Below are 72,089 nucleotides of genomic sequence, written 5' to 3' on the forward strand. Positions count from 1 at the left end.
CTCACTAATTATATATCCTTTTAATACAAGATAACTTTGGATAGCCATTGTGCAGGACAATGTGTCCCTTCCAAATTCCTTACAACCAACCCTCGACTGAAGTTTTATATGCAGTCACAGCGGTCAGGCAGTGAACCCATCCGTTGTGCTTCATGTTTATATGATTATAGACTGGAGCTGTCAAACAGAGCCATGTGCTGTGTACTTTTTCTGTGTGTGGCCGGTGACTCAGACTGGTTAGAGGAACGGTGAAACAACAGAATTTCCTCTGACATTTACATTTTTGCATTTTTACATTTCGGTCAGTCGGCTGACTCTCGTCTTGACTGACCAACAGCAGGTGCAACAGTGGGACGCTGAACGTTCAGTTTTCAGATCACCAACATCAAAGGGGAGCAATGGTTAGGAGGTCAAGGGTCAAAACTGCAGTGACCCCGCAGATTTTATTTTATTTTTTGAAGAAAATCAAACAACTATGAAAGAAAGCAATTGGGAATTGCACAGCTAAAGTCTTTACGGGTGGCTAACGCCCCATTACAGTTTTGCAGCCCGTAGCAGCTTTAACGCTGATCGTTACTTGGCTTCATTCTCGAGGGCGTGCTAAGACGTGATTCCTAATTTGGCTCGTCTACCAATGGCGGGCAAAGCGCTTGCAAACATGTCATTTACACCTGTGGTATTTTTGAATGCCCTCAAAAAAAAACACACACACAGACAAAAAGCATCCATAATTTATTTTGGGTTGGCATTTATAATGTTTGCCTCTGTTGTTGTCGTTGTTGTTGTTGTTGTTGTTATGTGCCAAGCAGCAGCAGGAGGAGGTGGTGGGTGGGGCGAGGTGCAAGGGAGCTTGGCTCAAAGCAAAACATCTATCAAACTGAAAAGGCTCCCTGTCCCTCTGCGTACAGTAGTAATCATTTTAAGAGCCAGTGTGACTTTATGGAGGAAATGATGGCAAAAAACCCCAAAAACAAACAAACAAGAAAAACTTTGATGTTTGCTGCTAAACTTAACTATTTACAATCCTGCACAACTTTCTCTCTCTCTCCCTCTCTCTCTCTCTCTCTCTCTCTCTCTCTCTCTCTCTCTCTCTCTCTCTCTCTCTCTCTCTCTCTCTCTCTCTCTCTCTCTCTCTCTCTCTCTCTCTCTCTCTCTCTCTCTCTCTCTCTCTCTCCCTCTCAGACTTTCAAATATTCACACACTGAGGGAGGGAGTGTACTTTTCACACACAGGTGTGCCTGAAGGGCTGCAGGAAAAGAAACTCGAGAGTAAAGATTCAAATAGGGGGCGAAAAAAAGTGAACGGCAAGAAAAAAAAAGAAAAGCAAACATTTGTGTTGTCTACCTTTATTATTTGAGTGTATGTCTTTATAATGTGGCCCATAGATGTCTGGCTGCAACTGCTATAGTATATCATATCCGGTTTGCCCTGCTCAAATGTTGCTTGTCTGGATTGAGAAGGGCCGGGGGCATGAAGTGATATCTACAGCGGGCCCCGCCACTTGCTCAGTAATCTGCAGGTAGCAGACAGGCAATTTAGCAGGAACCAAGAACATTTGTAATTGCAATTCATACAGTTTTCCCCCAGCTGCTCTGCTGTGGAGACTCTGTGAGGGCTTGTTTCCCTCAGACACAGACAGCCCTGACCCTGCCACGTCTACACAGCCAGATGAGAGACTGAGTGGGAGAAACAGAGAGAGAGAGAGAGAGAGAGAGAGAGAGGGAGGAGGAGACAGAAAGTAAGAGAGAGGACAGGGAGAGAGAGACTCCAAGTGTAATTACCCCACCCCCACACCGCCTATTTTCTCTCCATCATTGCCTGGACTCTGGCTTCACCCTCCAGCTGTAGCTGTCCGGAGAAACACGCTGCAAAACGCCACGTTGCATCTCACCAATGTCCCTCCCTCCTTCTCTCCCCCTTCCTGGGCTTATCCAGATGTTCTCTCTCCTCAAACACTGGTTCAAACTGTGGGAACAGACAGCAGTAATCGACCACTGACAGAAAAAGAAAGAAAAACAAAAGAAAAACAAACCCCGAGCTGAACGAGACAAATGCTATCTGTGACCAGTTAATTCACAGCAAGGCTCTGGAGGTTTGATAAGCTTCTGCCTGATGGTGTGGCAGATGTGGGAATCTGAGCTATGAGTCACAGTGGTGATGAGGTCAAAATTGTTCCATGAGGCCAAAAACGTGTCTCTGTTCTCTCTGAGCTCTCTATCTGATCACCGGAGAGGAAATTTTTTTGTCTCAGAGCAACAAAGAGTTTATCTTTTATTTTCTCACACTGAAACAACGTAAAACTCTGCAAAGCCTTTTTTTTGTATGAAATGTGCTTAATAAATAAACGTGCCTTGCCTTTCCAAATGGTACCATAGAGTGCAATATAATAACCATATCATCGCTGAGAGTGCACGCCAAGTCGAATGCATTTAATGGAAGTGCACCTTACCTCCTCAAGAGGTAGATAATAGGAAAATTGAAGTACAAATTAGATTTCCATATATCAGTAAACAGGCAAAATAGCACCGGCAGAGCATATCATGTCAAGTCCAAGTAGAAGAGGACATAATAGTAGACACCAATACTAATGGTGTTAAAGTAAATACAAGTGCAATGGTAACACCTGGTGCCAGTTTGTATTAAGTTCATAGTGCCACCAGAGACCACCTTAGGAATTAAGGTAGGCCTGGGAGAGGAAAGTTTTTTTGGGCATTCATGTAGAGATAAGTGAGTCAGAAGCATTGAAAGTGAGCTGGAGTTCGTTCCACCATTTTGGGGTTAGGTGAGAGAAAAGTCTGGACAGAGAGCTTGTCACTTTGGTAGAAGGTGACAGATAGTAACCTACCAGAGATACAACAAAGAGGACAAGCAGGACTGTGTATGTTAATATGAGTCTGCAGATAGGTTGGTGCCGTTGCATGTTTTGAACTTGCTCATATCGACGCAATGTGGGGGCCCATGTCAGCTATGCTTCTTCCTTTGGTGGTAAACTAAGAATTTCTGCAGAATTGTATTTTAGAATGCCACCTGTTTCTGTACGCAGGAATTAACTGTGTAACTCAGATGACACTGTGTGAGAGCAGGATGGGGACAGGCTGTAGTCTGAACCTGCTGTTACTACATGGTCCTAACATACTGTTCTCTGACCCCAGCAATTAGTAGGTCTCAGTCCTCAAGTGAAGGTTTAAAGATTTAAATCTGTCGTAACCATAATTAGAAGAAGATAATTCATTGTCACTGTGCATATATACAATGAAATTCATTCTCTGCAGTTAACCCATCCTCTATACACACACTAGAAACAGTGGGCAGCTGTGTACCCTAGAAGCAGTGGGCAGCCGTAGTGTGGCACTCAGGGACCAACTCCAGTTCTTTGTCATTGTCTTGGTCAGGGGCACATGCAGGAGTATTAACCCTAATATGCATGTCTTTTTGATAGTGGGAGGAAACCGCAGCACCCAGAGGAAACCCATGTAGACACGGGGAGAGCATGCAAGCGCCACGCAGAAAGGACCTGGGATGGCCTGGGGTTTGAACCCAATACCTTTTGTTGTCAGGAAACTGCCAACCACTGGGCTCCTGATACTATAGGGAGTGGGGTATTTTGTGAGTAGATAAAGATAAAAGAAACAGATTTTCTAGTTCCTGATTCGTCACAAAGATGTGGCTGAGTCTCTTTGCTGCTAAATAGAGATCTAGATCTAGACATTTATGTCACGACAAAATGTCAGCTGTGAGTTGTAGCCTACATCGTTTTGGGTGGTCTGCTCATAAATAAACATGCTTTGAATACATAAAATACCCCTTATGTGAATTTATTGATTAAAGATGAACTAAGTGTGGAGGTCCCGTTTTTCAACTGTATGCTTGCTGAACTATAGCTGCACTATTGCTCCACTGGCAAGAGGAATAGTTTGGAAAAGTCAAGTTTTGCTTTCTTTTCAGCTGTTACAGGGAAGCAATCTGATATGATGTCAGTTAAGAGGTGCAAAAGTTGTTGTGTTCCATGTTTCTAATTTGATATTTCCATGAAAAATCCTAAACAAATTGTCTGCAAAATTGTTGCATGAAGATGCAGGAGAAATTCATGATGGAGAGACCATCTGCAAGGACAGTCACTGTAATCTCAGATGCTAACATGAGTTACAGCTATGGAAGAAGTGAAATGCATCTAAAAGGAAACCAAATTTTGTTTCTATTTACCAGTTAACTTTTAACTCATCAGAGTTCATGTTTGATTCAGTTCAAGCATGCACAAATAGCCTCTTGTGGTCAGTGAACAGGCCACAACAAGAATTAACCAGAGCAAAATTTACACTCATCATCCAATTAAGACTCGGATCCTGAGCAACTTACAATGAGACTGAGAGTACGTCCCAAGCAACCAGTCATAGGCGGCACTATTACGAGGCCAGGGGAAGCTTAGCGTCCCCAAAATTATCACCAGAAATAATTTATATCAAGGAAAGACGCAGGACAGATGTCCAGAAGCACGGACATTATTATTATTATTTCAAAATGTATAAATATAGTTTTTTGAGCGTTCTTGTTATGAATTTTATTTCTGTTCATTCTATTTCAATATAAACCAACGTAGACTATCCTAGCATGCAATTATATGCGCTTACACTTGCATGGTTGTTCATTTCATGCTTGTTTGTTTCGTATCTGGTGTACCGCTAGATACCAGTCGTTGACATGGAAAAAGCTATGATTATTTTCATTTTCAGCTCGCTATGAATTGTGTCTATAATGTGTTGGTAAAGGGGCAGCACGGTGGTGCAGTGGATAGTGGAGTTACCTCATAGCAAGAAGGTCCTGGGATTGAACCCCAGGATTGTCCAACCTTGGGGGTCATCCCAGGTCATCCTCTGTGTGGAGTTTGCATGGTGTCTGTGTGCGTTTCCTCCAGGTGCTCTGGTTTTCTCCCACAGTCCAAAGACATGTAGGTCAGGTGAATCGGCCATACTAAATTGTCCCTAGGTGTGACTGTGTCAGCCCTGTGATGGACTGGCAGCCTGTCCAGGATGTCTCCCTGCCTGCTGCCCAATGACTGCTGGGATAGGCTCCAGCATCCTATGACCCAAATTCGGATAAGCTGCTTGGATAATGGATGGATGGACATGTGGGTAAAATAAAATGGTTGTAATAGATATGGGTTTGAGATCCTCTGTCTACCAGCCACAGCTTATAGGCACATACAAACAGCCTTCTCATTCTGAGATGTATGACTGTGATCCTCTAAACAGAAGCAAATCAAACATCTCTGACTGGTAAAGGCAAATTGACCTCAGGATAAATGAATGTTAATCTTTGTGAAGAATGAATGGAATCATTCTGCTGCGCCATCTCAGTTTGATGACACCAGCAATAATAACATATAGGCCTAATAGGACATTCGATTGTAATTTTGAGTCAAATTCTCACAGTTGAATAAGGTTCATTGAGTCATATTTTAGTAAGATGAGGACTTTCTTATTGTTAATGACAGTCTAGCTGTTGGGTTAAGCTAATCTTGTCTTGTGAAAATCCTAGGAAATTTAGCTTCCCCATTCCTGATGCCCTAGTGCTGTCTATGCAACCAGTCATGACCAGGTCAAGGGTCAAAGCCACAACACCCAGTTGAGGATGAAACAAAGATTTCTGTGAACCTAGGATGATCCATGAAGATAGCGAAGTGCAGAGAAATTTGAGTTTTGGGAAAGAGTAGGTAGGATATTTTTTTGCTTCAATCACACAAACCAAGTATTAGAGAAACACACACCATCATGTTGAGAGAGTTAACAAAATAAAGACCTGCAACTTTTAAGACGTTCTCCCTGACTGCACAATAGATGCTACCTGAATTCTATGCAGATATAATCGTATGATGGTAGATGGCAAAGCAAAGCACCTTGCACAAAGTAGTCTTTTTTTCATTGTATTATGTTGCAATCTTTTCCTTTTGATCCTTCTCTTCGAACATGGCATCATGTCATTTTGTAACCACTGGTATCCTCTCTTTAGGTATTCTGTTCAACTCTAAAGATCAAACAGTTTTTCAGAAATGCCCCAGGAAGAACTTGTCCAACTTCAGAGCTGGACAACAGCTTGGAAACATAGAGTTAATTTTAGGCCCGGCCCACAGTAGGAGGGAGAGGGGGGCTGGTGGGGGTAATGAAAGGGTGGTGGTGGGGGGGTTGTCCGGGGCCTGACTGGGCCGTCCCACAGCAAATGTCTTCTGTGTTAACTTGTCTAGCTGTTAGATCGTCCTGGGCCCCGACGACAGCTGACTTCTCTTTTGGTTTCTCTGCTACAAGTAGCTTAAGGTAAGGCTACCTCTGCTCTTGCAGCATCCTCTGGGTGCTTTTACATGTTAACAGGAGAGGGGTTCAGTCATATCTTAAAGTAATTTGGTTGGACCTTTTCTGCATACAAAATGTGGATGCTTTTTCAGAAAGCCTGGGGGAGAGTACTGCCACAGTTAGTAGCTAGAACTTATAGCCAAACTTAAAGGTTTTGCACGACAGTTTAATCCCCATGGTAAAATGGTAGGTTTACATCATCCAAGAGTTTGCAGAAGATAAAAGTTTGAACTTGTAACTGTTTTATTCTTCTACTAGTTATCACCTGAGGAATGTTCGACAACTGGAATAACAGATGAAACCCTAACTTTTTTTGTTTTTGGCATATCAATCTGACTGATAAAAAACAATTTATAAAGTTTTTCGTCCTCAGTAGTTGGTACATCTCCAAGTTCACCAGAAACTTTCCTCCTTTTGCCAGCCAAATCCAGTTTTAGGGAAGGCAGAGGACCTCTAACGTCTACCAGGTAGAGGACCTCATGAGCATATAAGTGGCCACTATACCCAAAAGATAAGCATTCCACATACAACACTCTAAATTGTTTTTTTATGGGAAAAATACAGCAGCTATTATTTTGGGACCATTGAATTCTTCACTGTGTTTCCTCGACTTACTCCCCCCCCACCCTGATAGGAGAAAAGAGTAGCAACAAGCCTGGTTCAGTTTAAGACAAATCATCTTAGTTCAAAGGGGAAATTTCAATAGAACAAGAGAAATGTCTGAGCGAGTTGTGATTTTGTGCAGTCTCATTGTTAACACCGTAAAATGAAGTTTTTAGAGCTTGCTATTATCTCATGAATAGGGCATTTTGAGACAAATGAAAACCCACTGGAGTGATAGTGAATCAGCACCATTTTCACTGCTTCTATTTTGATTTGAGTGAGATGAGTATGAGTTGTGTTGTTCCTTCCAGCAGCACAACGAGATAAATATGAGAACATCGTCTAAATCTCACTTTGGTGGCAAACTGAACTCAGTTACATCCAGAAGTGTATAGTTTTCTGGAGTTTTTTTTCCCCTCTGGCAATGTCGTCATTTGTTTACTCTATCAAAGTGATTGTTGAGGACAGATTTGAGGCTTCTACAGTGTGCACAGTTTCAGCTGTGCAGTCTCTTCTGAGGAACTTTCCCTATGCACACAAATGAGCTGAGGGTATGTGAATGCTTTCTCTGCACCAGACTGAGACAATGTGGAGGTATTGTCTGCCACATAGGCAGTAGTAGGAGGAGTGACTGTGACGATTGGCAAAAGGAGGGGTGAGTGGGACAGGGAGGCAAGAGCAAGAAGACAGCAAGACAGAGAGAGAGAGAGAGAGAGAGAGAGAGAGAGAGAGAGAGAGAGAGAGAGAGAGAGAGAGAGAGAGAGAGAGAGAGAGAGAGAGAGAGAGAGAGAGAAGGGGGAAGTTGAACTCCACAAAGTCTGACAAATTGGAGGGACTGCTTTCTCAGACACATCTCTCTTTCTCTCTCGCTTTATTTTTCTCGCTCTTGCTCTGGCCCCCTCTCCGATGACTCCCATCTAAAGGAATGCGGGTTGCCATGGCTATCTGTTACCAGCTGTTTGAGAGGCTGTGCAGATGTCTCAACCTCTGCTCTCTGGGCTGTCAGATTTTCCTTGTGTTCACTAAATGACAAGGGGAGAGGGGGATAAGAGAGAGATAGAGAATGGTAGAGAGACAGACTGTTTGGTAATACATATACTAGATATTTTTTTCATCAGGAAATTTTGTGATGTGCTTTGCATGTTTCTATGAATATCTTTTTGTGTGGCATTTTAGTCTTGTCCAGGATGAAGCAAATTTCAGCTGTTCCAAATATCCAGATGTCATGTACTTAAGTTGGTTTCTTATACCTCAAACTGAACTATAAGGGTTGAATAGTTGAAATAAAAAAAACACATTCTTTAAAAAGGATCCTGTGTTCCTCCCTCCTATTGTCCCATACCTTCTGCATTGTTGTCTCTGAGCAAGACCAATGGGCAATGCATCTGTGTTAGCATGAGAGAGCAGTGGAGACAGGTGCTTTTTTGGGCACTGTCAAAGTGGCAGATCTGAGCTCAAAGTGAGGCGAGAAAAGTGACAAAACCAGACAATGGGAAATTGCCCGGCTGGCAACCTTCAGAGAGATCTGCTCCCGAAACAGGAAGGAACTGTTGTGCGCCTGTCTTGGCACTTCCAACTGCTTGACGTGGACAAGCAACACCAACCTTTGAGTTGATGAGAGAGAGAGAGAGAGAGAGAGAGAGAGAGAGAGAGAGAGAGAGAGAGAGAGAGAGAGAGAGAGAGAGAGAGAGAGAGAGAGAGAGAGAGTGAGAGAGAGAGAGAGAGAGAGAGAGAGAGAGAGAGAGAGAGAGAGAGAGAGAGAGAGAGAGAGAGAGAGAGAGAGAAAGAGAGAGGGAGGGGGAGGCAGACGCATATTGAGAAAAAGTAAGCTAGAGACAGAAGGAAAGTGACAAAGAAAGAGATGATCAGAGCATAATAGAGAAAGCGATGTGGATGTACTGCAAAAGCACAATTTCAAAAGTTGTGACTAAACTACTATATTTAAGTTAGAAAATTCCCAATACCACCCAAATAATCTGCCAGTGGAGTAAGAACTCAGTAAGACTTCTTGAAACAAGATAAAGATATTGCTTACCTGAAAGACAAGAAGTCTTAGAACGAGTTAAACTGCATTGATTCTAAGCTTTTCTAACTAGTCTGAAGCATGACTTGTTAAGTTTAATCATGCAATAATCAGACAAAACCACTCAGAGCAGTTCTCACAAAATGTTTTCTTATTTTACCTTAAGATTGATAACTCAGGAGTAACTGATGCTTCTTAAATCATGATAAATAATCTTACATAGTTCTTGATGAGTAAACGATTCTTTAAAAAAGATAAGATATTTCTGTGTCATTTTAAGACTGCTGTTCACATACGTATATTGTTTTTGCCGACAGTTGTAGCAAATGGATAGAGAAATAGAAGGAGAAAGAGATAGACAGATGGGTATAAAGTGAGAGAGAGAAAACATGAGTAGTTCCCTGCTGATGAGGTGGAAGGTATAAACTCAGAGGAGGTTGGACGTCTTAAGAGGGAAGGATGGAAAGGTAGAAAAGGAGGATTGCAGAGGAGATCTCCAGTTGGGAATTTAGTCAGACAGGATAACCAGTGACACATCCAGTGATTACATTTTCAAACTGGTAGATTTTCCATCCTATTCACCTCCCACTATCTACTCATCTTTATCCTGTGTTGTTCGATGGCCAGGGGAATGGCATGGACATGGCCAGAGTCACGCCAGACATGGCGTGTCATCCCCCCTGGGAGGAGTCACGCCATAGGCATTTGTAAAAACCATCCACAAAATGGCAAAGGGCCAAGGTGACTGGTTTGCTCAGGTTTTTGAGGCTTCTTGTCTGGGGGAAGTGTATACATATAACAAAAAGAGTGGGATAGGTCAGTGGAGATGACAAAGAACTTTTCTTCTGGTGTAAACTAAACGGCTTAGAGTTTCATCACATGCTGGTGATGACTTGTGGATGGTACAGCCAATGCAAAACACATGTCATCATGATACCCAAAAAGACTGCAATGCAAAGTGTGTCTGGTTTTTAGTTTGTTGAGATGGCAAGTGTGTCTTTTACACAAATGTATTTTGGCATATCCCGACGAGTGACAGGATACAGAAGGAATGCTAGCTTGGAGAGAAAATAAATAACGAAGATGAATGCTCGTTATCTAATTATTGAAATGGATTTCAACACACTGTTTATTGCCTGGGGTCAAAGATTGACCGAGAACTCAGTATAGCCAGAGGAAACAGGCTCTGCCTTGATGGAGGAGACAGATGGGGGGGTTGTAGGATGAGTTAAAGGGGTCAAGTGACAAAACTTCAGGCTGCATAGATCCTACACTGCCCACCTTCATTTTCTCCCTGCTTTTCTTCCTCCCCATCCCACCTCCCTCCCCCCTGGGCTTGAGGCTCCCTGAGCCATTGGGATGACTTGTAGCCTGACTGACTGCACTGAATCCTCCCCTTTGTAAGCTGGCTTTTGTGCAGCCTACTTAGGGGTCCTCCACCCCGCTGCCTCCTCCCTGGAAATAAATTGGATTTGTTGCTGGGTATTTCATTACAAGTCCAGGAGGAGATAGCTTAGTTCAATGGGCTTACTATTCAAAGTAGAAAGAATTCCTTCCAGTGCTTGGCCTAGACTTGTGCTCGTGCTTGCGATCGGCTGAGCTCGTGGAATGCCCCCTTTAGAAATGCTTCATGGGCTAAGCTGGGATAAGCAGCCAACTATTTAATTGTTTCATTTCAAAAACAAAAAAACGATACAATGACTCAAATGCTTTACAAGCAAAACTATCATATAATATGTGGGTCACACTTTAGTTGAAGGGGTGTGCGTAAGACTGACATAACACCTGTCATGAACATCTAGGAATCTTTATGAATGTTTATGACTGTTGTCATTAAGTTTCATTTTGGTCAGTTGTGTAATTTTTAATGCAAAGTTGACATTGTTTGAGATGTCAGTTTTTGAGCTACAGATGCACAAATATATATCAAATCGTGCAGCTCAGTTCCACTTGGGTTGCTACAACAAAGACAACTCAAACAATCACAGCTTTGCATAAAAAATGACATAACTGACCAACTGACACTTCGTGACAACAGTCATAAGCATTCATAAAGACTCCTTCATGTTCATGACAGGTGTCATGTCAGTCTTATGCACACCCCTTCAAATAAAGTGTGACCAAAACATCTTATCATATGACATCATTTGATAATAGTATCTTCCCTATCTATGCCATGAAATAATTGCTTTTAAGTCAAAGCAATGACATGATTTGGTGATGAATATCTTATTTTAGAATGAAACTCCAGAAATAGAGACATTCTGTGACTGGACGCTTCTCATTTCAAAGGTAAAATTTAGGATGTTTTTTTTTCCGAAGCTAATCGGTCCTATGGGTTTTAAAGGTTGCTATTATCAGGCTAATGTCTCCATATTTAGCCATTCATCTCCCCATGACGTTTGTGACTGTATCTCCAGCCAAGCCACAGCTGTATCACATCATTACATCGCAGCGGAGGACCATGTAGAGTGTCTATGCAGTGATGCTGCGATGATGCCACGAGACTTTTCAAATGACTCCTCTTCTAGGGATGAAGCAGCAATTCAACGTAAAATCAAACCAATGGTGGCTTCATCTATAACTCAACTGGCGATCCGAAGTCACCTTGCTAGAGTTGTCGACAGTACAAATAGACAAGTTTCATTTCACATTCTTCTCATTATGGGGCGTAAAGTTTGCAAATGGAATATTTTGGTAGGTGTGGACTGCACAAAATATTCAAAGTGATTCAGATTTACACAGATAGATAGATAGATAGATAGATAGATAGATAGATAGATAGATAGATAGATAGATAGATAGATAGATAGATAGATAGATAGATAGATAGATTTGCCTTACTAGGCCTTCCATTCAGTGGTGTTTGCCCCGCCAGTGTTTGCTGGGGGACTTTGCGACACGCAGACAGACTGCCACTCCTGTTATCCCAGGTTGTTTTTCCAGGCATCCAACCCACCTGTTATGTCACTGAGGAATTCATTCCCTTTAAAGTCATTCCCTTTAGAGACGGCTGGAAAAAGAGAGAGACGTGCCAGATAGAGCGCCGGCCATGTCAGGGCTGTTTTCCTCCATTGCGAGTTTACACCCCGCGGCCGCTTGCTTACCAAACAAACCTCCCAAATTAAGTACGTTTTAGGAGAAAAAGGGCCTCTTTATGAGGCTGAAGTTTCCCTTTTAGCCTCTGGCCTGTTTGATTATGAGAGCAGCTTTCCAAATAAAATAATTTGTTTTGGTGTTACGTCAACCCGTCCGGCCTCCTCCTTCCTGCCAGGTTTAGCTGATTCAACTCTCTCCTCATCCGGAGGTTACGCATTTAGCTAACTGGGAACCTGTTAATACAGGACAACTTCGTGTTCGTCCAAATCAAATACAGAGCAAACATTTTTGGAGATGAGATGCACTTCCCCCCCCCTCTCTGCAATCACATTTTACATGACTTGCTCCCACCGCTGCCCTCTCTCTCTCAATTAGATGCAACCTGTGGGCTTGTCAGGTTATAATTTATCTCTTTATTTATTCTTACAAAATGTTCCGTCATTAGAATATGGAGGGGTTTTTTCTTGAAGGCAGACACAACTTTCCTTGTTGGTGGAGTTATTTGAAGACGTCACTGTCTGCGTCGTATGCCAGGGTCTCTGTAGTTTTCCACGTCTAAACTCATGTGGGTCTTAGGAGCCTAGCTGCCCCTTTGGATGCAGCCTGCACTGGCTCTGTACAAACAGTATCCATCATTTATAGAAGTCCCCGCTGCGCCCGTCGTCCAATCTGTGCTACTTTGCACAGAGGTGATTCGAAAAAGAATTCTTTTTATGGGGTGGAACAACAATGCACTGAAAATCAGGGTTTCAAGGAGAAAAAAAAAACGACAGTCTAGCTGCAACGCCCTGATTTTGCACTCGCGCCGCCATTGGGCAGCTCTGCATGTGCAGCTGGTTTAGTGCTGTTTGGTATGGTTGGTGTTAGAAGCCTTTCTATTTCATATACCCTGGTGGTATTTTCTCACCAAGTCTGGGATTTGATCCAAGCATTTTACAATCGCAACCCTGCTAATCTCCAGACAACCATGTCCGCACATGAAAACAGGAGTGGGGATTCAGGATATGATTTGCATGTTAGGTAGCGGCGAACAGAAAGGGACAGAGACACCTGATAAATGAATGAATTAACAAATCCCTGTTCCCTTTATCCACAATCAGTATAATTTGCATGCAAAACGTCCTCATTAACAACAACCTCAAGCCAATACATACACATTCTGCACAACATCCTATCCCATCCCATTACACCTAACCAAACAACAAACAAAATGATAATTTCAATCCTGAAATATCCTGAGATGAGTTTTAAGTATGATGCCTTTATACAATATTTTTTTCTGGGGCGGGGGGGTTCCCCCTTTTGCTCCCGGCTAATTACCTCTATATTCCGAGCTGTCCTGGTCGCTGCTCCACCCCCTCTGCCAAGCCAGGGAGGGCTGCAGACTACCACATTTTTCCTCTGATACATGTGGAGTCACCAACTGCTTCTTTTCACCTGACAGTGAGTAGTTTCACCAGGAGAACATAGTGCGTGGGAGGATCAATCAATCAATCAAGTTACGCTATTCCCCACAGTTCCCCCTCCCCACTGGAGCAGGCGCCCCAACCAACCAGAGGAGGCGCTCATGCAGCGGCCAGGGCACATACACACATCCGGCTTCCCACCCGCAGAAACAACCAATTGTGTCTGTAGGGATGTCCGACCAAGCCGGAGGTAACATGGGAATTCGAACCAGCAATCCCTATGTTGGTAGGCAACGGAATAAACTGCCACACCACCCGGATGCCTCTTTATGCAAGAATTTTGAGGTAGATGCCTCTTTATGCAAGAATTTTAAGAATGGCCCTGCAAAGGAAGATTCAATTAATCTTGCTTTAAAGCAATGCCGTATCCGGGTGTCACTTGAGGGTTTTTCAACGAAGCCAGACACATGCTAACATCAACGCGCTGCGCTGTACATCCAGTTAACTAAATTCAAAGTTTACCCTTTTCTACTTCATCTGTCTAAACACAGTGTCCAATCAAATCCTTTATATCATGGGGCCCCGTGCATTTTTCAGGGTCCCTGGCAACCATCCAGGCGATATGTTTCCCCCTCCTAAATGTCATGAAGAGTTTACCTCAAGGCCATGGTTTTAACTACCCATGCCAGTTACCTCCCCGTCTTCCCCATTTAACTTAATAATCCTCGCCTGTTTTAAAGAAGCTTGAAGAATGTTCCAAATTGTCCCAAGACATGTTAGAAAATGTTCTCCTAGAACGTCAAATAATTTTAATTTAATTTGCATATGAATTTGTCATGAGTTTAAACCCACTAACCTTGTATCTGAAGATCAGGAATTCAAACTATTCACAGCTCTGTCTGCTAAGCTTCTTATCCTCACCTGTCAATCACCAATGACATTATGCACTGTTCATACAGTGTCATTTCATGTCTGCAAAGATTAGCCTTTCATCCCACATGAGGAATTTACCTTGCAGTAGGTGTCAACAAAATTGAAAATATTTTGTGACCTAATTCAACATAAATTCTGAAATACAATGCATCTTTCACACAGAAATCCAGCATGTTGATCTTTGTTGTTAGTTTCCCCAAAGATTAGAGATACAGATATATAGGATCACCTAAATAAACCCATATAAGCTGCTGGTCCTTTGATCTCTAAGTGATAAATAATGTTTACTAGAGGTCTGGACATAACAGACAATGTCAATAGAGGTTGAGAGAGAGAGAGAGAGAGAGAGAGAGAGAGAGAGAGAGAGAGAGAGAGAGAGAGAGAGAGAGAGAGAGAGAGAGAGAGAGAGAGAGAATTGAATTTTAAACCAAGTCTTTATTTAACAGAAAAATTTAGACAAAAAGCAGACTTGAAATCCCTCCGAACATAAACAATACTTGTCGAGGTATAAACAATCAATAAGCATTTTTTACAAGCCCAAAAGAACAATCATTCACCGACAACTCAAAAAAATAAAAAACAGGTAAGACCTCTTTTATCCAAGTTCTTTAGAAAAGACCAGCTCATCTTTTATGGTGGAACACAGCAGCCCTCTATAACACCACAAGGTTGTGAATGTGACCAGGTCTTTCATTGCCTTGTAGTAATTGAAGTCTACTTTTATCCTGGCCTTGACCATCCTGCAGAACAACAGTTCAACATGACATTCTATACATTCTTTAATTCTCTTTTTACGGCTCACATAGATAGCCATCTTTGCCTGCCCTGAAATAAAATTTAAGAGTTGACATTTAAATTTTACACGTTGACTATATTTGAAACCAAAAATGAAATTCTGTTTGCAGAAACTTTCCCCAGATGATCTAAATAAGCGGTCTAGTAGCAGGAACAGGGGTGTAAGCCTCACACATTCTGAAAAGCAATGAAACACTGTTTCTCTCTGGGCACAATAGGGACAGTTGTCATTCACATTAGGGTCTAGCACAGAAACAAAAGCATTGGCCGCCACTATGCCATGCAAGACCCTCCACTGCAGATCACCAGCTTTCTTAATTAACGGTGGTTTGTATAAGCCCCTCCAGACTGGCGTCACATTCTCCCCCAATCCCAGCTGGGCCCTCCAGGGTGTATCAGTCCGACCACTCAGTTTATCTTTATTCAAGACCTTTACAAGCATATTATACATGGTCTTACCTTTAAGTACATTCAGCCTTTCATTAAGAGCATTTCCCAAATCCAAAAGTGGCCCCATACAATTTTTCAGATCAGGAACAACCTTTAAAACAGGAAATGGATCCTCAAAATTGGGATGAGTAGAACCACTGCAGTACGATGTCAAAAGCCCCCGTTCTACTGCTGTGAGCTGACCGTTCCTTAGTACCAGACTAAGGAGGCGCGTAGATTTCACTCCCAGGTGAGATGCTAGAGTGGCAGCGTTGTCAAGATTGGGCCCAGCCAGCTCCACCACCTGACCCAATGTGACGACCTTTGCCTGGCAGAACAGCTTTGATACCGTGGGTCCAAAGTCGCAGAACGTGTCCATACGCCCGCCATACACCACCGGCTCTTTTAGAAGCCAGCTCAGAGAGTCAGAACAGCCCATTCTCTCCTTCTTAAACATATTCCACACTCTCATGAGCCCACGATAAAATCCAGGCAATCCGTTGAGGTCTGAGTTCTTAATAGCCATTAGGAACAAGGGCAGGTCTATTCCGAGTCCACAACACCGTCGAAGTATTGCACAGGCTGCTGGTCGCCACACTAGATCTCTAGGCCCAGTGAGCAATCTTTGAATGAACTGGAGGCGGAAGGCTGCACCCCTGCTGGCCAGATGGACTAGCCCTTGACCCCCCTCATCTTTAGGAAGGTACAGCACACTCTGAGGAATCCAGTGCAAGTTGTCCCAGAAAAAGTTCACCAGCACAGCCTGAATATTGGCCAGGAGGTTGGTTGGAGGATCAACGCATGTTAATCGATGCCATAGCGTTGATGACACCAGGTTGTTGATTACTAACATGCGCCCCCTATACGACAGTTGTGGTAGAATCCATTTCCACTTCCTAAGACGCCCTTCAACTTTTTCCAAGACATTCTCCCAATTCTTATTTGAGAAGGTGTCATTCCCCACAAACACTCCCAGATATTTCATCCCTCCCCTTTTCCATGTCAATCCCCCAGGTAACATGAGTTTACTGTTCAGTCCCTCTCCTACCATCAGTGCCTCACTTTTTCCCCAGTTTACCCTAGCCGATGATATCTGACCAAACTTGATAACATTTTTTACTAAGACATCAATATCTCTTTGGTCCTTTACAAAAACAGCTACATCATCGGCATAGGCAGAGAGCTTAAAAGTTGTGCCGCAACCAGCAAAAGCAACTCCAGACAACTCACACCTCAATTTATGCAACAGGGGCTCAATGGCCAGGGAGTACAACATTCCAGACAAAGAACATCCCTGCCTGATTCCCCTTTGAACCTTAAAAGGAGCGCTCAAACCACCGTTAATTTTAAGTACACTCTCAATGTCACTGTACAAAACCTTGATCGTAGCTATAAAACCTGGGCTGAGACCGAAAGCTTTCATGGTTTGCCACAAGTGCTGGTGTTCAACCCGGTCAAAAGCCTTTTCCTGATCTATGGAAATAAGACCAGTTTCAACTCCCAATGAACTAGAGATGTCCAAAACGTCCCTAATTAATGCAATGTTGTCAGTGATCAGCCTACCGGGCACACAGTAAGTCTGGTCAACATGGATGACCTCCTTCATCACCTTTCTCAGTCTGTTTGCTAGCACCTTAGAAAAGATCTTGTAATCGGTGCAGAGCAAGGACACTGGCCGCCAGTTCTTAATGTCCTGCAGATCCCCTTTCTTCGGCAAGAGAGTAATGACGGCCCTTCTGCAACTCTGAGGCAATCGCCCCTCAGTTGCACTATTCCTCAGTACAGTCAACAAATCCCCTCCGAGCACCGGCCAAAAAGACTTATAGAAGTCAACAGGTAACCCGTCTATACCAGGTGCCTTGCCACTTTCCAGACTTTGCAGGGCGTCATGGAGTTCTTCAGGGGACAGTTGAGCCTCGAGGTCTGTATTGAGCGCTACCTCAACCCTTTTTAGCCCATGATAGAATGACTCAGCCCCCAGCACATCCTGCCTGAGTTCGCTCTTATAGAGGTCACTGTAGAACCCTGCTGCGTATTTCAGAATTCCAGAAAAATCTGACAGCTGCACACCAGTGTTAGTACGCAGAGAGTGAATGGTTTTTCTCTGCCCATTCTTGCGCTCTAGACTAAAGAAAAAGTGAGAAGGAGCATCCATATGTGTGGCGTTCAGAAAGCGCGAGCGGACCAGTGCCCCCTGTGCTGTAATACCCAGCAGGCTAGCCAAAGCAGACTTTCTGGATTTGAGAGCTTCTACATGGCCTCTGTCTCCTGTGGAATCTGCCAAATTCTGTAGTTCCACCGTTTCATCCTCTAGATCTCTCATAGATCTGGCTATGTCTCTGGTGACATTGCGAGTGTACTGCTGGCAAAACTGCTTTATCTGACACTTGCCAATGTCCCACCATTGCTGCATAGAAATAAATTCAGACCTTCGGCTCCTATATTGGCCCCAGAAAAACTTAAAAGCATCTCTAAAGTTGTTATCATTTAGGAGGCCTGTGTTAAAATGCCAGAAAGCACTATTTGTTTTAACACTTCGTATGAAAACCGAGCACTGTACAAGAGAGTGGTCAGAGAAACAAACTGGAAGCATGTTACATTGTTTAAACACATTAAAATGATGTTTAAAACAATAAAACCGATCAAGCCGTGCCATGGATAGTGCGTTATCTTTTAGATGTGTCCATGTATACTGCCTCTGGGTCCCATAAAAAGCTCTCCAAACATCTGTCAGTTCACACGAATTAACCAAGCGTGTGAGCCGACTAAGAGATGCAGGATGTGGTTCCTGATGGTTCCTGTCCAACTTGCAATTCTCTGTGCAGTTAAAGTCCCCTCCCAGAAATAAATACTCCTCACTGTCACATTTACTAATAACATCAGATAACACATCCAGAAAAACTACTCTTTCAGGGCCAAGGGTTGGACCATAAACATTTATAAAAACCAGTGTTGCGTTGTCATACTGTGCCCTTACTTTCAGTAGCCGGCCTTCGACTACTTCCTCTACCTCAAGGGAGCATGGCAAAAAATCTCTTGAGAAAAGAATCCCGACCCCACCACTAATATTGGATTTATGACTGAGAATCAATTTTCCAGTCCAATCCCTCTTCCATTCAGTTTCATTATCTGCTGTGCTATGTGTTTCTTGCACAAGCAAGACATCTATTTTCTTCAGCTCAACCAGTTTAAACACAGCAGCTCTTTTCATGTCATCCCTTGCTCCATTCAGATTTAAAGTGCCTAATTGTATATTACACATGAGGAGAGTGGGGCTGAACTGTGCCAGAAACAAGCGTACACTGACCAAAAAGATAACAATACCCAAACGTGGCTCAATCATCATCATGAAGTTGCAGTTTTACCTTCTGTACAAGTTTTTTCAGTCTGAAGACTTCCTGCTCAGTGAATGTGTTCACCTCCAAGTCCCCTGTGTTTTTCATAAAGCATTTAACTGATTCAATAAAAAGCTGCAAGTCTGGAAAATAATTTTCCACCTTGACCGCCCTCAAACCCTTGGTAACCTGCAAAAACTTCCTGATCTTCAGAAAGGCATAGCTGCCTTCTGTGTCCACCTGTGTACGAGGAGAGGAACCTAACTCACACTCACTTTCGTCTGTGTTCTCATCAGACAAAGAGGAGGATGGCTTTTTATCTTTTGAAGCCCTCTTCACTTTTAAATTTTCCTGTCTACCTTCAGTCGGCTTCCTTTTAATTGACTTTTTTGATTTTATTTCATCGTCCAACATAATCTCTGCCTCTTCTTCGAGTACAGACTCTGCCACTCTAACAGCAGTCTGCTGTATTTGCGTCCTCCGACCACCACTCGTATCTGGCCCAGCCAATTTGCTATGATCCCTGGTCTCGCTGTTTTCCTCTTCCGTTACATTCCGTTCAACCTCCCCTACCTGCTCATCCTGGCCATCAGCTGTGACCTGCCCAAGTTCTGTCACCTTCTCAGTGTGCTCAACGGTTTTAATATGCTCAGCCTGTACACCTCCTTCTCTTGCCTGCTCAGTCCGTCCATTTTCCTCACGTTCCCCAGCCTCGGTCTTTTTCTGTGTCACCACCTGGTCTGTTTCTCCCACCCCTCGCTCCCCAGCCTTCTGTCTGCCCTGTGCCGACTCGGCCGCGCCGTCTCCAGCCGGAGATGCGCCGCTGGCGGCTGCATCGGTGGACGAAGGCGGCCCTTGAGGCTCAGATCTACCCTCACTCCTTTCGGGACAAGACCTTACTAAATGCCCCTCTGACCCACAGCCAAAACATTTCATCATACCAGAAGTAACAAATACAATATAATCAAAGTCATCAATCCTGAATTTCAGCTTCAGATCCAAATCCTCTGCATTATTTTTCAAAATCATGAAACCTTGCCTCCTATGGGATACAACGTGTTTCAAGTGAGGAGACTGGCAACCGGAGGAGACCATTTTTATGGGGGACACTAGTTGTCCGTATCTTGCAAGCTCCTTCTCAAAAGCTGCATTTCTCATGAACGGGGGAGCATTGGAAATGGTGATTCTCTTGGCTGGGTTAACCAGCGGCAGAACGGGAGTCAACATGTCCCTAATCACCACACCACTTTCCACCACCTGGTTGACCTTATCAATACTGTCAATAAACATAACTACTGCACCGTTCATTCTGGACGCCGATTTGATGCTTCCATAGCCCACATGCTCACCTACCGCGAGGCAGCACTCCTCCACCGAGCATTTGACCACCGGAGCCACTTTAATCGCGTGCCGGCGTGTCAACTTTTTGAACGCCGTTCCTCCACCTCCCACAGCGGCCATATTGCCCCGCCGGGCCGGTGGCAGCGTTACCGAAAATAAAACTCCGCTTAAACCTACCACCGAGAAAAACGAACTAAAAACTAAACAACAACAAACCCACAGAAAGCACGTGAAAGGGACCAGACAAAAAAGTCCAAAATTCAGAAACTCACTCACACCGAAACAACACGCTGCTGCTCCGTACACTCACTCGCACTTCTGCTCAGAGAGAGAGAGAGAGAGAGAGAGAGAGAGAGAGAGAGAGAGAGAGAGAGAGAGAGAGAGAGAGAGAGAGAGAGAGAGAGAGAGAGAGAGCAAGCACCATATGGGACAAAGCAATGGTGTGTGCTACAGCTAAACAAAAGAGCCCTTATTTTGTCCTACAGATGAGACAGGGTGAAAAGAGGGAGGGGGAGTGATAGAGAAGGAGAGAGAGAAGATATCATATCAAGTCCCCAACAATAGCCACTAAGAGATTAAAGGGGGGGATCAGACAGCTGAAGAGTAAGAGGGATACTCTCCTATGAATGTGGGTGACTATGTCTGGAGGTCTTGGAGATATACAGAAGGAATGTGGGTAATTCTTGCTGTGATTTTATGGCAACTATAAAGTTCAAGTTTTTTTTATCATTTCTGTGATATAAACACGATATGATGTTTGCCTTATGGTGGACATTCTAGTGTCTTACATTACCACAAGTGAAAACATTTCAGCATCAGTGACGAAAGTGATGTATAAACCTATAGTGGTTCATATTTGGCATTGATCTTCTGTTGAGACACATAGGCAGTGAATGCTGGCAAGCTTAGTACCATACACTACAGGCCGAGCAACTTAGGACCACACATCAATGAGATATTCTCTTATACGAAAATCATTAAGAGGCACATATCCTAGAAATAAAGTTTTTTTCTTATTGTATATCAATAATACTGAAATATTGGATAGTAAGGAAGGGTACACAAAGCACGTAAAAGATTTGCTCCACTGTGGTGTATATAACCTGTTGTGTATGGTCTTGTGTAGTTTGTCTTCTCATGAAAATAAAAGTTGTTGGCATGCCTCCCAATTTCAAAATACCTTATCAATATAATGATCAGATGCACTTTGTGCAAGTTTTAAATTAGACCTAATTTGGTGTAATTGGCAGCTGTGCTAGACAGGAGCCTTCTGGTGTCCTCTTAAGGGTGACAAAAACACATTGAGAGGGAGAAATAACATTCTATTGAGCAGATTTTGGCTGATCCGTGAGCGCTGTTTCAACAAAACCACAGCGCCACAGACAATTTAAACATGGCCCGCAAGTAAACAAGGCAGACACTGAGTATTTTGTTGTGGAACTGGATAGCTTCCATAATCTATTGTGTGAGTGGGTAATGTGTTGCCTACTCTCTAACAAAAAGGTATCAATGAAGGCTTCCTTTAGGAGCCAACGTAAGCAAATAAGCACCCTAGAGTTCCTCACTGAGGAAAAAAAAATCCCTGAAGAATCCTTTAAAGAAGGTTTGATTCTTTTATAGGAGCTCCTCATGGGACCTTCAAAGGGTCCCTTGGGTTTTAATTAGGAAAAACAGCCAAAGGTACCTCAAAGCGCTTTTACTTTTTACAGTGTGTTTTGCCCCCCCCTTTTTTTATAGCTCATTACATGGTGGGAATTTCCTATTTAGGACCAGTGTTTAATGATTTGGAAAGGGGAAACTCTTATGAAGGATACAGGTTATGCACTTTGGCGTTATCAAGTCTTACGTAATGTTACAGCTGACTTCATAGCATTCCATGTGAAGACTACATTTATATGCTCTGTCTTTATTATATGACTGTTATCAAGTCCCACAGAACATTTCTTTGTCTCAACACTCAAGAAAAAATTCAATTTGGAAAATAGGGCTGAAACGAGGAAAATACAAATGCAAGACAAGAAGTACATTTGGATTTATGGGGTTTTTTTCTCAACAAACCTTTGTTTTTCTGTTCGAATAAATGTGTGAGCAACTGGGGATGGAAAAATCATCAAATACTAGCAGATATCTGACCTGTATATCCTTTGTTTCCTGACAGACTCTGACAATGAGGGTGTGGATTGTCTTCCTTCTGTGCCTGGCTGGCCACGCCATGGCTGCTCCAGTAAGTTATCTTACGTGTGTGTGTGTGTGTGTGTGTGTGTGTGTGTGTGTGTGTGTGTGTGTGTGTGTGTGTGTGTGTGTGTGTGTGTGTGTGTGTGTGTATGTGTGCACGCGTGCATGCGTGTGTTTGATGTTTGTGTGCCGTGTGCACCCTTGTTGTGTGTGGACATGTCCTTGTTTTTGCATAGTCCTCCTCGTGCATGTTGGAGACATAGTCCGTTTGTTTCCCTGTGTATATGTGTGTGTGTGTGTGTGTGTGTGTGTGTGTGTGTGTGTGTGTGTGTGTGTGTGTGTGTGTGTGTTCGCTTGTATGTGTTTTACTCTCCAAGTGTGTGTATGTGTGTGTTTCTCAAAACATCAAACATTGTGTGTCTGTGTGTGTGTGTGTGTGCATGTGAGTGAGATCATTGTGTCTGTTTTCCATGCATTCTTTTCATTCAAGTGCTTTCCTGTGGCTACCCGCAAGAGTGTGTGTGTTCATGTGCAAGTGTGGGAAGGCTTAACAAGTGTGTGTGTGTGTGTGTGTGTGTGTGTGTGTGTGTGTGTGTGTGTGTGTGTGTGTGTGTGTGTGTGTGTGTGTGTGTGTGTGTGTGTGTGTGTGTGTGTGTGTGTGTGTGTGTGTGTGTGTGTGTTTGTGTTTCCCCCAAAGACTGAGGAGGAGCCCATTGTGGAAGAGCCAGTAGCCGAGGAGCCAGTTGTGGAGGTCTGTCCATTCCTTCCAGTTATTAGTTATTCATAATCAACAGAGGCGAAAGTTTGGAGAGAGGTTGCAAATGGTTACAGTGGTCATAATGTCATAATGGAAGAATGAAGACCAAACCTGTAACATTGCCACCAGACAGACACTTGTTTATTTCTATTCTTAGTGTCTTATGGAAATATTTTTTCTCCACTTAACAGTCCGGACGTGCACAACACTAGGAACTTCTTTTTTTGTCTGAGAACAAGAGGAGATATCATTATAATTTATTGTCACTCTCCCAGCATCCTGGTAAAACACTAGTTGCCGCTCTCCAAGCATGGTGGGAGGCTCTGTTTAGCAGAATCAGAATGACAAATGATGAACAGCAAATTAATGGAAATTTGTTGCAGAAGCATCTGTGCAGGCGCATGTCTACTGCTGAGAATACAAGACACTGTCACAGAAAGCTGAATCAGTTCACTTTCTGTGATTTCCTTACCTGGATTACTGAGCATGCATAAAGTCATACAAGACACTATATTTGGTTTTTCCGAAATCAATTTTTTGGGAAATTGTGGACCGGTCTTTAACAGCTAATTAACCAGGTGATCAAGGAGAGGCCTCGGAGTTTTAATGCGATGATTATAAAGTGCTACAAAGAAGAACATATCACATTCCTCATCCAGCTCTTTATTGGCAGAGTAGTAGTCAAGTCAAGTCAAGTCAAGTCACATTCGTTTTTATAGTCCAAAATCACAAGGTAGTCCCAAAGGGTTTAATTAAGTGTAGCTTCTTAAGGCTGTGCACCTTTTATCTCCATAGACATGTGGGACCTTTATTTCTATCACTGTAGTCCCCCCATCCCAGGTATGGGGGGCGGAGGGGGGCAGCATAGTAATCGCAAGTCTTTTCATGCTATTTCACTCAAACATCTATTCCATTGTCCATCTTGACACTTGAAAGACTATCTTGAAAGTTTTGCCGCAAGCTATTTCTTAATGCAAAAGTCACGGCTCTGCAGCACGACAGGAAAACGTTTGAGGAAAAGAGTGCTTTAGTGCTCTTTTTGCAAAACACCACTTGAATTCCTTTTCACCCATATGGGTTTGCTTTGGGCTTGTTGATGTGCCTCTTAAGTTACCAGATGGTCCCAGAGAGATGACGCAATGCCAGATGAGAACCAGCAGCAAGCATTTCTTGAGCCACGATGAGTTCACAATAACGTGAAATGCACCATCTACCTCTACCATTTCTTCAGCGAGCAAATGTGATTACCAACAGTTTTGAAGAGTCAGACCACCACATTGGAAGACAGACAATAAAACACTATCATGTCCTCCCTCTGACAAAACAAAAAAAGTCTAATTTTTAAATGAATGATGGTAAATAGCATTGTAACAACAGTCGCACCATGTACTACAACCGTAACACTTCCAACATGATGGCACTTCCCACGTACCTTGTGGTGACGACTCTCCTAGCATCCTGATCCCCTTCGCAAAAAGCATCCCAGTGAGCTTTTATGTGAATATTTTACCATTTCCTTTTCCAGAGGTCCAGTGGGACCAGAGATCCCACAGTCCTTAATTTTAGCCAGTTGTTGGTCTGCTAGCCAGTCCGGAAGCCATTACGTTTTTCATGGCTTCGCCACATGTGGACCCAGCTGTTTGTTAGTGTTGGCCATTACGGTCTGCCCGGCTCCCCTTCTCTCTCCCATCCCTCGCTTGGCCTTTAAGGAGGACGTTTTTTTTAGCCCTCTTTAGTGGTGCATTTTTTCCTTTTTTTTTTTTAAGAAAACCAGAGATACTTAAGCGGTTTGTTTTAAGTAGACTTCGACAAACAGGGCAGAAATAGACCTGTGTAGTGTTACTCGTCATTCATACAGCATATACTCACCCTTGGTCACACTATCAGGCATTACAGAGACTCACCCCTACCATTTTCTCAGACGTGTTCTTGAATTCACAAACCAAGGACTGTCTGCAAACCATTCTCTTAAGTTTCTGACCTCCATATTATCGCTTGTTTGCGGTGCTTGTAATGTTTGATTCACTCATTGGAAATGCATATGGATAAGGAGATCAGCTGGGAGTTTTAAAGATAAATTTGGCCTTCTGTGCATGTGGCGTGAGACCTCTGACCCTTTCCCCTGTTGCTTGATTTTTGCCCAGGAGGTCGAGGTGGGGGCCAACCCAGTGCAGATTGAGACTGGGGAGTTTGATGAAGCCATTGAGGTTGTAGAGGATGTTGCTGCTGAGAGTAAGTCGCCATATGCATACACACGTGCACGTAGACACACTTTTTGTAAAAAGAAACTGGCCACTAAACAAAGGATCTCATGACACACCCCAATCTAAACACACACACACACACACACACACACACACACACACACACACACACACACACACACACACACACACATATTCGGCTACATCTGCTTAACAGTTTAACAATTTAACTTTTCCGCACAACATGCACACACTCACACACACACACAAACACACACTGTGCACAAACAGCACACATGAATGCGCACCACTGCTAAAACACATATACATTGTCACACACGCACATACACACAAGTGTATACACAAAAACCTTTGTAACTAAACAAATCAACTGACGTCAAGTTAAAAGCTGAAACCCCAGTTTAGAAAAAAGAAAACCCTCGTTTACTGCACCTACCTTGCCACCACACATAAGATATGTCACATTTGTTTGCCTAAACATTACTTCGCCTGACGTTCGTTTCGACGATATTTGATTTAGTTACAGTTACATCTGTCGTCTCCAGCCTCCAAGTAACTGGGTTGTGAGTTACTGCTGGATTTAATGACACCTCGAGCTGGCAGACCAAACAGCCATGATGACAGACTCCCTTATTCTCCCCAGGAAAGGGTTGTTATTATGTGTTCCACCCTGCTGTAAGAGGCACAGCAGCCCATTATTTAAATAACAGGGGCACAGCCGCAGGCTCACTCCAGTGCCAGCACCGGGGATGTGAAGTGTATATATGGCCGAGTCTGTTAGACCGCTTTGCTACACACAGCACAGAACCAGGATAAACGGGACATTTTGTTCTCATAGGACAGCTGAACAAAATGGAGCAGGACTTAGCTGAACAAAGCAAAGTAGAGGACAGAGTAGGACTGGACAGGGAACAGAACAAATGAGATTTAAATTGCTAAAGAAATTAAAGGAGTAGATGAGAGCAGAACAAAACAGAGCCGAATGAGGCAGAGTAGAGCAGGGAAAGAAGGAAGCGAGAGACAGCAGACCAAGTATGGACAGGACCACAGAAACTACATTGCTTTTCATACAGTAGGTGCATGCAGAGGCAAACTCTATACAATTTCCATCATTTCCACTGTTTCATTATGAACACAAACAATGCTTTTCAGAACTGTTCATTTTGTTTGTGACCGCGTATTTCCCTTCCTTTCTTTGTTGATGTAGAACAAAACTATTACTGATAAACAAACCTAAATCTGCTGATGTATTGGTTTTTTTTCCCAGACCCATGTGCCAACCACCACTGCAAGAAGGGCAAGGTGTGTGAGGTTGATGAGGACAACACCCCTATGTGTGTCTGCCAGGACCCCTCCACCTGCCCTGCTGGTATCGGAGAGTTCGAGCATGTAAGTTTGATAACATTTTTGCCCTGCAAACCCTGGTAAGATTCCCTTTAAATGAGACACAACCCCTGCCCCGCCCTAGTTTCACATATATTTCCCATTTTCTACTGGTTGTAGCCTATTATCTGCTGCTGCAATGATCCAGTTTCCTCACATGAAGTTCCATCTAATCTAAAACAAATCTAATCTAATCACTAATTCCTATGTCTACTTTTACCTGTCCAGGTTTGTGGAACTGACAACAAGACCTACGACTCTTCCTGTCACTTCTTTGCCACCAAGTGCACCCTGGAGGGAACCAAGAAGGGACACAAGCTGCACCTCGACTACATTGGGCCTTGCAAATGTGAGCTAACCCCTTACACACAGTGTGAACATGCATGTTGGGTAACTGGACTGCGAACCGGACCATTGTGGTGAAGAGGAAGCTGAGCCAGAAGGCAAAGCTCTCAATTTACCAGTCAATCTTCGTTCCAACCCTGACCTATAGTCATGAGCTTTGGGTAGTGACCGAAAGGGTGAGATTGCAGATACAAGCGGCTGAAATTAGTTTCCTCCATAGGGTGTCTGGGCTCAGCCTTAGAGATAGGGTGAGGAGCTCGGACATCCGGAGGGAGCTCAGAGTAGAGCCACTGCTCCTTTGCATCAAAAGGAGCCAGTTGAGGTGGTTCGGGCATCTGATTAGGATGCCTCCTGGGCGCCTTCCTTTGGAGGTTTACGTGGCATGGCCAACTGGAAAGGAGACCCCGGGGTAGACCCAGGACTCGCTGGAGGGACTACATGTCCAATCTGGCCTGGGAACGCCTTGGGATCCCCCAGCAGGAGCTGGAGGGCGTTGTTGGGGAGAGGGTTGCCTGGAGTGCCCTACTTAGCTTGCTGCCACTGCGACCCGATCCCAGAAAAATGTCTGAAGATGAGATGAACATTTTGAAATTCTGTGTACTTGTTAGGACATCTCAGTTTTTTTTTTGAATTTTTGTTTTGCTATAGAAATGTATATAGAAAAATCCAAAGTCTTACAATGAGATTGTTGCATGGTAGACAGCTTATTATTAGTTGTTCACAGGTTTGCCAGCCAACACCTGGTAACTATATCACGAACACTTACACCTTTCCCACACATTTTCTAGCCCACAAGTTCCCTGAATTTTTAACACAGTGAATGGTGACATCCCTTCCATGTCCCCTTACGTGTTCATTAATCATTCTGGAGTTTCATTGTCTCATATAACTATTTTGTATTTATTCTGTCTGTGTTCTTAGTGGGTTTTTTTTTCTCTTTTCATTCATACATATGTTCATGCAAGCTATACCTAAATCTAAAACTCAGATCTCAATACTTATTGCAGCACCCACTCTCACTGAAAGCTCCCAGTGTTGTAAGTGTTTGGCGGGTCCGCCGGTGAGGCCTCATTCATAATGCGTGCCTGCAAGGCTTCAACACAGAGGTGGGAGGATCCGTCCAGGCATGCAGGCTGCTTTTCTCTCACTGTTCAAACTAGAGCTGATCCTGAGCCAAGCCCTTCATTTGTTAAAAAGAAAAAAACTGCAGCGTCTTCCTCGGGATGAGTTGAACCAGGACTGAAGGGCTCAAATGGAGATCAGGGTGTTATTCAGCCACAGGAGAGGAAGACCCACTCTCTGGCTTGTAGGCATCGGTAGATGAAACGAAAGATTAATGAGGATCATTTTGCATGATTATCTTTAATCATGCTTTTGTAAAGGAAGAGAAGTACCCTGCATGTTACACTTAATTAATCATTTGGACAGTTACTCGTTTGTGTTGCTCAATGAGAACTGTGCAACTGCAACCATTGTGCTGGTTTGATGGCCCGTGAATGACACATCACATCTCGTATGGACATCTAACTTGAAACTCAGTGAGGAATTCAAAGACTTCTATGTATATCTTCGCACCACAAAAGTGCACTAAAGATTTTGGCTCAGGGCTTCAGTAATATCCCTGCATGATCACAGACTGACTTTTGAGTATCATTCAAGTACACAGCTGTCTTGAAACCTTTCTGTTGGTAACATTTTATAGGGAGTATAATTCATTTTGTTTTGTGAAATACTAATCAATGACTGGGAAGATGGCGTTCAAATACTGGCAAGCATATTCACGGTATCACACTGGTTGTGTGTCTCCACAGACATTGAGCCCTGCATGGACAGTGAGCTGAATGAGTTCCCCCTGCGTATGAGGGACTGGCTGAAGAATGTCCTTGTGACTCTGTATGAACGTGACGAGGACAACAACCTGCTGAGCGAGAAGCAGAAGCTCAGAGTGAGTAGTCCTTACATCCTCTGTCTTTTTTCTTTTGTCTGTAAAAAAAGTCCTCCTTGGAGGTTCAATAGTAGTGCAGCAAACCATCTAGAAAGAGTAGCTTCTGTCTTTTCCCTTGCCTTCATTTATGGAGTGAAACTCAACAGGGGATGCATTCACTTTTTGCAACAAACAATCTGCTTGCTCATTCATTTATTTGGTTAAGACCTGGGAACTGGGTTAAGATGGCAGTCGTGTACTGTTGGTTCCTGGGAATTCCCCAGCACAATTATAGTCTACTGCTGCTGAAAAACTTAGTAGAGCACTGGAGGAGGGTTAAGTGGCTTGTCTGATGGCAATTCGAGATCAGTTGTTGAGGGAAGGGAGAGCCTGAATTATAATCCTTTTCGGGTGTTCCCAGCCAGGATTCAAACCAAAGACATCACAGTTTCCAGGTTGCATCCTGGAAACTCAAACTCCTGCTTACAGAAAATACATCTCTGTATTTCCTTTCATTTCACCTGCACGATGATGATGATGATGATGATGATGATGATGATGATTAATAGTAATGGAGAATTAGTACTAATATTTGCATGCCCAATCCTATAGGTAAAGAAAATTTATGAGAATGAGAAGAGGCTCCAGGCTGGCGAGCACTCCCTGGACCTTCTGGCCCACGACTTTGAGAAGAACTACAATATGTACATCTTCCCCGTCCACTGGCAGTTTGGTCAGCTGGACCAGCACCCCATCGACGGGTATGTGAGGAGCAGGAAACAAACACTGTTAGGAATATCAGGTTTTGTTTGCAAGAGCAAAAGCCAAAACAATACCAATGTACTACTGGATGGGTTGGAGATACTTTATGTGCATCCAAATGTTGCCACATGAACTAGAAAAAAATTAAATTAAATTAAATTAAATTAAAAAAAGCACATTAATGGTAATAACAAACTGGTACGAGGGATGAAAGCACTGAAAATGTTTTTGTGAGTCATACCAGTGTGAGCGGGAAATTTTGAGTGTTTTTCTGCATCAAAGTTTGGGGGGTTTTTTTACAGTAAAAGTTGTTACAGAACCACTTCTACAAAGGTGGAGAGATTTTATCTTTTATGAATGAGCAGAAGTCTTGGATAAAATTCTTCTTTCTTTTCTGATGTGGCAAAGCTGGCACAGTTAACACTTTGTAAACTAAAATATCTGCCTCCCTGTATATGCAGTGGATGTGATTTGGTCAGCCAGGAGCTTTTCGGTTTCTAGCACAGGGGACCCACCCTGTACGCATCCAGAAATAAACTTTGTTGATATTGTGGTGACCCACATCTATATATCGAGAGACATTCACCTAAGAGGACGGTGTACCTTTAAGTCAGTTCAGTAAGTCAGTCAGTTCAGTGTCGTTGTCGAACGTATGACATGCAAAGTTGGAGCTAGTAAACTACCTCGACTACGTCTACTCTCACGTCTCCTGTCTCGTTGTTTTCTAACTCCACAATATGATATTTTGGAGTTTTCTGCAGCACCATATCATTATTACTGTCTCAAGTCGGTTGTTCACTGGTTTGGATTGATGTCTTGTGTACAACAGATACCTGACCCACACGGAGCTCTCCCCCCTGCGTGCGCCCCTCATCCCCATGGAGCACTGCACCACCCGCTTCTTCGACCAGTGTGACGCTGACAGCGACAAGTACATTTCCCTGGAGGAGTGGGCCACCTGCTTCGGCATCAAGGAGCGTGAGTATTGATGGGACAAGTGCACAGGGACGTCCTACTGTGATTGTTTTGAACGCCAATTGACATCACCATACACGGTTCACCCAAACATCGCCATAGTGTCACTTCTGTTTAAATGAATTTGAAGAAATGGAAAGAAACTATGAGCTTTCCCCATCAGAAATTATCTCAACTGGGTGTCCGGGTGGCGTGGCGGTCTATTCCGTTGCCTACCAACACGGGGATGGCCGGTTTGAATCCCCGCGGTACCTCCGGCTTGGTCGGGCGTCCCTGCGCATAACTGTAGTCCAGTGACTTCCAGGTTCTCCTGCAGCGGTCATACCAGTTTCCTATTTATTGACATGGTATATTTTTCGCGATGCCTGCAAGATTTACCATGGATAAATGTCAAGGCCATGCACAGAACTGCTAACAAGCGTTCACCTGCACCTGCCAGCAAACGGGTGACAAGTTCTAAGTTGTACATATCAAGTTACGTCCACAATTATGAGGATGAGCGGACAGACGGACGGAATTGTGGACGTAACTTGATATGTACAACTTGAAACTTTTCACCCATTTGCTGGTAGGTGCAGGTGAAAGTTTGTCGACAATTTTGTGCATGTCATTGACATTTATCCATGGTAAATCTTGCAGGCATCACAAAAAATATGCAGTTGTCAATAGCACACGCCGACAAACGGGAAACTGGTATGACTGCTGCAGGAGAAACCGGAAGTCAGTGGACTACAGTTATGCACAGAGTCAATTGGTCGTGTCTGCGGGTGAGAAGTCGGATGTGGGTAGGTTTTCTGGTTGCTGTACTAGCGCCTCCTCTGGTCAGTCGGGGCGCCTGTTCGGGGGGGGGCTGGGGGAATAGCATGATCCTCCCATGCGCTATGTCCTCCTGGCGAAACTCCTCACTGTCACGTGAAAAGAAGCGGCTTGGCGATTCCACATTTATCGGAGAAGGCATGTGATAGTCTGCAGCCTTCCCCGGATTGGCAGAGGGGGTGGAGCAGCGCCCGGGATGGCTCGGTAGAGTGGGGTAATTGACCAAGCACAATTGGAAGAAAGGGGAGGGGGGGGTGGAGATTTTAAAAAAAGTCCCAACTGTGAGGACCAAATATGGATGTGATCGAGATCATATATATATATATATATATATATATATATATATATATATATATATATTTTTTTTTTTTTGAATTTAAATTGGATTGGAGGATTTGAGGATTGAGGTTAGTCAAGTGGGATGAAGGCCAAAACACACTGGACTGATACTGTGCCTGGGTACATTCAGGTAGAAACTAACAAGTATGAATGAGGGAAGCCACTTGTGAACTCGAGTGAAAATCTTATTTCTTTTACTTCATATTTTCATAAACAAATGGTGCTCATGGTGCACAAAAGAAGAAGTGAGGTAACGGAGAAAACAAGAAGAAAAGATTTCAGTACTTAGCACTGATGGTGGTCTAAGGACTGAAACGTTTGCTACTTTTTCGGTCACCAAGCTCTATTGTGCGTTGCATCTTTTTGTGCATCTTTTGTTTTCATGCACTTCGTATATGAAAATATGAAGTAAAAGAAACAAGATGTTGACTTGTGACGTCAGCTTAGCCACGCCATATAATGTCAGTCAGGGCTTCCTCCCTGACCACGCCTTACCCCTCATATATTTGTTTGTTTCTTAATTTATTCTTTCTTTCTTTCTTTCTTTCTTTCTTTCTTTCTTTCTTTCTTTCTTTCTTTCTTTCTTTCTTTCTTTCTTTCTTTCTTTCTTTCTTTCTTTCTTTCTTTCTTTCTTTCTTTCTTTCTTTCTTTCTTTGTCTCTGCAAGACAACGTAGAACATGTTAGCCATTGCTTACATATTTGTCCTGAATTACATCTATGGCTCTTGTGTTTGCAGAGGATGTGGACAAAGACCTTGTCATCTAAGCCCCCCCTGACCAGCAGCCGCGTGACAACTCCTAGTCGCTACTAATGGGACAAGGTGCTGATCCCTAAATTAAAAAACACAGTAACGGTGCTAATTGCAACAATTTTGTTTTGATAATGATCTTTCCTACCTATACCACTAAAAATAGTAAGTGACAAAGATGTGCACAGTCTGTACTAACCATCACAATGCGATCATGCAAGTTTCATTTTTCTTGTTTGTGGAAGAAAACAAAAAGGCCAACACACCTTACTAAAACTGAGAGATAAGAGTAAATCTAAGATTTCGATGGCAGATGTAAATGTATTATTTTTCTTTTTCTGGAATGGGTTCAGAATAAGGATGGTATTGACAATATTATAGATATGTTTTGTGAGATAGTCAGAGCTAAAATCTGAGATCACATCTGAAGCATTATCTTGAGGAGATGAAAATGTAAAATGAAAAATAAAGTTTCTAAATAAATGATCCCCTCTCTTGCTTTCAAAAAAGCTCTTTATTATTATTATTATTTTCTTTTTTTGCCTTCTTTTGGTGGTGGATTCGTTAATTTGGGGTTTTTTTTTGTATTTTGTTATGATACGCTGATCATTTGACTACTGCTTTAATTTTTATTTTATTTTATTTTCTGTTTTTTGTTTTTGAACAGATTCCATGTCTCACAAAAGGACAAACGTGTATTGATATTTTGAAGCAATAAAAAGAATATATTGTTTGGAAATTTTATGAGGGGAGAATCTCGCAGGCTGAGAGTTTTTCTCGCTCCCTTAACATGTTTCTACTGACAATCTTTGTGCATCGCTGAAGCACGACAGAACTCTTTCCATGAATAAAAGACTATGAAAGATCCAAAAGATCTCTGCATGCCTTCATATCTGCATTTTTCTCCTCCAGCAAAGGAATTTCAGCCGGAATAATCTGATAAAGGGTGGCCTTGTCAACATGAGCACTGAAACAAACACGTGTGTGAACACACACACACACGCATGCACACACACACACGATTTTGTGTCATGAGAAAGCCATTTTACACACTAACATGTTTTGACCACAGTAGGCAAGTAAGATTAGACTATCTCCTCTGCTCTTGTTAATGTAGATACAGCACTGTCCTTAAAAAACAACCTCCCCATATCACAAAGTATGCATTTGCGAATCTGTTTTGTGTACAACACAAGGATTTATACAAAGGCGGGCAGAATAGTGAAACTTTGGTGCATCATATGTGCGCTCGTGCCTTTCAACCCTGCCTTTGTTACGACGTTTGAACTCCTCCTTTTTGTCTCTAGTTGGAGAACTTAAAATGTCATTTTTAATGAGTTTCCAAAGGAAAACCTGTCTCATCTCTTTCATCAGCTGTCATTCTTATCCTGGTATCTATTCGTTATACATAATCATTTTAGGACGATAGGCATATTTTGTGACAAATGCTTTATGTGCACTGTGACTGGCATTGTCACTCCTTATATTTGGTTATATAGAATACCGATGATAAATGAATTGTAGTTTATACTGATGCTGCATTTATACCAAACAGCTAACAAGCTCTGGATGAAAGCCTCGGTGTAATGACTGATATAAAGGTCCAGGCTTGTGCTTACAAGGTATGGCTTGCGCAGTTTTGCCAGCAAAGATCTGTACAGCATTGCATACGTATATCACTTCCTCTCTATCAGTGGGGACATCTCACTATCTTGTGTAGATAGGGTCTGTAAAAATCAGCATCATTTATACATTTTGTGATTTATTCAGCAGCATTTCAACCAAGACTGGACTTTTCTAGGCATTCCAGCTAATGCCGAGACTTGTTTTTGTACTTTTTATATCAGCCATCAGGTTCAGTTTTTGGTTTTGCACACCATGAGACACAACTTTGCACCGACTAACTCCAGTGTAGACGACCTATGTATCACCCTATGGAAAGAAAACTGATGTAAACAAACCAGTACTTGTCAGTGTTTACTAAACAATACAATGCTGTAACACACAATGGAAGCAAATGATTTATAAGTTCAATGTTTGCACTTATTCTGTTGCTTAGCCATCGAAAGTACATCTTGTATCAGGGAGATTTTCAACGGGTATTGAAAGAGTAATGTGCTTAAAATATCTTTTCATAACAACTCAACACAAGGGTAAACACACAGCAATCATGTGTCAGCCCATACACTGCTTCTCTGCTGTTTCATTTCCATGGACTTGCTTCACACAAAGCTATTAATGGGCTGGGGGGAGACTAGAGTCAGAGAAAAAGAGAGGAGAGACAAGGAGAGAGAGAGTAAAAAAAACAACATAATAATAAAAAAGAGGAGCGAGAGAAAGAGCACCCATTTACCATCCCTGCCCGTTGAGCCAGACACTACCATCAAATATTTGGAACAACTGCGGAGCTCGCCGGCAGGGCCTCATCTACAAAGGTTGGGAAGCCCCTCCCCTCCCACCACCACCCTCCGCCACACAAGGGAAAAAATGTTCTCAACTTCCTTTTCTACTTTCCGTCTCACACGCTTACTGTAACTGTCATGAAAAAAGAGAAGGAATTTACCACTGGACTGTCTCTGGTTCTTTTAGAGGAACTCGTGCTACTGAAAGAAAACTCACTTGAGGCTCTTCTCTATTTTCTACTTATCCTGATACACATCTTAGTATCTATCTGTGTGTGTGTGTGTGTGTGTGTGTGTGTGTGTGTGTGTGTGTGTGTGTGTGTGTGTGTGTGTGTGTGTGTGTGTGTGCGTGCGTGCATCTATCTATCTATCTATCTATCTATCTATCTATCTATCTATCTATCTATCTATCTATCTATCTATCTATCTATCTATCTATCTATCTATCTATCTATCTATCTATCTATCTATCTATCTATCTATTAATGGCAGAATTCACATAATATGGGCCCGTTATTCTTACCATGCCATGCATTTAGGTACAAACTATATAAATAACGTGCACACATGCTAAGGGGAAGAGTGCTAAAGATTAGCTCTTGGTAACCTTTGTCCATGTGGCTGAAGACAGCCTGAACCCCTCTCAGCAGTCCTCTCAAAGGTATACTACTATTGTCTTTATGCATGCTCAATAATCCAGGTAAGAAAATCACAGAAAGTTCAATCAGTTCATCTGGACACAACTATATATTGAGAGAGAAACGTTTAATCCCTCATCTAAGCGACCTCTTCACTCCCAGCTGACAGCAGGTATCCCCAACCTTATAAACAATGCAGTGGCATAACGACCGAAACGACAGTTAATAATTCCACTGTACTGTATGTGCGGTCGGATGGTATCGTAGTGTATATTACACTGTAGAGAAAAAAAACTGAATGACAGTCTCGTCTGCATTTTACAATCTAATTAGCGGAAAATGTTGTAGAATTTGCGAGTGAATCATACGGATCGGCACCAACTAAAACTAACCCGACCAATGGCCGCACTAAACAGCTTTGTCGCCCTCAAGCGAACAACTGGTTTAGGTGCAGCTACGTCAGTTAGCGTCATAACCGGTAGGCTCTTGTTTTTTTTTTTTTTCCCCTCCCCAATTGTACTTGGCCAATTACCCTACTCTTCAAATCCGGCTTCCCACCCTCAGACAAGGCCAATGGTAGAGAAGCCCGACCAAGCCGGAGGTAACACGGGGATTCGAACCGCCGACCCCCGTGTCGGTAGGCAACGGAATAGACCGCTACGGTACCCGGGCGACCGGTAGGCGCTTGTTTGAGATATGAAGCGCACCCATATGTCGTCACTAGGGTTTGATTGGTCTACTTGATGAAAACAGGTAGGCACAAAGGCCCGCCGCAATTGGCGGAGATGTCCGGACATTCGCGGTAACGGTAGGTGATTGGTGGTAGTTTATTAAAGTATAATTTGATTGGCTGTCCATTTTCAGAGGGCCGCCTGCGAAGCATACACCGGCAAGCAAGGAGCTTAGCACGTTGGGAACACCTAGTCTTTCTGGCAACCGCCTGGTCCAACCGGAGGTGATTCAAAGAAATCACTCGTTTTCAAATCAAAAATATCAAATCAATCACTGGTAAGTCAGTCAATGACGCCACAAAAAAATGCTTCAGCTACTCAAATTAATTTATTTTGCGACGAAATGTCGGTTTTTTTTCTTGCATGCTACGTTAACTGGGTCGTTCCTTTGTGGATCCGTCTATATGCTGGAAAATGAGACGTAGTTAGCTATAGCATTAGCTCAGCGCTGTGCCCCTTGGCTATGTATTCAATCACATTTTAGCCTTTGTTCGGGTTTAAAAAACGGCAAATAACTAAAATAGTCGGAACTTTTGTTTTTTGTTTAATTGTAGCAACGTTGCGCCAAAACTTATCAGCTTCTCAAACATATCAGTGAATGTTGTACTTTCAATTTTCAGATTATAACCACCCCCCTCCATATAGCCCCGGTTGTCGCCCCCCCCCCCCATGTAATCGTGATTTTCCTGTCCCTGCCATTTCACTTTAGCTAACTTTCTTATTCGTTGAAATAATAAGTGTGTCGTATTTTTCCAACCAGTATTTCTTAACCGTGTTCGTAGCGTATCGCCGTGACATTAGCCGTGTGCCGGCTACCTCCGTGTGTGACAGAACTTGGGCACGTGTTGGTGTGCACTCGGATCGGATCCGTGCCTATCCTTTTTCGGCCATATTCATTCATCTAGTTGTCGCAGATGTTAGCTCTTTAGCAGGCCCGCGTTGCGTGTTTCACTTTACCGTTGTTAAATTTAGGTTATCAAATATTGTCGTGTCGTGGCGGGATGGAGCGGGCAATCGGCGGGAGGTTTGATATGTTCCACGCCGCTATCACTGCGGGCACAGCGTGGCCTTTGTCTCCATTCCATGCCTGCGTTTCCTTCAGGCTGCTTGCTGACATGGCTGCTATGGAGCAGTTTTCTCCCATTTGTCTTTATGCAGAATATATGTATTTCTTCAAATGGTATGTGTGTGTGGCCGTGTTCTTCAAAATGTAAAACTTAAGCAATAAGGCATGAGAATAATTTTCTCATCCAAGTCTTACGCCCCATTTATTGTTGTTGGGAAAGCCCCACGTTAAGTGGCCGTCAGAAGAGATTGGCCTCACCTTGGTGGATTGGTCGCAGTGGCCTATGTGAAAGATAATCAGTGGTGTATTGGTTTGATAATAAATTAGCCAGCGTACCAGATGGCCAGGAATTGAGCTATTTAGAGGATGTCCATTTCTGAGAATTGGTTTTCCTGTCATTATCATCCTCACGCATTGAATCCCTGCCAAGGCGTCAGGTGAAGCCAGATGAACATGGCTAGCATCCCGAACTGGAAAATCAGTCCATAAGTAGCGGGAACCTCAATTCAGAATAGTGTTATTCGGGTGTTTTGAGAATACTAGCTTGCAATCCCTAATCCTCACTTAGTATAAAACAAATGGTAAACAACTGGGTATGTTTCCTGTGCCATAGCTGTCCCCTATATATATATATATATGAAAAGCTCATCAAAATCATTCTTATCTTTGTAGACCATGTTCCATGCTGCTGGTGTTTGGTTTGAACTAAATCAGTGCAATGAGTTTAATGGTGAATCTTTCCACAATAAATACAAACAATGTACATCTTCAAAATAGCATATCTAATGTGTACAAACAGATTTTTAATTTGGACAGCTAGCTACGCTTCACTGAGGATGGCCAGTCACCGGCTATATTTCAATTTGGGCGTCCTTTTTCCAACGGGCAAGTTTTGCAACACCTTTACAAAAATATTCTTTGTACCAGAGTGATGCTGCTACCTACAGTATAATGTTGGCGGCAGCACCCATATTCACTTTGGAAACAATTTTCTAGGGTACTAAGACTTTAATACAATGGCCGCTGGTGCATGTGCACTGCTTTTACAGTGTCTTTATAGTGGCAAAAACATTTTTACATTTGTCTCAATTGAGAAGAGCTGGGAAAGTAACCGATAATATTGAAGCTAGCTCCTTTTGGGGAATTGCAGTTGTAAAATACTTTTGACCAGTTGTAATTTCTTGACTGGAATTAGCTGTTGCATAAATCTGTGTAACCGCTATCCCCTCTTCTCCATTTAATTTAGACTTGGGTTTTCCTGCTCACAGGCCTAATTTTCTACTTCCCCCCCCCTTCCAACCCACTTGTATGTCAAACAAAATTGAATTTGCTATAAGAAATGCTTTTAACAAAATCATCATAGCATACCTTTCCATACCTCATTTGGTATGTTCTTAATACAGCGCCCAGTTGGGCGCTAACATGAATTTCCTCCCCTAAAGCTCTTCCTGCAAACAGCGTCTCACCTCTAAGCTGATTTCTCCTCCTGTTTACAGATCTCTCCGTTGACCAAAGAAATGGTGATGGAGAAGCCAAGTGCCCAGCTGGTCGGGCGAGAGTTTGTCCGACAGTATTACACACTCCTCAACCAGGCTCCTGATTACCTGCACAGGTAAGACCAGGTCACTTATAGATGCGTTACGGTAATGTTAATTGATTGGGTGAAACTTAGGAGTTTCAGAATATTCAGCTACAGGTTCTTAATTTGATTGAAATCATAAGACTGATGGGAAATGTGAAGCCATGTACTTAGCCTGCTAGAGGAACTTGACCCCTGAATGGGATGATGCTTTACATAACTGATATTTTACATAATAATTTGTGCATGCATGGATGGTATTAAATTATTTATATTTACTTAAGACTAAAAACTTTACTAAAATTCATCTTGTGTTTTCTGCTCAGGTTTTATGGAAAGAACTCTTCCTATGTGCATGGTGGTCTAGACAGCAATGGCAAGCCAGTAGAGGCTGTTTATGGACAATCTGTAAGTAGTTTGATGTCTAACAGGGCAAAAACAATTGATTTAGGTATCTTATTTGGATTGACTGCTTAAGGCTTCTCTAGCACTTACTCAACGTACTGCATTGTTCTGCAACTTGTGTTTAAGTGTAAGCTATTTTCTAGTCCTTGGTGTTATGTATCAATGTTTATTGGTACATATCTTAATTCGGTATTCCCGCTGCATATACTTTGTATTATCATAAATGCAGGTCTGACTGTCAGATGTTGTCCCCTCATTGTAATTGATTACATAAGGTCCATAAGGTGATGATGATCTAAGAAAAAAAAAAGAATATGTTCTCTGTGTTTTTTTTCCCTTTATACAAGATACGTTTGTGCCCATAACATACCCCCCTAGAATATTCCAGATACTGCTAGAAACAACTTCATTTTGTTTATTTAGTCAACAGGGGAGGTTTACTTAAAGCCTGCAGCACAAAAAAAGGCATTTGTCTGACAGCCATTAGCAGTGTCTTACGAGGATTTTAAGACATTACAGAATATTCTTGCCAACCTCTCATAACAAGCTCAATCAAGATCTTTAAGCTGTTTTTGTGATATGATAATCTACCTAGAATGCTAGAACAATATTTTCATTCTTAAATTCTCTCCTGAAGATAAATAAGAGATATTTCCAGAAACAGTCCAAGCCAGTCTTGATCATCATGTGCCCGTAAGGGTTCGAGAACCTTTGGAGACACCCCTAGTAATTTTTTTTTCATTTCCTCTCCCTTTTCAGGAGATCCATAAGAAGGTGATGGCTCTGAGTTTCAGGGACTGTCACACAAAAATTAGACATGTGGATGCCCACGCCACCCTGAACGAGGGCGTGGTTGTGCAGGTGATGGGGGAGCTGTCCAACAACATGCAGCCCATGAGGAAATTCATGCAGACCTTTGTTCTGGCACCTGAGGTGGGCTGTTTACATTTTTATGCTTGAGAAGCCTAGCTAAAGCTCTGATCCAGAGCATCATTCAATGAATGCGGCAAAAAAATGATCTAAACAGAATAATCAACTTACAACCATGTGCATTATATTAACCTGTAAGGGAATAAGCTGATGCTTGTAGCCAGACAATTCTGACAAGTGCAATAGTGGAATGAGCTCGATTTCATACACTACGAGCAACCATTTGACATTGGACATGATTTGATCGCCCATTGCGATATTAACATGTTAGTGATATCGCGTGGCCCTCGTTCAGTATATTGTTCAGAGATACTGCTAGGAAAAATGATTTCAGTAAATAAATAGTTCAAAAATAGTAAAAGTTCAATATGAGTTGTGGGGTTTAAACTTATATTCAAGTCCCCACAACTCATATATAACTTGGGAAGGGTTCTGAAACCAGAAGCCCCATCCCATGCCCCTTTTTCCTTCCCTTTGTTCCCTTTACTTGAGACCTGTTGCAAGCATGTTTTACAATAGGGTTGGGCAATATGTCAGTCAAAAATTACAGGTTACACATTCAGGTTTTGGTCGAGTTCTCAAATGTGATTTATGAATTGACGTTGCTCTTCAGCACCAATCGATTGGACACCAACCACTAAAAACGGCCTAATTGTCATTTAGTCGCTGCCCTGTTTTGTGAGACTTGTCAGAAATCAGTGCAACAAGAACGTGCATATGGCCCAACTCCAACTGCCAGTTCCTATTCGTGCATGCATTGAATTGCACTTTACAGTTAATTATTTACTGAGTTGAATTCTCGAGGGGGCAAACCCTTTAAATCAGCAAAATAAAAAGACACAAGTCATGCAAAAAATCGCCCAAAAGAACCAACTGCTGATTGGACTCAGCCAATTGCCAATATATTCGTCCAATCGCCCAAGCCTATTTTACAAGCTCAGTAATATCGGTGAGTTGTGCTGTAAACCTAGTTAGAATAGTGAAAGACGGATAAATCATTGGTGTTGAAGGAGAGAATGTCAAATAAGACAAACTTAGCAGTGTCTATGGAGTAAGGCTGTTTATTGTTTTCTGCAGACATTGAGGGACATCCTCTGTACCTTACTGTAATTCATGCCCTGATGTTTTTCAGACTAGAATGATTTTCTTATTCTTGCATCAAACTGTTGAGTGTTTCATGTTTCCCGCTACAAAAATTACAAGTGTATTAAACTTCATCTAGTATGATCAATATTGTCAACTTTTCTACCCCTCTTTCACCCCAGGGCACCGTTGCAAACAAGTTTTACGTCCACAATGATGTGTTCCGTTACCAAGATGAGGTGTTTGGCGACTCTGACTCTGAGCCTCCTGAAGGTAGGCTGATGTCCGTTCTTCCACAGGCTTTCATCTTTGACCTTTGTTTTTTGCAGCTTGCTTCTCATCTTGGCTTTTTAACATGGCTATCGTACATCTGTCAAATTCTTCCGCCCACCTGTCTGGAAAGTCTGAAGTTGAATAAATCCCTGGAAGGGTGGCCTCATTTGCACTGAGATGGCTTTCGAAGAATATGATGAGCTGTACTGTGTGTGAAACATTTTTGGTTGTTTTGGTCTGTTGCTGTCTTTTTGATGGTGGTTAAATCTGGGTGCAGCTGCTGTAACAGACAATTCAAAGAGCCCCACGTTTGATTGAAGTCACACAAAACAACAAATGAAACTTAAGACGGTTGAATCAAAAATCCCTTCTGATGTACTGAACTCATGTTATACTGATATACAGGCTCATGTTAATAAAAAAAAAAAAGCACCCAGTGATGTATGCACAGTTGTCTTCAGGGGCTTCCCTAAAGACTTCATAGTTTTGATTTATTCCAGCTTTAATTTTGTAATGAATATTGCTATAGTGGAAGATTCATGTCCCTTTAAATGCCTTAGGGCTGATATGGTCTAGATGTTGATTATAAGATGCAAAATGTAGTTAAAATTTTGTTCACAGAACCATTATGATCCCTTATTATACATGAATGCTAAATAATTTGTTCTATCATTTAAACCATGAAGATATGACTGCTGTTGCTGCTTTTTTTTCTTTAAATTACACATTCTGACAAATATGTTTCATGTACCATTTTTAAAATTCTCTGCCTGTGAACAACCAAGTCTAAAAAAAAAAACAACCCACCATTGTTGGGCAGAAAGCAGCTGTAGATTTGCTTGCTGATACATACTATAACTGTTACTTGGTGTTTTTTTTTTTTTTAATCTACAGAGTCTGAGGATGAAGTGGAGGAGATTGAAGAGAGGGTTCCCTCTCCTGATGTGGCCCAAGAGGAGTCTGCCACCTTCTACCAACAGACTCCTTGGTAAGGATTATTGTTGTAACTATCCTCGCTTTTTTTTAAAAAAAAAGAAAAGGGGGGGGGGGGGCTGACATTCCTGGTTGGAGAGACAGTATTATAACAATTTGTCCAGAAATGGCTGTACGTGATATCACTTGTACCATCAACTTGCATTGAATTAACTCACCTGGGGCTGTGCGATATAGCTGAAAAATTAATCATGATAAAATGTTTAATTTCACTCAATATTGATAATTATTGATATTTTTAATGACCTATTTTTAATAAAGACAGGAGAAAAAACATTGAATTTAGCAACTTCATTTTGAATTTAACCACTTGGAATTTAACCACTTCATTTACCAAGGCACACAGGTAATAATTTTAATGTTAACACAGCTGTGAAAAACACACACAAATAAATACATTTACACAAATAAATAAAAATATGTAAGGACTGATCTCACCGTCTGCACTCACTTTCTCACTCCACGCTTTTGCAGTTGTTTTGTCATGTCGGTGGTGCAACCGAACAAAACACCTGTTAAATGATTGGCTGTTTGCGTGTCGCTCATAGCACGTTCCATTATCAAGGGATATGATAGGCTGTTTATGAGTCAGGAAGGGAGCACGCTTATTTGTATGTGCTTTCATGGTGGTTTGCATTTAATGCATTTAAGTTAAACTTTCGGACAATTTTCATATTGCTATTGGTGAAGTGTCTTATCACCGGTATATATTGCTATCATTTTATTGCGCGGGCCTAACTCACACTGACTTCAAGTACTCACAAAGATCCCCTCCACACACACACACATGATGTGGACTTTTGGGTAGTGGTGTTTGTGTTTACAATGAATGTTTAACAATGGTCCAACAAGCCTGGACTCAAAAGTTTTTTCCCTCTATTTTTGAATCTTATTTGATCTTTGTAATTGTTTTATTTAAGCAATTTTTACCTCATGATACCTGTTGAATGTTTAATAGCTATATGGTGTATGAACATGTTTAGTAGCACAAGGTATAGTTTCATCAGTTGCTGCATATTAGTTAAAACTACGTATGTACCTATTCTTGCCCGTTTCAGTCCGGAGCCAGCAGTTCCGGGCGAGGAGGAGGAAGGAACAGTGACTAGTCCTGAGCCAGAGCCTGAGGCAGAGAAGGAGGCTGAAGTGGCTGCAGTGGAGCTGAAGTCTGAGGTGCTGCTGGAGACACAGGCAGAGACGCAGACAACAGAGGAACAGACCGAGAAAAGCCCTGCCCCACCCACAGCAGAACCCACCCCTGTGCCCGCTGAACCCACCCCCACCGCACCAGAGGAAAATAGGGTAAGGTTTATGTTTCTAAACATCTCCCCTCCTGCTGGCAACTGTATTGGGCATATCTCACATTACCAGCCACTTGTGCTATTTTTACCTACCAACTTGTTTATATATTAAGAGTAGAATAGTATCGCCACAGGATGGTTAGTGAACTACCTAAATTTTTGATAGAGACTAACTTGGCAACCCCAGGCAAAATTCATCAGCACCTTGCTGGCATTTTCTCTGCACCTACAATGAACAACAATCACGCTTCATTCACCCGTTCACCAGCTTAATGTACTGGAATTTGACTTGGTAATGTCAGTTCACTCGGCTCAACAACCTAGATTAAGAATGAGTTTATTCATTAAAGCACTGTGTTTCTGTGTAATGTACTTCCGGTAAGTTCTCCTTGACATTTCCAGCAAAAATTTGTCCAAGTCTCCTAACGTGTCTCGTGAAACTTTATTTCTCATTTGAGTCACAACATGGATAACTTGAGATTTCACCAAAACAAACATTCATACACGAAGACACAATGTCAAAAAAAAAAAAAACCCAATCCATTCAAAGAATTTACACACTTTGATTTTCTCCAGTGGTTGGTTCCTCAGATTGGATTAATTTTCATTTTATTTTTTATTTTTTTAATTGCAGGACAATTAATTTTGGGAAATTAGTTTTATGCAATTACAAAGTGGCTACTTTCCCACGAGTACCAACCTAGAATGCATCTGAGGAAGAATTTCTTGAAGGAGAAATGCACAATAAGGGTAATTGGTCTGTATTCATCATGTTCTGTATTTCTGTCCTCCCCCAGCCATTCTCATGGGCGTCAGTCACCAGTAAGAATCTTCCTCCCAGTGGGGCTGTACCTGTCTCGGGCATCCCCCCACACGTCAAAGTTGCTCCAGCAGCACCAGTAAGTTCACTACAGCCTGGTTGGTCAAAACTTTATATGGAGAACAAGACCATCAGCTGTGCTGTTGGTAGGGGTTGTGATGGGAAAAAAAAGTTTAATTTTTTTTAATTATTATTTTGTTTGGTTTTTTTTTTTTTTTTTTTTTGTCTTTTGTTTTTTTCTTTCTTTATAGTGGGGAATTCGTCAAATTGAGCTAGCTGCTGTAATAAAAAAGATAAACTGACTTGACTGGAATTCTAACAATTTTAGTTTTTCAAGTTACCTGCCCCTTTAAACTAATTCTGCAACTGCGTTATTTTTAAGCATTTTAATTTTTTTTGACTTATTGGATAGTTTGTATCCTTTCTTGTGGTGAAGTCTCTGCATACGTTAACAGAATAGTGAAAATTGTTCCCATTAGCAGGAAACTAGATTTTGTAACCTTTTGACAATGTATTCCCTGGACATCCACATGGTGAGATGTGTTTCTCGTGTCCGCTGAGATGTGGCGCTGCTTGAGGTACAAGGCTTATGGCATAAAATCAGGGCTTTCATTTTCCCAGTAATTGTAGATTGACATTGAGTGTGTAGAAATTTTTTAACTAATTTCAAACATCTGTTGAAGTTAAAAAATAATCGAGCTGTATCCAGAATTGGTCCCTTGTTCGCTATTCCCTGCATATTAAACACTCAATGAGCTGCTCTTTAGGAAATTATAAAGGGAAGTTTCAGACACTGCTGAATCATCGTTGCGGCTTCTTGTCCTGTCATGTACTATTTGATGGTGAAAAGAGTGCATGAGAAGAGACGAAGCATAGCATTGTGGTATTTTTAGCATAAAGTAGTATACATGCGGGGCATCTGGGTGGCGTGGCAGTCTATTACATTGCCTACCCGCTGTATCGAGTCCCCGTGTTACCTTAGGCTTGGTCGTGCGTCCCTACAGACACAATTGGCTGTGTCTGCAGGTGGGAAGCCGGATGTGGATCTGTGTCCTGGTTGCTGCACTAGCACCTCCTCAGGTCAGTCGGGGCACCTGTTCAGGGAGTTGCATGATCCTTCCATGCACTACGTCCCCCTGGCGAAACTCCTCATTGTCAGGTGAAAAGAAGCGGCTGGCGACTCCACATGTATCGGTGGAAGCACGTGGTAGTCTGCAGCCCTCCCCGGATCAGCAGAGGGGATGGAGCAGCGACTGGGACCGCTCGGAAGAGTGGGGTAATTGGCCAAGTACAATTGGGGAAAGGGGGGGGGGGGGGTCCAAAAAAAAAAGAAAGGAAATTATACATGCATTGGAAACTACATTTCAGTTGTTGCATCATGGGAATTTTTGAGGGCACTAAATGGTGAATAAATGTTAAAGTTGGAATGTGGACACTCAAACAAGATGGAGGAAGGTGAATATATTGCGCTATATAGCAAATAGGGCACGATTGCAGACACCGCAAAGATGTTGGGGTTAGTTGTTGGGTTAATTGTGGTTAACAATGGTGATCACCAGCCCTGAAAGAAACTATAATGCTAATCTGTTATCTAATTTCAAAGCCTTCACAGAATGTTAGATATAGAACACTGAAGCACAGGTAATGATTTTTTGCATAACAGTAAGTCTGAAATTGTTTACGCTTGATGTTTTTTTTTTTCTCGAACATTTTCCAAGCACTTGCCAGCCTTTTTTTTTTTTAGATTGTCTTTTTTTTGTTCTTTTTCCTTTTTTGATGGTACAAGTATGATTTTTGAACGAAACACTTGTCATTGATATTCTGTAAAACTCCGGACTGCTGATGATGCATTAGTGTATTGGACTTGTGAGTCAGCCACAGCAATAGGTCCGCAGCTGCTTGAGCGAGAGAATCATGCAGCTGTGGCTTTGTAAGAACGCAATACTTTTCCAGCTTGGAGTAGAAACCACACACTACAAGCGACACCTGTTTGATAATGATGAAAGTTGTTGTCCAGTCTTTTGCCCAGGGTTGAATCCCAGGTCACAGCAAGTATTTTTTTTTTCCTCTTTGCTTCTCCTTCCTTTCTTCACTTTTTCTCTCTTTAAAGTATGTACTTTTTATATTGTTTCAGCCAAGAGTGGAGGTGAAGACAGAATCCCAGTCAACAGCACAGAGACCACAGAGAGACCAGAGGCCCAGGGAACAGAGGCCTGGAGGACCTCCGCCTGTGCACAGGGGACCCAGGCCAGGTAAACACACACTCACACATCATTCCGGTTCAATATGTATATTTACGTATATGCACTATTACACAACCCAGTTTCTGACTTTCACCTAGTAACTTCTAACGTGTCTGTATTGAAGTGCGTGAGGGCGAGCAGGGTGAGTCAGAGGTGCGAAGGGTGGTCAGGTACCCCGACGCCCACCAGTTGTTTGTCGGGAACGTCCCTCACGACGTGGACAAAGCGGAACTCAAGGAGTTCTTTGAACGTAAGTCAGCTCCCAGGCCACTCAGACTCTTGTTTAGAGCACAGTAGGTTTACAGGAATTAGCAAATATTGTTGTAACATAAGTAGCGCTGAAACAATCAGATGATTAATTTATTGACAGATAAGTAATTATAATTTTGGTAATTGATTGTCATTTGTCAATTCAAAATACCAACAATTGGATAGTTACATCTTCACAAATGCTAAGATTTACTGCCTTTCTCCGGTTTATTTTATTTTAAAATGAGTTTTTTTTTTGTTTTTTTTTTAATGGTCAGATTAAGTTCACAGTTTTAAAACATCACTTTAGGGTATGGGAATTTGTAATTCGTTTGTCATACTTAAGACTAAATTACCAATTATAAAACAAAATCAATAAATCAATCAATAGAGTAAATTAGTCATTTGTTTGCAGCCCTAAACTGAATTACATACTGATGCGTAAAGCAAATGGACAATGAGGATCTCGTATACAGTGCAAAATATAACATGAAAGTAGGTGTTTAATTTGAATTTATCAACTGTTTTCAATCACGCAATTTTGATTTGCCGAAAATGAGTTCCAAACGTGTAGAGATTTCCCTGATGGCATGTCAAATATAACTTTGTTGGCTGTTATTCATCACCTCTGCTACATCTGTAAGCATAATATATAACACCCTATCAGCTATTATTACAATGGTATGAATTTGGGTTGGTTATTATTGGTGTGGATGTTGAGAAGTGTTTTGCAATTGATAATGTGCCCTGTTTCCTTCCACAAGCCCGACAGAGTTGGCTGGGGAATTGGTGAAACTAGCTGGGGAGTTTTGGAATGGACCAGCTGTGATACCAGTTTTATCTGTAGACAAATTCATATGCTTCCTGTCTTGCATGTAAGTTAATTGTGTCCCTCCTGCAGAATATGGTACAGTGCTGGAGCTGAGGATCAACAGTGGAGGAAAGCTACCAAACTTTGGCTTTGTGGTGTTTGACGACTCTGAGCCCGTGCAGAAAATCCTCAGCAACAGGGTAAGGGGCACTGCGCCTGTTAAGTTACTAACATTTTCACTTTTGTTAAACTTTTTTTTTTTTTGAGACTTTTTGGGTACCACTTCCTTGATTTGTCCCTCTTTGGCTGCTGTTTCTTCTGTGGAGTTGCTCATTGAATTAATGAGCAGTTGGGCTGGAGCATTTAATTCAAAGATACTTCAACAGAACACAGACAGACCTGTTCGCGTTTTACAATCACACCTGCAACTTTTTTCAACTACGGGCTGAACCAGCCACTGTGGCGCCTGCCAGTAGCATTATTGCTTCTCACACTGTGCCCCCTGTCTGACTGAAAAGTATTAACCCAGACTGCACTCTCCCAGTGTCTCCACCTTTTCAAGTACTGTCATAAATTCTTTTACTTATGTATAGAAAGGGAATAATCCTGCGTCCTTTGGTCAATTTGTCCTGGTTCATATTTTGGCAAAGGTAGCAGAGCAGAGGGCATGTTGATTCTGGGTTACGTTTTAGATCATTGGCAACTTTGGCGGGAAACAAACCTTCATTTCAGAGATTTTTATCAAAAATCCCCATCTGCATACACACCGACAAAAAAATGCTTTTATATATTAATTGTGCCTGAATTTTTCCTGAATGTGATGATTCTCTCCTCTTCTATCCGCCAGCCCATCAAGTTTCGGGGTGATGTGCGTCTCAATGTGGAGGAGAAAAAGACACGCTCGGCCCGAGAGGGGGACAGACGGGACATCCGACCCAGAGGCCCTGGCGGGCCTGGGGGGCCCAGAGAAAGGATAGGAGGTGGGGGCCCCCGGGGACCCCCTGCTCGGGGCGGCATGGCACAGAAGCCAAGCTTCGGCTCTGGACGTGGTGCAGGGCCCAGCGATGGGCGCTACTCGGGCCAGCGCCAGTGAGACCGTGTCGTCTCCGGTGGATGGGGCCCAAACCTGAGTCAAATTACTTTTTTTGAAATGGATTCCATTTACTTCTGAGAGGTTTATTGGTCATGTCTGGTATGGCGAGAACCAATTGGACCAGCACAATGTACAGATAACGGAAACCCTGCTTGCCTTCTGTTTTGCATCTAGAAGGAGCAAAGGCAAGGAGGTCCCTTCCAAATCAACTAGTCACAATTTGTTGTGGTTAGAAATGCTGGGCCCTCGATTTCTGTCTGTGATGACATTGTCTCCTCCTTGTTTTTCTTCCCAGCCTGACATCTAAATAGGCCAAAGGAGAAAACGTAGAAGTAATTTTTTGATTTCCGTTAGTAATTGACCCAGGTTTGGTTGAGAGCCTCTGAACACCATTTCCCGCCAGCTCCTGCTGAGGTCAACAGCCAATCTTGACATCTCTGTCCCCCACAAAGATGGCTAATCCCCCACCCACATACCTTTTCTTTCTTCCTCACCCACTGCTTTTTGTTTCCTGTCCCAGGATTCTAGAATGTCACTCCTCTTCCTGCTGTCCCCCTCTGCCCTCCTCCAACACACATGAATGACCTGGACTTTTTCTTTGTTTTTTCATTTTGTTTTTTTTTTTCCATGCTGAACTTGAATTTGTTAAGCAAAATCAAAACACGCAAACACAAGAAAAAAAAAGGGTAAAAACTACTTGAATTGGGGATTTAAAAACCCAGAGGTTAGGCTTTCGCGTTCTCTCTCCCTGTTTCTTAAAGGAACGTGTACTTTACTGCTTGGGCAATCCTGTGTATTGCTACCACCGTTGTATCTAGCGATGGATGGGTCTTATCTTTTTATTCTATTCCGTCAGGTAAAGAAGCGAACTATTCGTTTTTATTTGAGTTGTAATGTTTGCTTGTAATATGTGGATTCAATGACGCGTCTGAATGGTTTCATAGAGCATGTATCAAATCCTTTTAGCCTTTTACCGATGCACTTCATCTGTCATCATGTAAAAAAAAAGCTCACCCACCGTTGAGAGAACTAAATAAAGTGATTTACTGTTTTAAGCCTTGCCTCTGTTTTGGTAACTTCATACTGATGGTTTGTTGCACAAAATCAGAACTGACCATCTGAACACAGAATTTGTTCACATATGGCCTACAACATACTGACTTGGGGAAAGTGAAAGACATAATTGAGGCAAAATATAATACCCTTAAAACAAGATAAGTAACCCGATTGTTTGGTTCACAAAACTGCCCCTGCAGATTGAAACCTTTTGATAATGAATGAAACCTAATGTAAGGACTTTTTTGTCAAACTCAACAAAAAAAAAATTCAGGCAAGGGCTAAATATTCCAGCCCACCCCAGTGAAAAGCACAATTTTCCAGTTATGTAGGTAGTTTGAGATGCATTTTTGTGTGATTAATAATTAAAACTTGGGGTCAAAGGTATTTTGTCTTTCTTTTTTTTTAACTGAAAATTGATTGATGCTCCATGCTCAAGCTTGCTGCTTGTAAGTCTTCTGTAGGCAGTTTGAAACCATCGTTAGCAGTCAGACATGGCTGTTCTTTGTGGAATACCTGTGTTGGTGAGTTTACACAAGATTCCATGAGGGGAAAAATTCATGTGTGGTATCTTTCATTGAAAAGCAGCTGACATCCATTTGGACCAGCTTGCTTATGATTTTTTTTCTCCGTGCAGGAAAAAAAAATGTAATGTACATGTGGTTAACATGTACCACATGTTATAGCACATGCAGTTGTACACATTAACATGAAAATTTTGCACATTACTTTTTTATCACATGGAAATGTTTGGAAACCACATTTCCTGGATGCAAATCACCTTTTCCACACATTGCCTATGTGATTTTATCATGTTAATCCTACATGTGGGGCTGTTCACATGGGATTGGTATGCAAGCTCTAACAACAATAGCTAAAATGCCAACAGTTTGTTGTGACTTAGCTATTAAATATTGCAAAGCTCATCGTACACTATGTTTGTTTTTGGAGCACACATTAGCACAGAACCCATGTGTTTGCCTTTGTCTTGTCTCACTGTAAGTTGCCAGGGTAGAAACCCACCTCAAGTCTGCATTGTCAAGTTATTTACCCCCCAAAAGGCTGCGGACCATATGCTCTGTATCTTAAGAGTAATTATATTTTTTGAGCTGTAGATACATTTATCTACAGTACATCTGCCTGCTGAAACCTATCAGTACTGGTCATAGTTTCAACTCTGGCCAACATAACTTTGCCCAACGGCTTTCAATGGAAAAAAAAACAAAAAACGAAACAGTTGGCCTGCCTCCATACAGAGGAAATTTACACCTCAGCTAAACTTCTGGCACCATCCTAATTGATGATATAGTATTGAAGTTTTCAAAGTAGTTTGATGTCAGTGGACAAACTAAACAGATTACAAATTGTCAGAGTCAGTGGTGCATTGTTACACCTCTGGTTTGACTGACGCAGCACTTTTCTTCCCACCTCGGTATCCAACCAACTGACCGATCCTGAGCTGGGCCCACCCTTAGTTACTATTGCTATTTTGGTCATTTTACTGTCCTCCTATATACAATGCCCATACCATTTAGCCAGCTTTCCCAAGCTATAATTGATAGTTTCTACTGGCCAGGAAAAATCTGAATCGGACAGCAAAAGCCTTTAAGTGTGCCGTTGAAGGACACTAACAAGATGTAAGAATATATAAATGTATCACTAACGACAGCAAAAACTAAGAGAAATGTTGAGGCTAAGTCATTCTGCTTGCAAAAAAGAAAAAAGAAAAAGCCCCATCAGTTGTCAGTTGAGGCTGCAGATGCTCTTGTACTGCCGGGTAAGATTAATAATTGGTGGCCTGCCTACATCCACCTTGTCCAACCTCATCACTACTGCCATCACCCGTACAGCGAACACAGTAGCTCATGACACAGATGTCCACTAATTGAGCATTTTTGGACTATTCCCCTCCGGTAGCAGATACAGGTCCCTGTGGTGCAAAACGGCATGCCTTGCAAGGAGTATAGTGTCCACGGCAATATTCCTACTGACTAACCCCTCCACCCCAGCCACGGACTGGAGGTGATGACAGGCCGGCCTCTTCCCTTTCTGTTTGATGTGACATGCAGTGTGCTATAATGACATGTTGCATTCTTATGTGTTATATTGCTCTTGTGTCCGACAAATTTGCTGTTCTCTCATATTGCATTACATTGTCGAGCTACGTTATGTAATGGTTTCTGTGATGTGTTGTGGAGGTGGAAAAGTGCTGCCTCTCCTGTTTCTCCCCTGTGAATGCTCCTCAAGTTGCTAAGTTGGTCACTATGGCCAAGGCTTTCACCTCTTCCCTTGACCCCATGTCCACCATCCTGGTCAAGGCATGTTTACCTACGCTGTACCCTATAGTCGTGGACATTATCAACTCCTCTTTGGAATCTGACATGGTACCCTCCAACTTCAAAATGGCTGTGGTCACCCCCATCCTCGAAAAGCCAGGCCTGGACCCAGATGACCTCACTAACTACCAGCCGATCTCCAACCCTCCATTTCTCATTAAAATCCATGAAAGAGCAGTTGCTGCCCAACTCCATCAACACATGTCCAACCATGAGCTCTATGAACCCCTCCAAGCTGGCTTCAGAGCACATCACAGCATGGAGATTGCCCTTATCAAAATCACCAATGACCTCCTCATTGCTGCTGATTCTGGCCACACCAGTATTCTCATCTTCCTGGGCCTCTCTGCAGCCTTCAACATGGTTTCCCACACCATTCTCCTCAACTGCTTATCAGAATACCTAGGCCTCACTGGTGTAGCTCTCTCCTGGTTCCAGTCATATCTCACCAACAGGAAACAATTTGTCACCATCAGAGACTCCATTTCCATCCTAGCCCCAGTCAATCAAGGTGTGCCACAAGGCTCCGTGCTTGGACCCCTCCTCTTTACCATCTACACGCTCCCCCTTGGTCAGATCATCCACCACCATGGTTTAAGTTTCCATTGCTATGTTGATGACACGCAGCTTTATCTCAGCACTAGACCATCCTCTCAGCTCCCCCCACAATCCCTTGTCAACTGCCTCCACCAAATAAAAATCTGAATGCCATCAAATCTACTCAATCTAAATAGCAATGAGGCTGAGCTCATAGTTTTGGCTCCTAAGGCGCTGCTCCGAAATGTAGGAGATCTTCTCCTCAATGTGGATGGCTGCTCCATCTGCCTATCCCCAGGAGTCCACAGCCTTGGTGTCATTCTGGACTCCACCCTCTCATTCCAGTCACACATCAAATCCATCACTAAATCTGCTTTTTGTTTCACCACAAAAACATCTCCAGACCCCGGCCACCACTCTCAGACTCCATGGCAGAGACCCTCATCCATGCCTTCATCACCTCCCATCTGGATTATTGCAATGGAGTCCTGTCTGGCATACCTAGCAAATCCCTAGACAGACTTCAGTATCTGCAGAATTCAGCTGCCAGGGTGCTCACTTGCACCAAGCCCTGGCAACATATCACTCCCACTCTTGTCCACCTTCACTGGCTCCCGGTCAAATCCTGCATTTCCTATAAAATCCTCATCCTCACCTACAAATCCCTCCATGCTCTTACCCCCCAGTACCTATCAGACCTCCTCAATCCTTATATTTCATCCTGGAGTCTGCGGTCCGCAGACACAGGCTTGCTTTCGATCCCCCCACACCAGCCTGCAGACTTTTGGGGATAGAGCCTTTAGTGTAGCATCCCCACCATTTGGAACTCTATTCCAGCAGAGCTCTGCAATGCTGCTTCTTTGGACAATTTTAACCTTTTTAAAAAGGTCCTGCAACACTAAGTTAGCTATTTAGGATATAGCTAGCTGAGCCAATTCTTGCCAAAATAAGTGGCTTGCTAACTTATTCTTTACTATTCAACAATAAGCAGTCTGCTGAGTGCTAACAACCCCCATGACGGTGATCTTGAGGTCTATTGCACAGCCTGATCCAGTCTCGACATTTTAGCAAATTTGGTTTTGGAAAGGGGTTAAAAGAACGCCATCCATTCGATTGGGATACCAGATGTCAGTTTTACATATTTCACAATCACATATTGAAACCATCTTGGCCCTACATTAACAGCAATTTCTGAGTGAATTAGAGTCACTGGAATGGTTCTTAAGAATGCAGCCTTTGTTTCATTTCAATATTTACATTACATTACATTACAGTCATTTAGCCGACACTTTTATCCAAAGTGACTTACAATAAGAGCATTTAACGGAGGAATTCAGGAGAACTACAAGTCATCAGAGGTCATAAGTGCATCTCCTCTCTAAACAAGCATCTAAGAGCAAAACCAGTGCTAAAGTAAAAGCGCAAGAAAGAGATTTTTTTTTAATGAGTGAATACAATAAGTGCTAAGAGCAAGCAAGTAACAGGGTAGTAGTTCTTGAAGAGGTGAGTTTTCAATCTGTGCCGAAAGATGGGCAGCGACTCCACTGTCCTGACATCAGTGGGGACATCAGTTTAACATTAGTTTAATGATGTAACATCAGTTTAACATTAGTTTAATGATGTAATTTTGATCAAAATTGAAAAATAACTAATTGCTATTGTATATCATTGGTTCTTAAATCCAAAGCTTCAATACCAAAGTGTCAAGTAAGAATAACAAGCCAGTGTGGACAAAACTGTTGTAGAGCCACATACAGTTACACACTTGCACATTAGAAGGACTGCCAAGAATGGTAGATTGCTTTTACACCCTGGGTCCTGGCATTCATGTGGATGTTACTTTGACATGTGCCACCTACCTAAGCATCGATGCAGACCAGGTACACCCCTTCATGGCAACAGTATTCCCTGAAGGCAGTGGCATCCGGTGGTTTTAATATTTTGGCTTATCGGTGTATGTGTATGTGCTGTCCATTTAAGATAATAAGCATTGATACTGACTTACTGTTCCTTCAGATTACTTTGTAGACAAGCAGAGATGGGCACAAATACATCAAAAAGTAGCTTGTTACAAATTACAAATACTTGCTCAGCAAATGTATCAAAATAAAATACAAAATACTGGTATGGGAAAATGTATTTAATTAAAATGCAAGTAATTTGTAATTTGAAAATACAAAAATATATTCTATACAAAGTGATCACATTTTAGGCATTTATTAGCCCCAATATGGGTCTGACCTTAACCCCCCTACAAAGATGAAAAGATGAGCTCTGTTAATTTCCCCACAGCATACGTGGCCAATCAGTATACCTTGGAGTGGCCAATCAGTATATCTTGGCGGTGGGAGGCTCCGAATTCAGGGGTGCATGCTGGGTGATTTCTGTCAGTCAAAGCAACCATTGACTGACTGAGTGAACAGCCAATTGAAATGCAACTGGCGTAACTAAACACTTACGCCAGTTGCATTGAACTAGTGCACAATGATGCACCCGTTCTTTCAGAAGACAATAACACTGGACATTTAGCAGATGCCTATATGCCTTTTTCAAGAGCGATAAATATAAGTGCAGTGGAATAAGTAAATTTCTAAGATCTCCAACCTTACAAGTGTGGTGGGGAATGCTTCATTGGTAGGTTGAGTGATTGTGAATGCAGCTCCAGGCCTGACTCCTCCCTCAGCCAATCTCCTCATCAGGGCGAGGTTATCTAACCCACCTGTGCAGTCCTTTTTTGTTTTCTCTCTTCCTCGGCCTCGCATGTGGTGCTGCAGTTCCTGAACTTCTAGCGTGGAACCCCTATATGTATGAATATGTGGTGTTTGCTGCCACTGTTGTGCTGGTTATCAGGAGTATTTCCTGGTGTCAAGGTTCCCTGCTAGAAGTGGTTCACCTGCTGCTGTTTTGCCTTAGTTTCTTTTGATTACTAACTGGGTTGACGCTTCTTTAGTTTGGTTTTTTTGTTGACCTATTTGACTTATTTTGTCAGCTATTCCTCTCAGCGGTCTGAGTGTCATCTTGTGGGAGGCTAGGCACTTGTGGTGAGGTCCCTGCGTGTGTGCGTGCGCGTGAGTAGGAGCACTAGGACACGTGTGGAGAGTTCACCAGCCTGCTGTGAGGTTTGCTGTGCTGCACGGAAGGTGAGTATTGGTAGCATCCCTGGGCACTCCTCAGTTAGTCTGCCTTCCACAGTTGACCTCAGCCTAGTTTTCTAGTTTGGTTACCATTATTTGTGTAGGCTGGGCATTTTTTTTGAGTATTTAAAAAAAATTTTTTTTTTTAATTTTCTTAATTTTATTTTTTACAAATTATTTGTAATAAAGATTCAATGGCTTCGTGTTGGTTTTAATCGTTTTTTTCTTGATTTCCTTAGCAGTTCCAGTTCTGTTCCTTTCTTGTTTTGATTAATCAAAGTATTTATATTTCTGAACCACGTCTCTGTCCTTGTTCAGTAGTGAATCTGTTTGCCTGGCTAAGCTTCAAATCCTTAACTCTGGTTTAAAAGAGAAATAGTATTTCCTGGGGTGCAATTCCCCAGGTGGCGTTGTTGGCCCTTTTCTTCATCTTAGCCCTCCGTCACACAAGCAACCAATAAAAGGAGTGAAAAACGCATAACGATACCATTACAGCAGAGTATGATACAATACAAAATAGTAGCCAAAGAGAAGCACCCCTCCCCCCCCCAATGCCAACATCAACCTAAAAAAAAGAGTATACTCCTTTGTGTACCCCCTAACACTACAATTCTTCCATTACTGTTTTAGTTTTTCAGCACAACTATCCATCCATGCATACTTCGCTGTTGCACAGTCTCGAAAATGCAGCGAAACAAGTAGGCCTCCAGAGCAAGCTAGGAAAACTGAACTCATCAGCTACAACCAGGAAGGAATCATCTCATTAGATGGTCATAACATCAAATCTGTCTCAGAATTCATTTACCTGGGAAGCAACATCGAATCCACCGAAAGAGATGTACCGCTTTGAATTGGGAAGGATTGGGGTGCCACTGAGGGACTTAACGTCATCTGGAAATCCACTTTACCAGACAAACTGAAGCGAGATTTTTTTCGAGCAACAGTTGAGTCCGTTCTCATTTATGGATCATCTTCTTGGACCCTCACTAAATGGCTTGAATCCAAACTTGATGGGGATTTCACCAGGATGTTGCGCGCTGCACTAAATGTATCCTGGAAGAAGCACACTTCAAAGAAGTGTCTGTATGGCAATATACCTGTCATCTCCAACACTATCTGAGAACGAGGGGTTCGATTTCCTGGTCATTGCTGGAAGATCAAGGAAGAACTTGCAAGCGACACTCTGCTTGGTCACCCAAACATGGAAAGACACGTGTGGGAAGGCCTGCAAGAAATTACATCAATCAACTTGTTGACAACACAGGATGTCCATCTGAGGATCTTACAGCTGCTATACAGGATAGAGACGGGTGGTATGAGAGGGTCAGAGCCATCTGAGGATACTCACCCTGATGATGATGATGATTCATCCATCCATTATCCAAGCCGCTTATCCTAATTAGGGTCGTAGGATGCTGGAACCTATCACAGCAGTCATTGGACGGCAGGTGGGGAAACACCCTGGACAGGCCACCAGTCCATCAGCACAACTAATATCTAAAAAATATTTTTTTTTACATTTCAGTTTTAGCTGTTTTTCAGCAAAACTAATTTCTCCACTAGTTCAGCTGTTTATCGCCTTCTGTGAGGGTGGTAAACCATGCCTGCAAAGGAGAAGAGATGTTTAACTATTGCTGATAATGACAAAGTGGTGTTGAATGTCAGATGTTGCCCAGCTGGGCAACATTTTTCTGCCCAACTGGCCCTCAGTTCCTGTTGTTGGGATTGGAAACAATAGAGGCAAACAGGGAAATAAGGTCATTATGAATTTACATTGAATTTAAGGATTTTTAATATCACTAAAATATTTAAAAACGTGACATGAAACTAGCAACTCATTTATTTTTTAATTGATGAATATTGATTTTTGATGATTTATTCACGAAATTGCAGTTAACCATAAGACACTGAAGTGAAAGTAGTTTACATATACTCTGGTCAGAGAAGATGAAGAAATTGTCTTCATTCTCTTCAGTGGCGTTTGATGAGGCAGTCTCACTTTCTGACACAAGGCCAAGCTCTTCAGCTGAGTGCAGAAACAGGTGATCTATCGTCTTCTTCTCTGCAACTAGTTTGGGAGGCAACCAACTCATCTTGAAAAACGGGTGGGTTGCTGTAGCCAGAATGGCTTCATTTGCATCTGTCTTCAGCTGTAAGAAGCTACTGAAACTTTTCTCAAAGCCAGCTGTGGTGGCTTGCAAGATATGTGAGCGGTACCGCAGGTTTGACGCTTGCAGGTCATGTAGTTTAGCCTGAAAAGCAGAGAGGGTAGGTATGAGTAGCATGAGGTCTGACCTTGAAGGTGGTCAATTGCAATGGGCTTGAGGACTCTGCAGTATTCCTCAAGGAAATCAAGCTCTACCTCTTTGAACAGTGGGAGTTGCAAGGCAGGCATGATCTCAGGAAGCTTCTCTCGAAGAAATGTCAGCTGACTCAGTCATAAAGAGAATTCCACAAACAAATGCAGGGTGTCTTCAGTTGCTGGTTGGTCAAGTCATTGAGTATTTCTGCATATTTTAGTCTGGCAGAAGCATTCCATAGGGCTGAACATGTTTGCCATGCGTGAATGATTCAGCCTGGAGAGCACTGAATTGTCTTTAATTGCCCTTTTGGCATCAGTGGTTGAAACCAAACTCAGTGTGTGAGTGGAACACCTGATGTGAGCTGGTAGAATGACAGCACACTCTGACACTTCTTCTCCCTCTGGATCTATTATTACAAATGAAAGGTCCTGTTCCTGCTCATCTGTCTCATCCTGTTCCTCTTAAACGACTGTGATATTGAACTCTCAAAATGCTTTTGAAAAGTTTGAGACATTATCAGTTACAGTAGCACGGTGGCACAGTGGTTAGCGCAGTCGCCTCGCAGCAAGAAGGTCCTGGGTTCGAACCCCAGGGTTGTCCAACCTTGGGGGTCATCCCAGGTTGTCCTCTGTGTGGAGTTTGCATGTTCTGTCCATGTCTGCGTCAGTTTCCTCCAGGTGCTCCGGTTTCCTCCTGCAGTCCAAAGACATGTAGGTCAGGTGAAATGGCCATACTAAATTGTCCTTAGGTGTGAATGTGTTGGCTCTGTGATGGACTGATGCCCTGTCCAAGGTGTCTCCCCGCCTGCTGCCCAATGACTGCTGGCTGCTGGCTCCAGCATCTCGCGACCCTAATTGGGATAAGTGGCTTGGATAATGGATGGAGTTACAGTAGCCACAGTAGTGTCAGTTGTGAGTTCATATTCTGAATGGAATCCTCCAGTAGTTCTGCAATGCAATTGTCGGTAGGTATACATGTGGCGGACTGGGAAAATGTCTGCAAGCAAGAGCAGACGATTCACATTCTAGTGTGTCTGTGTGTATCCAATGCACAGTAACTCCCATACAACTACGCACTTAAGTCTCTCCTTCAAATTTGCTGTTTTATTATTAAGGTTTTCATCGATTCTCCTCTCAAGTGTCCTCCTGGAGATAACTTTAGCACCTTGGCAAAGTCCCTATACCAAGTCTATTAATTCTTTATGCTCAACGGTGGCCAACAGGTACATCCCTTTAGTGACAAAGGATGTGACGAGAGAGTAAATTTTAGTTTGTGTCACTGGACCACGTTCAAAGACCACATTCCCCAGCTATGGGTTAAATAGTGCCACTGCCTAGTGGATACCTCGGGAGAGGAATAGGCTACGGGAGTAAACCCCTACAGAAAATCAACGTCTACAGTGCTGCTGATTTGTTTTTTGTTTTTTCTTGCCCTTTTGTATCTGTTTAAGTCGGGGTACTGGCGTCGTGTGTGGCTGCTGCTTCTCCCTCATGTAGCCCCCTTCCCCATCCACCTCTTTATGTTTGTGCTATGCTTATCTGTTGTCTTGTTTCACCCCGTTTATTGTAAAGCGACTTTGAGTGTTAGGAAAACGCTATATAAGGCTGATTTATTATTATTATTATTATTATTATTATTATTAATAATAATATTAAAGAGGAGAATTTGTTTGTATGAGGTCCTGGTTTTTTTGCTTTTCCCACTGACGAATTCCTTTTTGTGGTCTTCAAATTCCTTTAGTCGGCGTCCCTTCGTTTCAAGTGGGTTTTACAATTTGATGTCGCTGCAGGAGAGCCACATATAATGAGCTTTTTTTAGTGGACAGCTGACACTCAGCCTCTATCTTTCCGTCTTGGATCTGCTTCACTGTTTGGAAGTATGTCCCAGCCAGCGTTGCACATTTGAGCATTGGTGTGGCAGATGGTGGGATAGCCTCGCCAGGCTCGGATGGTTCATTGCCACTCATCCCCTAAGATGACTGACTTCTACCTAAAGAAAAATGTATAAACATACCATTAAATTGATTAGACTTACCAGTTACGACTTAAAACCAATAGCATTTTAACCCCCCCCCCCCCACTAACAACTCACATGAGACAGTAAAACGCAGTCATTTATGTGTTACTTAAACATTAGGGAGGTGGCGAGTACTGGGCCAGATGTCCTACTTGCCAAAAGGAATGCGAAGCGGTGCGGCGGCCTCTCGCTTCCTGGCGTAGTGATCGTCGAGGGTCCATCAGGACCTTAGCACATGGCCGCTCCTACGCAAATGTGTCTGCAGCAGCACCTTCTCGTGGTACCCCCTGTTTTCACGGTCTGCTGCGGGGGCGATCGGGTTCCCGGCGGTATAACCGGGTGGGTCGATTTGGACTCGTTAGCCTTGGTTGGGAGCCAGTGTAGGAGCAGGACAACTCTGATTTCAAACCCGGGTAGATGAAGCTCGTTAGCCTGGTCAGGCAGTTCATCTACAGTGTTTCTCAACCGGTGGTCCGCGGACCCCTAGTGGTCCGTGGTGTAATTGCAAGGGGTCCGTGAAAATAAAATATCTTTAAAAAAAAAGATCCTATGACATTTATAGAAATAGGATTATTTTACTCCCACGGGGTAGCTCCCAGTAGGCAACATTGTGCTGGACACTACAGTGGACAGGTATGAAGGGATGAAACTGCAGAGCTATGTGACTCCCTTAGCCACATATTCAGGGCGTGTCCTAGACTTGAAAAATACTGGAAAGACGTCTTCCAAGCCTTATCCCTAACCTTCCATTTTAAACTAGAACCCAACCCTCTGGTCGCTCTGTTTGGCACCGCTGGCAAGGATTACGTACACCTGACCCCATCCAAACGCCGCATATTGTCCTTCGCTATGCTGCCCCGCCCGCCCACGCTCAGTGGCTGAACGATACTGTAACGTGCAGGGATAAGTAGACACGTTGGCCGCCGGTTGACGGGTCAGACCCTTTAGGCGAGCGGTCAGCGATGTCCCCCGCGGTGCGGGCGATACAGGTCCGCGTCCCGGCCGCGGCAGTTCCTGTGGCTGCCCCCCACCCCCGAAATCACTACAATATTATGTCCTGTCTAAACCTCGAAAAGATCCGCTACTCGGTCTGTAGCTCCAAGGAAAAGTTTCAAAAGGTGCGGGGACCTCTCCTGGATTACTTTGAGAATCTCCAGCCAAACTGAAGAGTTATTGCCCCATTCTCTTCTGCTTTTTTTATGTCAGTAATATAATCTGTGAAGGTCTACCAGTTTCTACCCCCACCCCCACCCCCGCCTTCTATTTACTGACTTACCTATTTTTCTTTCTTTTCTAAATCCTAAACCCGACTCCCAGCACTTTCCTGTTTCACTCCAGGGAACGCATCCCGGCTTGTAGATGGGGTTGGGGGTGGGGGTGGGGTGATGGGGGATAATAACGTCATGTTCCTCCATCATTTTTATATCATATCAATCTGACAGATGTCACGCACTTGTTTTAAAATCTTTGTGTAAGTATTGCTTTTTGTTTAAAATCCAATAAAAATACCTTGAAAAAAAGATACTTTTCAAGGACAGGACTTATAGTCAGGTGTCCATACTGGAACAAGGTGTGTGAGCAAATAACAAGAACAATAAGAATTATGTTGATAATACTACATCTGTTGCCACAACTCTTTTATCATACTTAGAGGCTGGAGAATGCTTTAAAAGGAAAGAAGTTAGCTGCGAGGTGTGGCTCGATTACAAATCCCGTAGTTAAAGCAGGGTTTACACAGCACCGCAGCTCAACAAGTTCAACAATCAAAACCAAGTGAGAAGATACAAACAAGTGAGCAGGCTGTGATTAAGTGCTTCATGGACATTTTGACAAGTTTAAAGTTGGTAACAGCAGATCGTCTTTAACAACCAAGTATCACTCCAGTTGAGTCTTAAAAGGTGTGTGTGTGTGTGTGTGTGTGTGAGAGAGAGAGAGAGAGAGTATATTTACATTCACTGTGAGTGCATCGCATACCTCCTGGTGAGATCAGGGTACACACGTTATTAGCATTCTTGGGCCACACCTACTGACCTACATGGCTATCAACATGACCCGCATGTTCTGCTCCATCTGGCAGCAAGCTCCCAAGCAGAGAGACCCCCTGGCCAGAGGGCTCACACTCTCTCTTTCTCTCTCTCCTTCACTCGCGCATGCGCGCACACACACACACACACACACACACACACACACACACACACACACACACACACACACACACACACACACACACATTCTGTGATTCAGCACACAGTAGGGGAGTGATCAAACTATAATCGCCAACAGATGCTCACAGATCTGAGGAGTTTGATTCTAAAATTAAGTATTTAATACTTGAAGAAAAAGTAAGACCTCGTGTCCTTAAGTGTAAGCACAGAATTTATACCTGTTCCAGTTATTTTTAGAAATAGGGGTGATGAGGGTGACATAGCATAACTAGAATAGTCCTTCTTGTACCTTCTCTAGTTGAGATCATCTGTGAATGAAATATAGTGTAATGACACAGACCATTTTGCTCTGTGTGCATGTGTGTGTGTGTGTGTGCGTGTGCGTGCGTGTGCGTGTGTGTGTGCACACGTGCATATACCTATATACACTTGCCAGCAGAATTAGGTCAAAGCTCAGAGCCTCATCTAAATGTGTGTAGAATTACAAGGTAAACTGACACGTACCACAGAGATGTATCTTAAACCTTTACTTTATCCAGGCTGGGTTGACAGACCACACATCCTCACTTCCACAGTCACATAGCTCTGCAGTTTCATCCCTTCATACCTGTCCACTGTAGTGTCCAGCACAATGTTGCCTACTGGGAGCTACCCCGTGTTACCAAAGTCTTCTACTGTAAGATACTGGGAACTGCCCAGTGCAGTGTTTTACTGTACCAAAACGGCAAACCTCTACTGTTGGTGTGGAGTAGTTGACAGAGGTGGCTTTTTCTCTTAATCAGCAAAATGTTGGATGTATAATTTGGGCTGTCAACACTGTTTAGCACATATGCAGAAAAATGCTGGCTTCTGCATAAGTGACTACTGGAGCTTCCTCAGAGTTCTCCCTCTCACTGGGGAAGCAAGTTTCTGCCTAGGCCTTAATGTTTAACTGTGTTCAAGACCCCCAAGGTGTTCTGTAGTGTCAGCTGTAATGTAGCTGCTGTCCCTCTGTGTCTGTGTGTGTGTGTGTGTGTGTGTGTGTGTGTGTGTGTGTGTGTGTGTGTGTATGTGTGTGTGTGTGTGTGTGTGTGTGTGTGTGTGTGAGGAGATTAGAGCCTTGAGACCATGTGGTCTTTGTCTCGAGATGGGGGAGGGTCTGCTTGTTGCACAGGGTCGGCATAGTGTGTGTATGTGCAGTTACGTACACACAACATACAAATTATTATCATTACGCATATGTGCTTGCACATGTGTGTATGTGGATGTGTAAATGTGTGTGTGTGTGTGTGTGTGTGTGTGTGTGTGGTGGTGGTGGGTTGGAGGGTGCAGCCATTATTTGAGCCAAGGCGCGGGATGATTGAGCTTCAGTCCAATTTGTGGGTCTTCATGCATCACACCACACATCCAAAAATATCACACATCACAGACTGTCTTAGAAGAGGGTGGGGTGGGTGGGTGTTGGGGAGAGTAAGTCCACTCACTATGTGCTGGGGTAAAATTTTCCTTCCTTTTTTTCCCCTTTTAATTTTTTTTCTTTACATGACTGCACACAATAAATGAAATTTAAAGGGTCTTGACTGCAGCCAATAGCCCAGCAGAAGGTTATACCAGTGCCATCTTGATCCCTGTACCATTTCCATAACAACTCTTTTAACTTTAAAGTCTCGTGAGAAGACTTGCACTGGCCTGGGCTAGCAAGAGCACCAGCCACCGGCTATCAGGCGAGTTCAAAATCCTTGACCTATGATGGCATCTGATTATGCAACCCAAATGACACATCTTATTTGTTCAGAGGGCAGCATTTTATTTATTTATTTTTCCTGTAAAAAAAGAGCTTAGCATGCTAAGTCCCCGGCCAATGAAGCATCATAGACAAACAGCACTTAGCTCAATTGCTGTGTAGCTAATGTGAAATTTGGATGGTCTGTGTGTGTGTGTGTGGGGGGGGGGGCTGCGGTATGGCAACCCCTGGCTTATGGACAGCCCTTGGGGTTACCCCCATTCTGTCCACATGAATACACTTTCTGATGACTTGCCCTTTCAAAGATATCTTTCAACCTTTAAAGACACACTCCAGTGACTTTAATCCATCCAAAATTTGCCAGGGAAAAATCTTGCATGTGCAATAATTCAATAAGACACGCAATAGTTGTAAATAGATTTACGCACTGTAACGATTTCACTTCATCTTGCTGTTCTCTCAAGAAGTGTGGGCATGTCTGTTTTTTCACAGACGACAAGTTGATGGCAAGTGAAACCGTGGATGGGACAGAATATTGTGTATAACTTGCAAACTGGGACAGCAGATACTGGCAATAAATTGGCAACCTGGGGGCATGGAGGGACACAAGCAGGGTGGAGCTGATTGAATGAATGAATGAATGAATGAATGAATGAATGAATGAATCATATTTATGGCCAAGTAGTTCAAGAATGTACAAAAAATTTGACTTGGTATGTGGGTGCAAGACGGAAAAGTTGACAGAAACAGTAAGGTAAATAATAAGTTAAATAATAAAATAAAATAATAAGTTAAAAGAATAATAAAATATGATATATATATATGTGTGTGTGTGAATATCCCAATTAATAAATAATAGCTAACAATTAAGATCTTAACATTCCGCTCCTCATTTGTTGAGCACTTTTATCAACACCAATGATGGTTCCGAAAAAAAACCCTGCCCTATATATATACACTGCTCAAAAAAATAAAGGGAACACCTAAAAACACAATATAGACCTCGATGAATGAAATATTTCAGCTGAAAATCTTTATTTATTAGACAGAGGAATGTGTTTAGAGCAAAATAACCTAAGAATGATCAATGGAAATCAAAATCATTAGCCCATTAAGGTCTGGATTCAGAATCATACTCAAAATCAAAGTGGAAAATGAGAACATAGGCTGATCCAACTTCTGTGGAAATTCTTCAAGACGATTCAAAATGAGGCTCAGTAGTGTGTGTGGCCTCCACGTGCCTGTATGCACTCCCTACAACGTCTGGGCATGCTCCTGATGAGACGACGGATGGTCTCCTGAGGGATCTCCTCCCAGACCTGGATCAGGGCATCGGTCAACTCCTGGACAGTCTGTGGTGTGACATCGCGTTGGCGGATGGTACGAGACATGATGTCCCAGAGGTGCTCGATTGGATTCAGGTCTGGGGAACGTGCAGGCCAGTCCATAGCATCAATGCCCTCGACATACAGGAACTGCTAACACACTCTGGCCACATGAGGACGAGCATTGTCATGCATGAGCAGGAACCCAGGGCCCACTGCACCAGCATATGGTCTGACAATGGGTCTGAGGATCTCATCCCGGTACCTAATGGCAGTCATGGTACCTCTGGCTAGCACGTAGAGGTCTGTGCGACCCTCCAAGGATATGCCTCCCCAGACCATCACTGACCCACCGCCAAACCGGTCATGCTGGAGGATGTTGCAGGTAGCAGAACATTCTCCACAGCGTCTCCAGACTCCCACGTCTGTCACGTGTTCAGTGTGAACCTGCTCTCATCTGTGAAGAGCACAGGGCGCCAATGGCGAATCTGCCAACCAAGATGTTCTCTGGCAAAGGTCAATCGGGCTGCACGGTGTTGGGCTGTGAGCACAGGCCCCAATTGTGGACGTCGGGCCCTCATACCATCCTCATGCATTCTGTTTCTCACTGTTTGAGCAGAAACCTGCACATTAGTGGCCTGTTGAAGGTCGTTTTGTAGGGCTCCGGCAGTGCTCCTCCTGTTCCTCCTTGCACAAAGGACCAGATAGCGGTCCTGCTGTGGGGTTGTTGTCCTCCTGCGGCCCCCTCCACGTCTCCTGGTGTACTGGCCTGTCTCCTGGTACCTCCTCCATGCTCTGGACACTGTGCTGGGAGACACATCAAATCTTCTTGCCACAGCACGCATTGATGTGCCATCCTGGATGAGCTGCACTACCTGAGCAACTTCTGTAGGTTGCAGATACCGCCTCATGCCACCTCTAGTGGTGAGGGCACTAGCAAAATGAAAAACTAACCAAAGATCGGCCAGAAAAGATGAGGACAGGCAAATGGTCTGTGGCCACCACCTGCAAATCCATTCCTTTTATAGGGGTTGTCTTGCAAATTGTCTAATTTCCACCATTAGACAATTTACCAACAGGTGAAATTGATTCACAAATCAGTGTTGCTTCCTAACTGGACAGGTTGATATCTCATAAGTGTGATTGACTTGGAGCTACATTGCATTGCTTATGTGTTCCCTTTATTTTTTTGAGCAGTGTCTATATATTTATATATATATATATATATATATATATAGTAGCGAATTCGGGGGACAACGCAACCACAGAAACTGCCGCGGCCGGGAAGCGAACCCGTATCGCCCGCACCGCAGGAGGCATCGCTAACCGCTCGACTAAAGGGTCAGACCCGCAAGCCAGCGGCCAGCGTGTCTTCTTATCCATGCACGTTACACCCCGTATTCGCTAATATATATATATATATATATAAAACTTAGCATGAAACAGGCTTGTACTGTCTCATAGAGAATTTACTCGACTAAATATATATATATATATATATATATATATATATATATATATATATATATAGCGTTTTTTTTCCCCGAAACCGTCAATGGTGGTGTTATAAGTGCTCAACTAATGAGGAGCGGAACATCGATACAGATGCACGAAAAATTAATGCATTAAATCTTTTTCCTGCGTTATATTTTTATATATAAATTGTGGTGACCCACATCTATATAACTAGAGACATTCACCTAAGAGGACAGTGTACCTTTAAGGGAAGAGGTGAGGGGTCAGATAAGACACTTCCGCTTCCGGTTCACAGTTCAGTGTCGTTGTCGAATGTATGACATGCAAAGTTGGAGCTAGTAAACTACCTCGACTACGTCTACTCTCACGTCTCCTGTCTCGTTGTTTTCTAACTCCACATTGGTGACCCCGACGTGATCGAACTACTAATACGAGTATGTCTGACAACGACGACGCCGGTGCTAACAACATGGCTATTGCTAACGCTAGCATTTACACCGCTACTGTGAAGCTACCCGACTTTTGGCAGCATAATCCACGGCCGTGGTTTCAACATGTGGAAGCCCAGTTCCAGCTGAGAGGGATAACGCAGGATGCAACGCAGTACTTCCATGTAGTGGCGGCGTTAGACGCATCGACAACGGCGCGAGCAATGACACTGTTGGAAGCTCCGCCAGCTGCTGGCAAGTACGATGCTATAAAGACATTCCTCCTGAAACTATTTGAACTGTCGGAGCTGGAGAAGGCAGACCGTTTACTGTCCCCGAATGGCCTCGGCGACGGCAAACCGTCTGAGTTAATGGAAAAAATGCTGTCTGTGCTGGGATCGGCTGATCCGGCCTTTCTTTTCACACACATTTTTCTGAGGCAGCTCCCTGCACCTGTACGCACAGCACTGGCCAGTTCTCCTCTCGCCGCCTCCAAGGACTACCGTTCTCTGGCTGCTGAAGCAGACAGGGTTTTCCTGGCCAACCGGCAACAGTTTGTGCATGCCCTGCTACCCCACCAGACCGCCCCACCACCACCTGTGTACGACTATATGGACACCGCGGCTGCGGTGACAGCCCGCCGCCAACCTGACGACTGGCTCTGTTATTACCATGCCAGGTTTGGGGCAAAAGCAAAACGGTGTCGCAAACCCTGCAGTTACAGGGTTCAGGGAAACGCCAAGGCCGGCGCTCGTTAACGGCTATGGGCGCCGGCCGTGACTGCAAGCTGTTGTTCATCAGAGACTCCTTGTCGGGCCGGCGGCTGCTGGTTGACTCTGGCGCTCAACGCAGCATACTACCAGCACAAGCTGTGGACACGATGACCGACAGTCACGGCCCCCAGATGGACGCCGCCAACGGCACGTCCATTCGGACGTACGGTATCAGACATGTGGACGTGTGTTTTGGCGGCCGACGTTTCGGCTGGGACTTTGTGATGGCTGCTGTATCCACCCCGCTCCTAGGTGCGGATTTCCTCTGTGCTTTCAACCTGCTGGTGGATGTTAAAAACTGTCGCGTGATTGATGCCGTCTCTTTTGCGTCATACCCCTGCACGCTTGGGGGGGCTGGAGCGCTGTGCCTCGCTAACACACTCTCCACCGGGGATCCATATCAACGCCTGCTCGCAAATTTCCCCGAGCTCACCACACCCACCTTCTCCTCGGCGGTGGCCAAGCACGGCGTGGAACATCATATCACCACAGTGGGCCCCCCAGTTTACGCCTGGGCCCGACGCCTCGACTCGGCCAAGCTCGCAATAGCCAGGGAGGAGTTTTCGACTATGGAGCGCCTCGGCATTGTCCGCCGTTCTGACAGCCTGTGGGCTTCCCCTCTTCACATGGTTACTAAGGCCAATGGGGGTTGGCGCCCGTGCGGGGACTACCGTCGCCTAAACAATGTCACGACCCCCGACCGGTACCCCATACCGCACATACAAGATTTCTCTACCCACCTGGCGGGCGCTGCCATCTATTCCAATATCGACTTAGTGCGGGGGTACCAAGTGCCGGTCCACCCACTGGATGTCCCAAAAACGGCTGTCATCACACCCTTTGGGCTCTTTGAGTTTTTACGTATGCCTTTCGGCCTTAAAGGGGCGGTGCAGACGTTTCAGCGCCTTATGGATTCTGTGCTCCGCGACATGCCATTTTTGTTTGTGTACTTAGACGACATCGTCGTGGCCAGCGCGTCGGCGGAGGAACACATGACGCACCTCAGACAGCTGTTTGACAGGCTCAGCGAACACGGCCTCATCATCAACCCAGCTAAGTGTCAGTTCGGGGAGTCGTCCATCACCTTTCTCGGGCACCACATCACTCCACAGGGGGCCGTTCCCCTCCCTGCCAGGGTTGAGGCTGTCACCATGTTCCCCCGCCCCCGCACTGTACAGTCGCTGCAGGAATTCCTGGGCATGGTGAACGTTTATAACCGTTTCCTGCCCCGTGCCGCCCACATCATGCGTCCCCTGTATGAGGCCCTGCGGGGTAAGAAGTCTAAGGACGAGCTGGACTGGTCTTCGGGGATGGACGAGGCTTTTGTGGCCGCCAAGACCGCGCTTAGCCCTTACAACGGATGCCTCCGACTACGCCGTGGGGGCCGTGTGTGAGCAGTGGGTGGGGGGGGGGGGGCTGGCAGCCGTTGGCGTTCTTCAGTAAACAACTCCGTGAGAGCGAGCGCAAATACAGCACCTTTGATAGGGAACTACTGGGTCTCTTCCTCGCAACCAGACACTTTAGGTTCCTATTGGAGGGCCGACAGTTCACCGCTTTCGTGGACCACAAACCGCTGACGTTCTGTATGGCCAAAACCTCAGAACCGTGGTCTGGGCGTCAGCAGCGCCATCTCGCGGCGGTTTCCGAGTTTACCACGGACATACAACACGTGTCGGGCAAGGATAACTTCGTCGCCGACTGCCTTTCACGGGCGGTTGTTAACGCCGTTCACTTGGGACTCGACTACGCCGCTATGGCAGCGGACCAAGCCAAGGACGCGTCCGTTCAAGACTACCGGTCGACCCCTACGGCGCTACGGCTGGAGGACGTGACGTTCGACGCGGCCAACACCACCCTCCTCTGTGACATCTCCACCGGTCAACCGCGCCCCCTGGTGCCTACTTCCTGGCGGCGCCGAGTTTTCGACACCGTCCACGGCCTTTCCCACCCGGGAGTGAAGGCCTCGACCAAGCTGGTGAGCGTCAAGTTTGTTTGGCCTGGGCTCCGTAAGGATGTTAGAGCCTGGGCCGGCTCGTGTGTGGCGTGCCAACGCGCCAAGGTGCACCGCCATACCAAGGCCCCTTTGGCGCCGTTTGTGGTTCCAGAGAGGCGGTTTGACCACGTCAATGTTGACCTGGTGGGTCCCCTGCCCCCCTCCCGTGGTTATACGTTCCTCCTCACTATTGTGGACAGGGCCACCAGGTGGCCAGAGGCTATTCCCTTGTCCTCCACGACGGCAGCAGAGGTAGCACGGGCGTTCATCGGCTGCTGGGTGGCCCGTTTCGGCACGCCGGGTGACATCACGAGCGACCGGGGCTCCCAGTTTACCTCGGAGCTCTGGACGGCGGTCGCTGAGCACCTGGGGATGAAGATCCACCGCACTACGGCGTACAACCCGCAGAGCAACGGACTTTGTGAGCGGTTCCATCGGGACATGAAAGCCGCTCTGCGGGCAAGCCTCACTGGCTGCGACTGGATGGACCGGCTCCCATGAGTCATGCTCGGCCTGCGTTCAGCCCCAAAGGAAGACCTCCAGACCTCCTCCGCTGAGCTGGTGTATGGCCAGCCCCTGCGAGTTCCGGGGGAGTTTCTTCCGGATGCTACGGCTCCCTGGTCGGCCGCCTCTCACCTCAGTGCGTCCCGGAGCGCTGCCGGTGCCTTCGCTCCCGTTCCGATGTCTCAACACTTCCTCCCCCGGTCCTACGTCCCCAAGGATCTGCCATCGGCGAGGTACGTCTTCATTAGGCACGACAGCTATCGGTCCCCGCTGCAGCCCCCATACGACGGGCCCTTCCGCGTCCTGGAGGCGGGGGATAAGAACTTTGTGGTGGACATGGGGGGCAGGCCGGAGCGGGTCGCTATAGACCGTCTCAAGCCCGCTCACTTGGACATTGGGGAGCCAATGCAATTGGCCCTACCCCCGCGGCGGGGACGCTCTCCTAGGTCGGCCCCGGCACCTGCCTCTGTTCCTGCTTCGGCCCCGCCTATGGCCCGGGTTTCGGCCCCATCTGTTTCCCCTCCTGTGAAGCGCAGCCGTTATGGCCGCAGGGTCCGCCCCCCGACTCGTCACTTGTTTTCCCCGTGACTTTGCACTATGTCACTGACTGTTCTGTTGTAGAGTCTATTTTTATGTTCATGACTTGCGCTTTTGCTGGTTTGCATTGTTTTGTGTAGGTGAATTCTGGGGGGGCCTGTGTGGTGACCCACATCTATATAACTAGAGACATTCACCTAAGAGGACAGTGTACCTTTAAGGGAAGAGGCGAGGGGTCAGATAAGACACTTCCGCTTCCGGTTCACAGTTCAGTGTCGTTGTCGAATGTATGACATGCAAAGTTGGAGCTAGTAAACTACCTCGACTACGTCTACTCTCACGTCTCCTGTCTCGTTGTTTTCTAACTCCACAATATATATACATATATACATATACATATATACATATACA

At 43.7% G+C, this 72,089-nt stretch overlaps 2 protein-coding genes across 2 annotated transcripts; both read left to right on the forward strand.

Moving 5' to 3' along the window:
• Window positions 1-6,215: 6,215 nt before the first annotated feature.
• sparc (secreted protein, acidic, cysteine-rich (osteonectin)) lies at window positions 6,216-33,267 on the forward strand. The gene is made up of 10 exons (XM_056285089.1): window positions 6,216-6,308; window positions 22,467-22,532; window positions 23,181-23,234; window positions 25,385-25,472; window positions 26,733-26,854; window positions 27,077-27,197; window positions 29,005-29,138; window positions 29,730-29,878; window positions 30,709-30,857; window positions 32,747-33,267. The coding sequence occupies exons 2-10, from the start codon at window positions 22,476-22,478 to the stop codon at window positions 32,773-32,775; spliced, it is 903 nt and encodes a 300-aa protein (XP_056141064.1). The 5' UTR covers window positions 6,216-6,308; window positions 22,467-22,475; the 3' UTR covers window positions 32,776-33,267.
• Window positions 33,268-36,709: 3,442 nt separating this feature from the next.
• On the forward strand, window positions 36,710-50,797 carry g3bp1 (GTPase activating protein (SH3 domain) binding protein 1). The gene is made up of 12 exons (XM_056281275.1): window positions 36,710-36,806; window positions 39,092-39,207; window positions 39,501-39,582; window positions 40,339-40,512; window positions 41,775-41,865; window positions 42,760-42,853; window positions 43,917-44,157; window positions 44,954-45,055; window positions 47,111-47,228; window positions 47,344-47,469; window positions 48,370-48,479; window positions 49,127-50,797. Exons 2-12 carry the CDS (start codon window positions 39,113-39,115, stop codon window positions 49,370-49,372), a joined length of 1,479 nt encoding a protein of 492 aa, XP_056137250.1. The 5' UTR covers window positions 36,710-36,806; window positions 39,092-39,112; the 3' UTR covers window positions 49,373-50,797.
• The last annotated feature ends 21,292 nt before the right edge of the window (window positions 50,798-72,089 follow it).

This window comes from Lampris incognitus, chromosome 1 (genome assembly GCF_029633865.1).
Source record: "Lampris incognitus isolate fLamInc1 chromosome 1, fLamInc1.hap2, whole genome shotgun sequence".
In the NCBI taxonomy this organism is placed as follows: Eukaryota; Metazoa; Chordata; class Actinopteri; order Lampriformes; family Lampridae; genus Lampris; species Lampris incognitus.

Excerpts from the sequence above, each read along its gene's own strand:
- sparc (XM_056285089.1), top strand. The coding sequence starts at position 22,476 with ATGAGGGTGTGGATTGTCTTCCTTCTGTGCCTGGCTGGCCACGCCATG. Across the intron at positions 22,533-23,180 it reads GCCACGCCATGGCTGCTCCA|ACTGAGGAGGAGCCCATTGT; the intron begins GTAAGTTATCTT and ends TTTCCCCCAAAG. Across the intron at positions 25,473-26,732 it reads AGAGGATGTTGCTGCTGAGA|ACCCATGTGCCAACCACCAC; the intron begins GTAAGTCGCCAT and ends TTTTTTTCCCAG.
- g3bp1 (XM_056281275.1), top strand. The coding sequence starts at position 39,113 with ATGGTGATGGAGAAGCCAAGTGCCCAGCTGGTCGGGCGAGAGTTTGTC. Across the intron at positions 39,583-40,338 it reads AGGCTGTTTATGGACAATCT|GAGATCCATAAGAAGGTGAT; the intron begins GTAAGTAGTTTG and ends CTCCCTTTTCAG. Across the intron at positions 40,513-41,774 it reads CCTTTGTTCTGGCACCTGAG|GGCACCGTTGCAAACAAGTT; the intron begins GTGGGCTGTTTA and ends CTTTCACCCCAG.